The sequence below is a fragment of the Scyliorhinus torazame genome, chromosome 13, assembly GCF_047496885.1.
Source record: "Scyliorhinus torazame isolate Kashiwa2021f chromosome 13, sScyTor2.1, whole genome shotgun sequence".
In the NCBI taxonomy this organism is placed as follows: Eukaryota; Metazoa; Chordata; class Chondrichthyes; order Carcharhiniformes; family Scyliorhinidae; genus Scyliorhinus; species Scyliorhinus torazame.
This window is the reverse complement of record NC_092719.1, coordinates 11,390,202-11,462,290: the sequence shown is the minus strand read 5'-3', so window position 1 is coordinate 11,462,290 and position 72,089 is coordinate 11,390,202.

Genomic DNA, 72,089 nt, shown 5'->3' with positions numbered 1-72,089 from the left:
GAAGGCCGCCTGACGGGGCACCTAACTATATTTCACCAAACGAGGGGAGATAAACAGCTGAGGCTGCACTGACGCCTGTGGATTTCCTGATGGTGTGGGGGTGCCCGCAATGGGAAACCCCATTGGCCGGCTGCCGGGACAGATGATCCGGCTGCCGGTGGGGGTACACTGCGGCAGAAGACGGGTGCGCTGTGACGGAGAATCCTGCCCGGCTTTCCCGAAGCCTGGAATGTATGTATTGTACTTGCTGAAGCCCATGGGTCAAACACAATAATCAACAGAGATTTATTAGACGGTTGTGAACTGTACAAAGGCTTGGCCTAGACTGAGGGAAAGCCTGCAAAGTAGCTGTTGATGTCATGGACTGTCACGTGACTAAACCCTTGAAGCAACAACACAACAACAACAACCCACATATATAACATCCCTCCCCCTTTACTTCTAAAGTCCAGCACAACAAGTAACTACAGTATTTTTACATAGTTATTAAAACATATGCACAAGGGCAGGCATTAAATTATTGCACAATGGCAATATAGTCAATAGGAAAGACGATCTGGTGGCCATCTATTCCGCACTGGTTACCTGAGCACTTCAAGGATTTGGTTGTTCCTGACCTTGGATTCCTCTGTGGATGCCTCTCCCTGGGAGGCGTTACAGTCTCTTTTGCAAAAGGAAAGCTAATAGCAGCAGGGGGATTCTTCCGCAATCGCTGCTTCAGCGGATTGACCAGAAGTCACAGCCAACATGATCTGGTTGTGTGGATGATGTTTCCTCCTGAGATCATCCTGCCGTACATGGTACTGGCACATCAATACGTGTAGTTACCATTGAGCTGCGTGTCGTCCCACACTAACTCATTGTTAGTTTGTACTGTGCAGGAGATTGGGCCAGTTTGAGTCAACATATTTGCAGGAACCCACTCCTTGCTGGTGGTATAGCTGCATGCCAACATTTGCTCTCCTTGTTTAAACACGTGTCCTATCAAATTACTTTCTCTTTTCGTGGTCTGCGCTAGCTGATTGTGTTCTACCATCTCGGACATCTCCTTCAGTAAGAGTCAACCAAATATAATTCTCAGCTTCTTCTTCATCAGTAGCAAAGCTGGGGAACTCTGAGGGGTCGCATGGTCGGTGTTGCGATACGTCGCCAAGACAATTTATGAATCTTGGTTGCTGGAAGCTTTCAGTGAATGCTTCAAGGACTTTCGGCTAAACCATTCGTGGATGGGTGATAAGGTGCTGATTTTATGTGTTGGATTCCACTTATCTTCAAATTGTTCTCAACCTCCTGAGCTGTGAACCCTACACCGGCGTCACTCACGGTTTGTTCCGGTTTCCCAAGCCTGGCGACATTCCATTGAGTTTTTCGATGGTTTGTTCTGTGTTAGTTGACTTCATCAGGACCATCTCAGGCCACTTGGAGTGTGCATCATTGATGACTATGAACATGTTCCCTTTGCTTGGACCAGCAAGGTCAATCTGTAGATATTGCCAAGGCATTTTAGGCCACTGCCATGGATGCATTGGGAACAAGAGAGGTGCGTTCCTTACCTGTGCACATGCCTGGGACAGTCCTGCTTTTTCCTCTATCTGGGCATAGATTCCTGGCCACGCAAAGTAGCTCTGTCTGAGTTCCTTCATTAGAATTTTCTTGGGTGTCCATCATGTAATTGTTCCAATATTGTTCGTCACAGACTTGGAGGAATTATTAATCTCAGCCCCCACAATCGCCTTGAACCGTCTACTCGAGTTTCCTGGAAATATACGGCTTTAATTCAGGACGTGTTCCCGCTAACCTACCCTTTCCAGTCCCTTCTCCATCATCAGATCATCTCTGGTATGTTATTGGACTGGAGGTGCAGTCGCTGGAAGGTGTTCTATCTGTGCACAATAGGCAATGTTTTCACGACTGGGTGGTATCTGACTAGCAGGCAATGGTCAACGTGACAATGCATCAGCATTGACTTGGCTCTCTGACTGATAGTGTTTGATCTCGTAGGAATGTGCAGATAATATTAACGACCATTGATGGAGTCTTCTTGCTGCCAATGAAGGATTGGATTGGATTTGTTTATTGTCACGTGTACCGAGGTACAGTGCAAAATATTTTTCTGCGAGCAGCTCAACAGATCATTAAGTACATGAGAAGAAAAGGGAATAAAGAAAATACCTAATAGAGCAACACAACATATACAATGTAACTACATAAAGTTCTAATTACGTCACCTTTGCTCATGAGTCGCCAGGTATCTTTCTGATACCGCCACGTGGTTCAAGCTCAAGTTATGATTAATAAGTCAGCACATCGCTTAGTAAGATTGAAATCAACGGTCATTTATTATATACAACAAGTAATGTTTACACAATAATGCTATTCTCCATATAGAAACCTATCACTACTGGCCAATACTTAGCTTTAGGAAGGGCCCACCAAGTCAGGGAAATGAAAGGCTTATCCAATCGGATCTGGCCCGCGGGATTCAAAAGGCTGATACAGGTCGATGGCTAGGAGTCTCTATCGGGTAGCGATCGCTGGAGTCAAACTTACGCTTTCTGGTCGATATTCTTGCGAAGGTCGCGAGCAGGCGAAGATGAGAGAGAGCGAGATCTGAACTTGGCCCCAAACTTTATAGGGCCCAGGGGCTTCCCGCCTCTCGGGGCGGCCCTTGACCCTGAGTCCCAAGTGATTGGACTTGTTCCCAATCACTGGGTTTGATACGTCCAATAACGGGGCGATTCCTTGATCGGGGGTGGTCGTTCACCTGTCTTTGTTTCGGCCACTGCAGGCGCCGACAGGTCTGGCCCGGCATTCAATTGCTAATATGTTGCAATTGTTCCCGGGGATAGCCGATTAAACAGCAGATGTCTGGGTTGATGTGCTGCTAATGGTCTTGAGTATCGATCTGGGCCGACTTCCCCAGAGCCGAATATGCTATTCTGTCTGCAGCTGTCCGTTTGCGTCCTGTTGGCTGCTTTTCCCATCAGCCTTTTCGGTTAGCCATTTTAAATCGGGTTTTGGCCAAATTAATAGGGAATCAGCCATTTTAGGTGGCTACAGAGGTCAGTCCATAAGAGGGTCATTTAGGAGTCTGATGACAGTGGGGAAGAAGCTGTTTTTGAGTCTGTTTGTGCGTGTTCTCAGACTTCTGTATCTCCTGCCCGATGGAAGAAGTTGGAAGAGTGAGTAAGCCGGGTGGGGGGATCTTTGATTATACTGCCCGCTTTCCCCAGGCAGCGGGAGGTGTAGATGGAGTCAATGGATGGGAGGCAGGTTCGTGTGATGGACTGGGCTGTGTTCACGACTCTCTGAGGTTTCTTGCGGTCCTGGGCCGAGCAGTTGCCATACCAGGCTGTGACGCAGCCGATAGGATGCTTTCTATGGTGCATCTGTAAAAGTTGGTAAGGGTTAATGTGGACATGCCGAATTTCCTTAGGTTCCTGAGGAAGTATAGGCGCTGTTGTGCTTTCTTGGTGGCAGCGTCGACGTGGGTGGACCAGGACAGATTTTTGGAGATGTGCACCCCTAGGAATTTGAAACATGATTATCTTCATGTGGCCCAAAAATAGCCGCGAAGGACCTGTGATCCGTCAACAGTGTGAAGTGATCACCATAGTGGTGTTGGTGAATTTCCTGACACCAATAAATGATACTCAGTGCATCCTTCTCCAACAGGCTGGCATAGTTTGGTTCAGCAGTTGTTAAGGCTGATGGCGCAAAAGCTATTGGTCTTCCTTCCCCTGAAGATAGTATGTATGCCACCACTGTTTCAACACCATATTGTGAAGCATCACAGATAAGTTGCAATAGTAACTTTGGGTTGAAATGTACCAACATTCGTGACTTCTTCAGTGCGTCTTTAGCTGACTGATATGCTTTTCGTATTCTGGTGTCCATTGCCATGCTTGTTGCATGCAGAGCAAAGTATGTCATGGTTTAAGTAGGGTTCCTAGATTCGGGACGAACTTCCCATCGTAGTTAATTAAGCCTAGGAATATGTGGCACCTCCATTATAGCCGCTATCTTCGTAGGTGCCTTGTGTGAACCTTTACAATTGATCACATGGCCTAAATATTGGATTGATGTCCCACAAAGACTACATGGAGCGACAGCTCTGCAGTTTGCATCCTCTTGCATCCTCTTAGAGGCACCCTTTCCTCGGTGTATGTCCTCAGAATGACATCTGCTTGATTGACGAGTAGGTGATTACATTTTTGTTCATAAATGGTCTTGGTAATTAAGGAGATGGCAGCCCCGATATCGACATCCATGTTCATAGGTTGTCCTTTCAGTTTGCGACTACCCAGAACCAATGTGATTCAACTTGAACTGAAAGTAGATTTAACTTCAATTCCTCATTCCTTTTGTGCTGTGTCTTCATAGTTGTTACTCTTTTCTTTCTCCACATTGTGAAATTTCTTGTTGAATTTGTTTTGTTTCTTCTTTTAGGAGTGTTCCGAGTTGTTCTTTGAATGTTCTTCTTTGGAGAAACTGGCTTTCTCCAGCAAGCTCTTGCTGTTTGGCCAATTCTTCCACAATTTGTACATTGGTTGTCTTTGCTTCAGCAATCAGTCTTTGAATGGTCTGTTCTTGCACAGCAATTTTATAAAAATTCATTTTACAGGATGTGGGCTTTGCTGACTATGTCAGCATTTGATAAGGTTCCCCGTGGTAGGCTTCTGCAGGAAGTAAGGAGGCATGGGATAGTGGGAAATTTGGCCAGTTGGATAACGAACTGGCTAACCAATAGAAGTCAGAGAGTGGTGGTGGATGGCAAATATTCAGCCTGGATCCCAGTTACCAGTGGCGTACCGCAGGGATCAGTTCTGGGTCCTCTGCTGTTTGTGATTTTCATTAATGACTTGGATGAGGGAGTTGAAGGGTGGGTCAGTAAATTTGCAGACGATACAAAGATTGGTGGAGTTGTGGATAGTAAGGAGGGCTGTTGTCGGCTGCAAAGAGACATAGATAGGATGCAGAGCTGGGCTGAGAAGTGGCAGATGGAGTTTAACCCTGAAAAGTGTGAAGTTGTCCATTTTGGAAGGACAAATATGAATGCGGAATACAGGGTTAACGGTAGAGTTCTTGGCAATGTGGAGGAGCAGAGAGATCTTGGGGTCTATGGTCTATGTTCATACATCTTTGAAAGTTGCCATTCAAGTGGATAGAGCTGTGAAGAAGGCCGATGGTGTGCTCGCGTTCATTAACAGAGGGATTGAATTTAAGAGCCGTGAGGTGATGATGCAGCTGTACAAAACTTTGGGAAGGCCACATTTGGAGTACTGTGTACAGTTCTGGTCACCTCATTTTAGGAAGGATGTGGAAGCTTTGGAAAAGGTGCAAAGAAGATTTACCAGGATGTTACCTGGAATGGAGAGTAGGTCTTACGAGGAAAGGTTGAGGGTGCTAGGCCTTTTCTCATTAGAACGGAGAAGGATGAGGGGCGACTTGATAGAGGTTTATAAGATGATCAGGGGAATAGATAGAGTAGACAGTCAGAGACTTTTTCCCCGGGTGGAACAAACCATTACAAGGGGACATAAATTTAAGGTGAAAGGTGGAAGATATAGGAGGGATATCAGAGGTAGGTTCTTTACCCAGAGAGTAGTGGGGGCATGGAATGCACTGCCTGTGGAAGTAGTTGAGTCGGAAACATTAGGGACATTCAAGCAGCTATTGGATAGGTACATGGATTACGGGAAAATGATATAGTGTAGATTTATTTGTTCTTAAGGGCAGCATGGTAGCATTGTGGATAGCACAATTGCTTCACAGCTCCAGGGTCCCAAGTTCGATTCCGGCTTGGGTCACTGTCTGTGCGGAGTCTGCACATCCTCCCCGTGTCTGCGTGGGTTTCCTCCGGGTGCTCCGGATTCCTCCCACAGTCCAAAGATGTGCAGGGTAGGTGGATTGGCCATGATAAATTGCCCTTAGTGTCTAAAATTGCCCTTGGTGTTGGGTGGAGGTGTTGAGTTTGGGTGGGGTGCTCTTTCCAAGAGCCGGTGCAGACTCAGGGGGCCGAATGGCCTCCTTCTGCACTGTAAATTCAATGATAATCTATGATTAATCTAGGACAAAGGTTCGGCACAACATCGTGGGCCGAAGGGCCTGTTCTGTGCTGTATTTTCTATGTTCTATGTTCTATTTGCTGTCCATCCCTAATTGCTCTGAAGAAGATGGTGGTGAGTTGTCTTCTTGAACCGCTGCAGTCCAGGTGGTGTACACCTATGGCACGATTAGGGAGGGAGTTCCAGAATTTTGACCCAGCAACAGTGAAGGACACATGCAAATGCTGCAAAATCTGGACAATATCCAGACTTGGGCTGACAAGTGGCAAGTTACATTTCTGACACAAAAGTGTCAGGCAATGACCATCTCCAATAAGAGAGAATCAAACAATCGGCCTTGACATTCAATGGCATTACCATTACTGTATCCCCCAAAAACAACATCCTGGGAGTTACCATTGGCCAGAATGTGATCTGGACTAGCCATATAAAAGCTGTGCCGAAAAGAGCAAGTCAGAGGCTATGAATTGTGCAGCGGGTAACTCCAAGCCATGATTATGACGCCTGTCTAAACTAAAACCTTCTGCACTTCCGAGGTCGTATCCTTCTAGTCCCATCCTAGTTGTGTGTTTGTCAAGACGCCCCTTAAATGTCACTATCGTTCCTACTTCCACCATCTCTCCGGGCAGCATGTTCCAGGCACTCACCACCATCTGTGTAAAAACCTGCCTCGCACATCTCCCCTGAACTTTCCCCCTCGCACCTTAAACCCATGCCCCCCAGTAATTGACCTTTCCCTCCTGGGAAAAAGCTTCTGATGATCCATTCTGTCCATGCCAGTCATAATTTTGTAAACCTCGATCAGGTCGTCCCCCAACCTCCATTGTTCCAGTGAAAACAATCCGAGTTTATCCAACCACTCCTTATAGCTAATACCCTCCAGATGAGGGACATCCTGGCGAACCTCTTCTGTACTCTCTCCAAAGCATCCACATCCTTCTGGTGCACTGTTGCACTTCAATGAATGGAGGATCCCACAGCCAAGCCTTCACCTTGATGGGCTAGGCCCGCGCTATAATGGTTGGCACGCCGCCGGATGGCGGGAAAGGCTGTGGCCGAGGCGGAAGGAAAAGAGTGCCCCGATCGCGGGCCAGGCCACTGTGGGGGCACCTCCCGGGACCCTGGAGCCCGCCCGCGCCGCCAGTCCCGCCGGGAAGGTAAGTGGTTTGATTCACGCCGGCGGGACTGGCATGAAAGCAGCGGGACTTCGGCCCATCGCGGGCCGGAGAATCGCCGGGTGGGGGGGGCCCGCCGACCGGCGCGTCGCGATTCCCGTCCCCGCCGAATTTTCGGTGCCGGAGAATTCGGCGGCCGGCAGTGCCGGGATTCACGCCGCCCCCCGGCGATTCTCCGACCCAGCGGGGGGGTCGGAGAATCCCGCCCACAGAAGCAGCAGTCAAAGGAGTTCAAAATATAATTCTCTGTTCGGCATTTTTATATTGCCCCTTGACTCCAGGGTGAGCAAAAATGCTTTTGAAGATGCAGGGATCAAAGTTTCACCAAGAAAGTCGTCTTAACCACAGTAGTTAAAAATATCTAGAATGAAAAGTTTTTTTTAAATATCACCCAGAGAAATAAACCTACACATATACCCACCAAAATGCATCATAGGGGCTGTTTAGCACAGGGCTAAATCGCTGGCTTTGAAAGCAGACCAAGGCAGGCCAGCAGCACGGTTCGATTCCCGTAACAGCCTCCCCGAACAGGCGCCGGAATGTGGCGACTAGGGGCTTTTCACAGTAACTTCATTTGAAGCCTACTTGTGACAATAAGCGATTTTCATTCATTTCAATCATGTACCCACCTCCCGCTGCCTGGAGAAAGCAGGCAGCATAATCAAAGATCCCTCCCACCCGGCTTACTCACTCTTCCGACTTCTTCCATCGGGCAGGAGATACAGAAGTCTGAGAACACGCACGAACAGACTCAAAAACAGCTTCTTCCCCACTGTCACCAGACTCCAAAACAGCTTCTTCCCCACTGTCACCAGACTCCTAAATGACCCTCTTATGGACTGACCTCGTTAACACTACACCCTGTATGCTTCATCCGATGCCAGTGCTTATGTAGTTACATTGTATATGTTGTGTTGCCCTATTATGTATTATCTTTTATTCCCTTTTCTTCTCATGTACTTAATGATCTGTTGAGCTGCTCGCAGAAAAATACTTTTCACTGTACCTCGGTACACGTGACAATAAACAAATCCAATCCAATCCAATCCAAATATACAATGTCCACATTGAAACATACAATGTACCCATTAAAATACACCATACACTCATTAAAATTTACCATGGCCCCACTAAAATACAGCATATGGTCCATAATAGACAACATATACCCACTAAAATGCACCAGATATCATTGGGGTGGCTTCAATGGGAAATCCTATTGACAATCAGTGGGAAGAGGGGATTCCACTGCCAGTGAATGGCAAGAAACACACGGCTGGGGGACTGGAGAATCTCGTCCCAAATCTTTCCTGAGATACCTGTGCTGTTGAGTAATTCTTTTATGATAAAAAGCACAAATTAAGCTTGACATGGAGCATGATGGGGTCAATTACATTTGGAAAGAAAGTTGACACACAGGTGACTCAGACAGGACATTGTTGTATCCCATCAACAAAACATAAAGTTTACCATCAGAGTGTTAGACAAATATTAATGGTACCAGGCGAGAAAAAAGTTACAAAAGTAATTTGTTCACCCTACTTATCAAAGGTTAAAATCCTGCTGAAAAGTACAGGTTTGGTTGTTGAAGAGTATACACGAATAATAGAAGAGATCAGTGAGAACTGTGAAATATATAAAAAGTATTAAAGGATGTCGTCACCTCCGACTTTAAGTCTTCCACTGACACATGCCGTTAATGAGATAATTGCCTAAGATCTAAAGATATGGGACAAAGACGGAAATACTTTTATTCGACATTTTATAGGTCTGGTGAGGAGAGTTATTCTTCCTAAATTAATACATATTAAAGTCTAAAGGCTTATGATTAATAAAATCATTAAGAAATGGATAGGGACCATATCTGAGGTACCAGAAACTGGTGGTGGAGGAGAATATTGGAAGCACCAGAAACTGGTGGTGGAGGAGAATATCTGAGGCACCAGAAACCGGTGGTGGAGGGGAATTTTCCAATGAAAAGAACAGAAACATGTGCAAAGATACTATCATGGGGGTGTCCCTTTAAGAAATGTTTTGTCTTATCACATGGCTTCAGTGATGTCATTGTGTGGGTGGAGCTGGGCTGTGGCTCTGGGAGCTGGTTTTACTTTCGCTTTGAGTTTGGAGCTGGTTTGTGGCTCTGATTTTTTACTTTCGTTTTCACATTTGACTGCTGTAGACTCAGACTGACAAGTATTTTGGCCTGTCTCTCTACTTTCAATTTTAAAGAGTTATTCCAAGGAAGAAACCCAATTATCATAGCTACCTACTGTTTTGGTAGAAAGGGATTTTTGGTTTATGGTGTCTTGTTATTGAATTGGAACAGTTGAGGGGTTATTTGTTAAGGGGTATACATAGAGTACTGTAGCTGTGTGGGGTCTTTATGTTTGTAGTCGATAATAATTCTTACTGTGTGTGTTTAGACAAATGTTAATTAAATTCATAGAATAAAGCTTGCTTTTTGATTAAAAGCATCCAAGAACACTGTCGAATAACACCTGAAAGGCAGGCTCTTGTGCTCATCATAACCAAACTGGGGCTGGTTTAGCACACTGGGCTAAATCGCTGGCTTTGAAAGCAGACCAAGGCAGGCCAGCAGCATGGTTCAATTCCCGTACCAGCCTCCCCGAACAGGCGCCGGAATGTGGCGACTAGGGGCTTTTCACAGTAACTTCATTTGAAGCCTATTTGTGACAATAAGTAATTTTCATTTTCATTTTCAACTCAATAAATAGTTGTAGGTCAGGTGAACTCCATAATATACTTTGGTGTTTTCTAAACCCTGGCCCATAACGATACAAATATCCTGGTCATAAATACCGTAGCAGAAAGTCCTTATAGCAATCACTTCTGCAAAAGGAATCATGTGGTGATTGAATAAATGCTGCATGAAATTTTAGTTGATGAAATAGACTGCAAATTAAAACCTGTCATGCAAAGCATTCACTCCAGATGATTGGAATATACAGCCCCGATTAATAGTCCATCAGCGAAATTCCAAATTGCCTTTTCTTAGAAAAGAACCGTAGAATACCTACAGCGCAGAGGAGGCCATTCAGCCATCGAGTTTACACTGACCCTCTGAAAGAGCACTCTATCCTGGCCCACTCCCCCACCCTATCCCTGTAACCCCAAACTCGACCAAACCTTTTGGGCACTAAGGGGCAATTTAGCCTGGCCAATCCACCTAACCTGCACATCTGTGGAGTGTGAGAGGAAACCGGAGCACTCGGAGGAAACCCAAGTAGACACGGGGAGAACATGCAAACTCCGCACAGACAGCCACCTGAGATTGGAATTGAACCCATGTCCCTGGCGCTGTGAGGCAGCAGTGCTAACCACAGTGCCACCGTACCGCCCTTTGTGTTAGTTTCTTCTGCATGTTAGTCTTTCTGCGCTAGAAGGTTCCAATTGTTCTGCATATTTGAGTTCAACGCATGCAGGAAGTCAGGCTTTCATCGGAGCTGAGGTCTCAGAGAGCTGAGGCAGCATGGTAGCACGGTGGTTAGCACAATTGCTTCACAGCTCCAGGGTCCCTGGTTCGATTCCCGGCTTGGGTCACTGTCTGTGCGGAGTCTGCACGTTCTCCCTGTGTCTGCGTGGGTTTCCTCCGGGTGCTCCGGTTTCCTCCCACAGTCCAAAGATGTGCAGGTTAGGTGGATTGGCCATGCTAAATTGCCCCTTAGTGTCCAAAATTGCCCTCAGTGTTGGATGGGGTTACTGGGTTATGGGGATAGGGTGGGGGTGTGGGCCTGCGTAGGGTGCTCTTTCCAAGAGCCGGTGCAGACTCGATGGGCCGAATGGCCTCCTTCTGCACTGTAAATTCTATGAAAACTCAGAGGGCATTCAGGAATTGTACAAGATGCAATACTTAAGTGGTCAATATTTGTCCACTTTAAGGGTCTCAATTGGTGGAGGTGTAAGTTCAACCACTGACCTTTTGACCCTGGACTGAATTGGGATGGAGGAGGGGAAGGGGTACTCTACCTCCACTCTTCCACCTGATTAAATGCCCCCCTCTCTCACCCCGAAACCAAACACACCTCTCAAGAGGGCAGAAGATTCCACCCAGCTTTCCTCCTATCAGAAGCTGACCAGTCTGCTGGAGATCTCGGCACCTTCTGTTACTATGCCAGAAGTCAGCAGTATTTCCAATGGACTGTTGATTAAAGAAGGTTTTAAATGTGTAACCTGCAATATTTGAAAGGTAGCCTCATCCACAAGACAGGATATCAGTTGATCACAATATCACATCAAAAAAAAAACACACAACACACAGCACCTGTGGGTGAAGCGCACAGTAAGGGCAAGATTTTTATTCTGAACAAAGTCACCACGTCACAGAATTCAAACAGGGACAGTATCAAGGGAATCAAGAGGCTTAAGACTATCCCAGGAGAGATCGAGAGATATCTTTTATTGGTTGTCAAATCAAAGCAAGGAGAAAAAGAATCATTTTGAAAACGCTTTGATGACATGCCACAATATTCGACTTGCTGGTATTCCATATTTGTTTGATCTTCCCTTTTATATTAATCCTTAATCATCCAAGGAAAATAAAACCTTCTTTAAATGTTGTCATCAGCTGGAGATGATCGACTTTGTGTTACATTGATGTTTAGAGTATCAGATCAGTTTACAAAAAGTTAGTCCGAAGCCGTAAGGATTGCTCATTATAAAAGGGTTCTTGTAAAGCTTCTTCCTAATAATTGCAGAAAATAAACGAGACAAATGTCATCATTATAGGAATGGAGCTGAAACCAGAGGTTTTACCAGCCTCCCTTGGACCTCCTTCCAGCTTTTACCAATGGTTTCTACTTTTTGCACAATCGGGGGTTTGTCCACTATGACAAGTTGACTATGGATGGGCACGATTCAATCGTCCCACTTCAGATCTCATATAGCATTGACCATCTTGGTCTTTGGATCTTTTTCACTACACTGAGTCACCAGCATGTCAGAGTGAAACCAAGAAAAATGTCTGCCCAGTCTCGCTTCCTCCAAAGAATGGTACTGGAGCGTTCAATGGTTTAATTGTTCTGTGTTTGATAAGGTGAGTCTGTTTACTGTTGATGCTCCGTGTGCTTGTTTGGTTAAAGCCCTGGGTGTGGACTCAGAGGAAAGTAAACAAAGCTGCAGAAAGAGCTGGAAGCCTGAGCCAGAAACATGGAGGAAACATTTAAAAACACTGTCAAAGAAGTCCCTAAACACACAGAAGCCAGTGTCATCTCTGCGCGGCTGAAAGATGCAAAATACACGACAGATACAATTGGGCCAAGGCAGTAAGTCCTGACTCTACTACAGTACGATGATGAAGATGATATGTTTGGTTCTGTGTACAGTTCCAGCAGGAATTGTTGGTTCATTCCTTATGGGCTATAGGGGCTGGTTTAGCACAGTGGGCTGAACAGCTGGCTTGTAAAGCAGAACAACGCCAGCAGCACGGGTTTAATTCCCGTACCAGCCTCCCCGAACAGGCGTCGGAATGTGGTGCCGAGGGGCTTTTCACAGTAACTTCATTTGAAGCCTAATTGTGACAATACGCAATTTTCATTTCATTTCGTTTCATGGGTAAGCCTTGTTGTTACTGGCAAGAACACACCAGCAACAAATCCAGATGAGATCTTAACCCAGGCTGATTACATTTGAGTGGTTTATAACCAAACAAAAACAAAAAGCAGAACATTTAATTTGATTCAGATTAGTTTATTTGATTTAGATTTATTGTCACGTGTACTGAGGCACAGTGAAAAGTATTGTTCTGCGTACAGTCCAGGCAGATCGTTCCATACATGAAAAGCATAAGGCAGACGATAAATACACAATGTAAATACATAGGCATTGGGTAAAGCATATGGCGTGATCAGTTCAGTCCATAGGAGGGTCATTCAGGAGTCTGGTAACAGCGGGGAAGAAACTGTTTTTGCGTGTTCTCAGACTTTTGTATCTTCTGCCCGGTGGAAGAGGTTGGAAGAGAGAATAACCTGGGTGGGAGGGGTCTTGGATTTTGCTGCCCGCTTTCCCAAGGCAACGGGAGATGAAGGCACCGTCAATGGATGGGAGGCGGGTTCGCGTGATGGACTGGGCTGTGTTCACGATTCTCTGTAGTTTGTTACGGTCTTGGGCCGAGCAGTTGCCATACCAGGCTGTGGTGCAGCCAGAGGATGCTTTCTGTGGTGCGCCTGTAAAAATTGGTAAGAGTCAATGTGGACATGCCAAATTTCCTTCGTTTCATGCTGAAAACATTGAAATATGGCCAAAAAGAAAATGAAATTAATATTTTGAATGGGGCTACTCCTCAAATCCATCTCCAAGATGACATTACAATCTAAATTAATTTTGAGATGACTATTGATCACAAATAACAGGATATGTTTTCTGTGTGCTTTTGTCCTGTACTGCAGCTTTTTATTTTAATTGCTGCAAGGATCAGCTGCTATTGAAAAGGCAACAAATAAGGAAACCCTTTGCAGAAAGGTAGATAAAGTGCTGTAGTTAGCATATTATTCATAACTTCAGAAACAGTCAAGAAAATCCATAAAGCATACCTTTGTGGGAGTTTTTTTTACTGATAAGAGGTATCATTATACACTCAACCACCATTCCAAAACTAGCGGTAATGAGATAATTGGATTTGTGCACTTGGTCCGTTCCTGGGGCAGTTTCCCTGCTGAAACAGAGTAAAGGGCAGATTAAACAGTGATGAGATCTCACTAGAATGCAATCAGAATTAATTACCGTCCGACAGACTGAAATCCTATTATGAGAAAATGCTGACCTGTTGCTGAGGTTAAGGCCGGTAAGTGCCGTGCATTTTTTTCATAGAGGCGAATTACTGATTTCCAACTTCTGAAACAAAGATTAATAATTCTGATTTCAGTGTTATTACAGATAACATACAGAGCCTTTGTTGCACAATTAAATCCTTTTGAAAAAGGATGCATATTGGTTCAATTATTATTGACAGTTGTAAGCAACATACATGTGTTGTATCATTTTCCAGTTGAGACCTGTCTAGATTCAGAATGCTTCTCTTTTTTTGTTCATGAGATGTGGCCATCGCTGGCTAGGTCAGCACTGACTGCCCGTCCCTAATTACCCTTGAGAAGGTGGTGATGAACTGCCTTCTTTAACCGCTGCAGTCCTTTGTGTTGAAGGTTCTCCCACAGCTTTTAGGGAGCTAGTTCCAGGATTTTGATCCAATGACAGTGAAGGAATGACCAACATATTTCCAAGTCAGCCTTCTGTGTGTTTTGGAGGGGAACTTGCAGGTGGTGATGTTCCCATGCGCCTGTTTCTCTTGTCCTTCTAGGTGATAGATTCCAAGTTTGGAAGGTGCTGCCGAAGGTGCTTGGAAGTGTGCTTTCTCCTGGCAACTTGAATGGTTGTTGAGTAGACTATTTTTATTGATGTCATCTGTTGAGATCTTTGGAAGGAGACAAAATAATAAATAGGTTGTGTTCAAAGTGCTACGCACTGATTGGCAGTAATCCTACTTGGCTCTTGTTCATAGTTAGTATGTCATATTTTTCAGTTGCGTTCGATGTAACAGAAGAGAGACCATCACACCAGTAAGGATTTGTGGGCATGCTGAAAATACCTCCTTGAAGGTTGTAGCATGACCTCTAGAGGTAGTAAGAATAACAAGCAATATGTCTTCATTTCAGCAAAAACCCGATGATTGCAAATGACTGTTACCGTAGGTTTCAATGTTCTGTGTCTATTATTGTGTTACCTCTTACTTTCATTGGACAGGTGACATGATAGGACTATATATAATATCCATTTTACTTCAAGGTAGCACAGTGGTTAGCACTGTTGTTTCACAGGGCCAGGGAGCCGGGTTCGATTCCCGGCTTGGGTCACTGTCTGTGCAGAGTCTGCACGTTCTCCCCGTGTACGTGTGGTTTTTTTTCCGGGCGCTCCGGTTTCCTCCCACAAGTCCCAAAAGACGTGCTGTTAGGTGAATTGGACATTCTGAATTCTCCCTCCGTGTACCCGAACAGGCGTCGGAGTGTGGCGCCTAGGCGATTTTCACAGTAACTTCATTGCACTGTCAATGTGAGCCTACTTGTGACACTATTAAAAGAAAATATATTTTTTTAAATATTGAAATGTGTCAAAAAGAAAGATAGTCATTTCATATTACTTTCTTCTCACCTGGATCCAGAAATTTGCAAGCAATTACCAACCAGAAACTGACTCTGCTGAGATCAATGAACTCAAGATGTGCCCATTAAGTTATGAGAGTATGTAAGACCAGAAGACCAGAAGGTAAAGGAGCAGAAATAGGCTATTCAGCCTGTCATGATATTCAGGTAAACATCATAGCACAAACATACTTACATACTGATGGACAGATCAACGGACCAATCAACACACACACACCACCACAGCTAATCACAGGCAAGAGCATACACAGTACAAAACAGGGAACACGACACTTCCTGGGCATTCCAGCAGGAGACAGCTCAGGGCACAGAGCTCACAGCAAGCCACCCAGACATCCACCATGTGCTGAGTGCCACTCCAAGATAGTATTAGGAATAGGTCCACAGATTCTAGGGTTATGATCGAACCTCAGTAACCAGTTTACCACTGTAAATAAATGTTAGCAATAAAACTGAGTTGTACCATTCGCAACCGCGTTGGTTCGTCTGTGTAGCAGAGTACCCAACACATCACAGCCCATTGAGTCTGATTCCCCATTGAATGAGATCAGGACTGATCTGATATGATCCTCAACTCCACGTTCCCCCCTTATCCCCATAATCCTTGATTCCCTTACTGATAAAGAGTATTGTTTTCAAAGGGGCCGACCACTTTAATCTTAGCTATGCCTCAGCAGCACGATAGTGCACAGTGTATCACACAGTATGATACTTGTGTTTCTGTAAAACCATTTTTTAATATTTGTTCTTGGGATGTGGGCATTGCTGGCTGGAAAATTATTGAAGTCCTTCCTTCACCTCTGAAATCTGTATTCAAACTGCGTTTAGCCTTTGCGCTTGTGGATTCAACATTGTAACCACTCAAGATCCTCATGAGACTAAGCCACTGTCACTCCTCTATCGCCCGCACACAGACAGGTATTCAATATACAACCTTCGCCTGCTGTATTGGATGGCTTAGGTGGTAAAAATGTTGAATTGTGTGCATCATTATACAACAAATGAAAGGTTACAATACAACTACATCATTCAAGCACAAAATAATGCACACTTCTGGCTGATTACACGGGGCGGAATTCTCCCCCCCCCCCCCCACCCCCCACCCCCCCCCCCCACGCCGGGTGGGAGAATCACCGGGGCGCCACGCAAGTCCCGCCATGCCGCTCCGGCATCCGCACGCGTTTCTCCAACCCCCCCCCCCAAACCGATGCGGTGAGAATCACGGCTGGCCACTCGGAGAATCGCCGCTCGCTGTTTGTAACGGGCGAGCGGCGATTCTCCGGCCCGGATGGGCCGCCTGCCCAACACGACAGGTTTCCACCGGCACCGTCCACACCTGGGGCGAAATTCTCCGCAATCGGCGCGATGTCCGCCGACCGGCGCCAAAAACGGCATGAATCAGTCGGGCATCGCGCCGCCCCAAAGGTGCGGAATCCTCCGCACCTTGAGCGGCCGAGCCCTCACCTTGAGGGGCTAGGCCCGCACCGGACTGATTTCCACCCCGCCAGCTGGCGGGAAAGGCCTTTGGTGCCCCACCAGCTGGCGGGGAAATGACTTTGCCGGGCGGCGCATGCGCGGGAGCGTCAGCAGTCGCTCACGGCATCCCCGCGCATGCGCAGTGGAGGGGTTCTCTTCCGCCTCCGCCATGGTGGAGACCATGGCGAAGGCGGAAGGAAAAGGGTGCCCCCAAAGCACAGGCCCGCCCGCGGATCGGTGGGCCCCGATCGCGGGCCAGGCCACCGTGGGGGCACCCCCCAGGGGCCAGATCGCCCCGCGCGCCCCCACCCAGGTCGCCAGAGCCCGCCCACGCCGCCCTTGTCCCGCCGGTAAGACAGGTGGTTTAATCCACGCCGGCGGGACAGGCATTCCAGCAGCGGGACTTCGCCCCAATTTGGCGCGATTCCTGCCCCCGCCGAATATCCGGTGCCGGAGAATTCGGCAACCGGCGGGGGCGGAATTCACGCTAGCCCCCGGCGATTCTCCGACCCGGCGGGGGGTCGGAGAATCCCGTCCCAGGTCGCTGCCGGCGGGAACAGCGTGGGATCGCTGGGTGGGGCGGCCTGTGGTGGGGGAGGGGGGTTGCTGCACCGGGAGGGGACTCAAAAGGGGTCTGGCCCGCGATCGGTGCCCATTGATCTGCGGGCCGGCGTCTCTGAAGGTGGACCTCCTTTCCTCTGCCGCCCCGCAAGATCCATCTGACATCTTCTTGCGGGGCGGCCGTGGGGAGGACGGCAACCGCACATGCGCGAGTTGGCGCCAGTCAACCTGCGCATGCGCGGATGACGTCATTTACACGGCGCCGCCCGTGTCATTTACGCGGTGTCGCTTTTACGCGCTCGTAAATGACGCAGCGCCGCTCCTAGCTTCCCGGGGGCGGGAGACTAGGGGGCTGGGAACGGCCTCCGACACCGGAGTGAAACACTCCGGTTTTCACTCCAGCGTCGGCACTTAGTCTCCCGATGGGAAAATTGCGCCCAGGGTATCAGAATTACAGATATTTACTGCGTGATATTTACAACCTTGAAGAATTACAGGTGTATTTGCGCCACGTGTAGCCTGAATCTAGTGTCAGCACTGAGGCTGAAATTAGGATTTTTGGGAGAAGGTGTCTCGATTCAATTTACTTTGGAGTCAGTATGAATCTTCCCATCCAATTTATACTGCACGTTTTCTGTTGGTGTGAGGAGGTTTCACTGCAGTATACTAATGGGGGACAATTTGTAGAATGCTTGCTATTGAAACCTGCTGAATATCTCTCCCGATGTTCAATCCATTACCAAAAGTCAAAATGACCTCTGCGGAGTCTAAATGCTTTGTAATACTTGGCACTGCCTTTGAGGGGGTGACACTGCATTGACAGAAATCCAGTCAGACAGGTGGGAGATGGAATTTCTCTGACATTTCCACAACAGTCTTAAGATCTCACAGTCTGGAAATTTCTTTTTTTTCCCCCCTCTGTGTTTCTCAAAACGCAGTGAAAACAATGATAACCATCAGTGGATTAGAACACGTCCTTTCACCTTCTGGGACTGGGTTCAAAGCCAGGCCAGGCACGCAGGATAAAAGTCTCCTCTGTCTGACGGCTAAAGCTCCTTTTCTACACTGGGACTTGGACCTGATCCACTCCAAATGCTTTCATGTTATAAAAATGTAGGCAAAGTGGAAGGGAGGGCTTACCTTATTTGATCTATTTTTGCACGGGCTGCCATTAGATGGTGTTACAGCCAACATCGAATGACAAGATGTGGCAGTGAGGGGGGGAAATTTAAATGGAGGTGACAGGTGTCGAGTATGTCCTCCCATAGTCAGAAAATAAAAGTTGGGTGTACTATTCTCATCGTCTTTTCCTGAGGTGGTAATTGGGTGTAAGATAGTTTGACAGTTCAGTGTATTTTTTGTGGGCCCTTCTGTTTATCCCCTTATTTTTCCTTTCTTTATTTTGCTGTTATCACTTTTGATCCATGGATGATTAATGAAAATGTATCTTTAAGTCAAGCAGCAGAGAACAAAGAACAATACAGCACAGGAATAGGCGCTTCAACCCTCCAAGCCTGTACCAGTCATGCCTTGGCCAAAACCCTCAGCACTTCCTTGTGCCGTATCCCTCTATACCCATCCTAGTCATGTTAAAAAAAACAAAATTGTATTTGTCGAGATGCCTTTTGAACGTCGTTAATGTATCTGCTTCCACAACCTCCCCTGGCAACGTGTTCCAGGCACTCACCACCCTCTGTGTAAAAAACCTGCCTTGCACAACTCCTCAAAACGTTGCTCCATGGACCTTAAACCTATGACCCCCTGGTGACTGACCCCTCCACCCTGGGAAAGAGTGCCTGCCCATCCACTCTACCCATGCCCCTCAAAATGTTATAGACCTCTATCAGGTCACCCCTTAACTGTCCTTCTAATGAAAACAGTCCATGTCTATTCAGCCTCTTCACATAGCCAACACCCTCCAGACCAGGCAACATCCTGGTAAACCTCCTCTGCACCCTCTCCAAAGCCTCCACATCCTTCCGGTGGTGTGACGAGCAGAATTATGCGCGATATTCCAAGTGCGACCTTAATAATAATAATAATAATAATAATAATAATCACATATTGTCACAAGTAGGCTTCAATGAAGTTACTGTGAAAAGCCCCTAGTCGCCACATTCCGGCGCCTGTTCGGGGAGGCTGGTATGGGAATTGAACCCGTGCTGCTGCCTTGTTCTGCATTATAAGCCAGCTGTTTAGCCCACTGTGCTAAACCAGCCCCTGGACCTTACCAAGGTTCTATACAAGTGTAGCATGACTTGCCAGTTTTTATACTCGATGCCCCGTCCAATGAACAACTACCTTGTCCACTTGTGTTGCCACTTTCAAAGACCTGTGGACCTGCACACCCAGATCTCTCCAACTTTCTATATTCCGAAGAGTATTGCCATTTATGGTATATTTCCCTCCTATGTTAGACCCACCAAAATGCATTACCTCACATTTGTCCGGATTAAGCTCCATTTGCCATTTCTCTGCCCAAGTCTCCAACCTATCTATGTCCTGCTTTATCTTCTGACAATCCTCAACACTATCTGCCGCTCCACTAACCTTGGTGTCATCCCCGAACTTACTAATCAAACCGGGTACATTTTCCTCCAAATTGTTTATGTATACTACAAACAACAGAGGTTCCAGCACAGATCCCTGTGGAACACCACTAGTCACAACCTGCCATTCAGAAAAGGAGGAATTCAGGAAGTTACAACATGGTGCTGCTAGATTTGGACAGCAAGATCCAGACCTCTTGGCACCCGAGAGAAGGGTGGGACTCAATTCAATTGATTGGCTGGTGGCCAATGAATTGTTCAAAAGGCCTTATTCTGCCTGGTAACAGGTGGTGATTGGGTCCTACTCGAGTGGAATGATTTTCCTGTGAGTTGATGTATTTCTGAAACTGCAGAGACCTGAATGATCCTATAATGAAAACAGCACAGGCTGCAAACAGAGACCTGGATCTGAAAGCGTACTTTGAAGCACGGTCTACTTGAAGACAGCCACCTGAAACAAAGACACTTTTTCCTTTTATTTATTATTTTCACCCCTCTCCTCCCCTCAGTGTTTGTCTGTCTTATGTTCATGTGCGTTTGTGTGTGTATGTGTGTGTGCAGAGGGTGGGGGCATGTTAAATTGGGGGATTAGGAATTAGATAATAGTAAACCAGTTGTATTTTCTGCATATTTCATTACAGTTCTTGTCATAAATAAAAATTAATTGTGTTTAAACTTACAAACCTGGTGGCTGTAATTATTGGGCAGCCAAGGGCCAAAGACTTTGGGTATTTTTCTGAGAAATATTGGTTAATTCAGTTGTGTTGTGACTCCGGGGCGAGTGGGGCTGAAATTGACCTCACACTCGCCAAGAGTGTGCTAACAATTTCTCAAGATTTACTTTGAAAGAAACCTTTGTGGCAGATTTCGTCACATTCGTGATGATGCCAATCCAGTGTTCGGCTCCCTCTTTTTAAATCTAGCTTTCTCTGCTGATTTTTGATATCCTCCTCTGCTTGACAATTTCACGTTGCAGTTGGGCGTTAGCTGCGCTGGGGGGGGAAGGGGCGGTGTTTAGTCATGCACAAAGGGTGGTGCTTTTTAAATTCTTTCGTGGGGTGTGGGTGTCACTGACTCAACCTTTGAGAAGGTCGTGTTGAATCACCTTCTTAAATGTTGCAGTCCATGTGGTGTAGGTACATCCGCAGTGCAGTGCGGGGAGGGGGGGTGGGGGGGGAGTTCCATGAGCTTGACCCATTGCATTGACTGTCATTTGTTCGGCTCGCTGACTTGGCAAGAATGTCTCAGAATCAAAGAGGAGCAGAGGGTTCAACAGTGGGAGGAAGTCTTTAAAAGTGGAAGAGCAAATTGACCAAGTTGGAACCACAGCAAGGGCAGCACGGTGGCGCAGTGAGTTAGCACTGCTGCCTCATGGCGCCGAGGTACCAGGTTCGATCCCGGCTCTGGGTCACTGTCCGTGTGGAGTTTGCACATTCTCTCCGTGTTTGCATTTGGGTTTCGCCCCCACAACCCAAAGACGTGCAGGATTGGTGGATTGAACACGCTAAATTGCCCCTTAATTGGAAAAAAATGAATTGGGTACACTAAATTTATTTTTAAAAAATAAAAAATTTGGAACCACAGCAGAAGGCATCCTACCTTTTATGAATAAGGCTGTGGAGTACAGAGGAAAGGGGTGATTTTAAACTTTAGTGTAGAAGATTGTAGTTTAGTCGGGCAGTATGGTCGGCACGGGCTTGGAGGGCCGAAGGGCCTGTTCCTGTGCTGTACATTTCTTTGTTCTTTGTTCTTTGTTTACGCAGGTTACTGGTTGGCCTGAAGTTGTGTCCAGTATTTGGTGGATAGCCTTGGGAAGGAGTATGAAGGCCAGGTAGAGGATGCAGAAGGGATTTACTGTGGCAAATGAAGGATAAGAGAATGAGAGAAAATGGGCGGGGGGGGGTTTCCTCTCGGAGAAAGGAGGTTCTGAATAGATCTCTTCGGGGTGGTGCAAATGATGAGAGGTTTGATAAATTAAATTATGAAACATATTTTACACTTGGCGTGTCAGTAATTAGAGGGCATGACCAAAATGGTTGAGAGAAAGCTTCAGAGAAGTCTTTTTTATATGTACTGGACAATATAGACGGGCTGGTCAGATGGGGCAGAACAGTGGCAAATGGAATTAAACCCCTGAAAGGTGTGAGGTGATACATTTTGGGAGGACTGGCAAGGTGAGGCAATGAACAGTCGGACACTAAGACGGACCAGAGGAATCTTGTGTGCATGTCCAAAGATCCCCAGAGGCAGTAGGACAGGTAGATATTGTGGTTAAGAAGATACTTGCCTTCATTAGTCGAGGCACAGAGCAGCCAGGTTATGTTGGGGCTGTATAAAATGCTCATTATAACAATAATAATCATCTTTATTGTCACAAGAAGGCTTACATGACATGAAGTTACTGTGAAAAGCCCCTAGTCGCCACATTTCGGCGCCTGTTCGGGTACACAGAGGGAGAATTCAGAATGTCCAATTCACCTAACAAGCACCTTTCGGGACTTGTGGGAGGAAACCGGAGCACCCGGAGGAAACCCGCATAGAGACGGGGAGAACGTGCAGACTCCGCACAGACAGTGACCCAAGCCGGGGATGGAACCCGGGACCCTGGCGCTGTGAAGCAACAGTGGCAGTGCTGTGAGCAGTTCTGGTCACCACACCAATAGGAAGGAAGTGATCTCATTAGAGAGGGTGCAGAGGAGATTCACCAAGATGTTGCCTAGGCTGGAGCGTTTCAACTTTGAAGAGAGGCTGGGGTTGTTTTCTGTCGAGCAGAGAAGGCTGAGGGGGAACCTGATTCAGGTGCACAAAATTATGAGGGACACATAGTGTAGACAGGAAGAACCGTTTCCCCGTATGAGAGGGTTCAATAACCAGGAGGCACAGATTTAAGATAAGGGGAAGGAGATTTGAGGAAAATGTTTTTCATGCCGAGGGTGGTGGGAAACTGGAGCTCAGTTGAAAGGGTGGTACAGGCAGGAACCCTCACCGAAAAAAGTATTTTAGATGAGAACTTGAAATGCCGTCACATACAAGGCGATGGACCAAGTGCTGGGAAAAGGGATTCGAATAGATAGGCCGGGATTTCCTGGTCTGCCCTCTGCCAGGATTGCCTGGTCCCGCTGAAAGTCAATGCATTTTGGCTGGGCTGCTTGGTGTCCTGCGGCGGTGGGGTGGAGCGACGGGGCTCGAGAATCTCGGCCAATGGTTCCACATCAACACCTTCAACAGAGTTTGAATGGCTGCCGCTGGGAGACCGGTTTGCCGGCCGCGTTTGTCAATTTACCTGCCTGGATGTGGATTTTACCAGTTCCACAGTTGATATGTGGGTGTGTGAAGCTGCATCCCAGCCCTGTTCTGAAACTGGGTCGGTGTTCACAGGGCAGAGCCTACAACAGAGATCGTTATAGTGGCCCAGCAGTGGGGTGAAACCCAGCTTGTTGATCTCTGTCTTGTACGAAAGCACACAATATTGAAAATATGTTGGAAGAAATATGAAGTTATTCCGCAAGAGAGGGAAGCACTTTGAGCAAAAATAAATTTGATGGACTTGCCTTCGAAAGGACTTTCCGTACAAAGCCCGTCCCCCTTTAAGTAAAAGGCCATTCAGCATACCTTTCCTTCTGAGGATCACAGACTTCTCCTGATGCTTGCTCCCACAATGGGAACAGGCTGCATGGGTGACCACAGTAACCTTGCTCTCGGACTCTCATGGCTGAATTTTCTTTTATACTTTCACACTTTCATCTGGATTTCAGCCTGCCACAGAACAGCTGCCACCTCCTCAGATTTAATCACAACATGAAAGACGAGACTGTCCCATCAAATTTGTTAGGTGATTCTACACAAGGGGACTGCCACTGCCAGCTGACAGCACTGAGTAAAGTACACTGCAACTTGGAAGATTGACCTGGTTATGACTAGCAGTGTAACTGAGATATGGAGTAAGTGGCACTGTCAGCCCCAGAGTGAGCTTCAATAGACTAAACACATATGTCCCTGTAAAGGGGAGCGAATGAGTTCAGCAACTGATTTGGCACCAATGACAACTGCTGACTGCCATTTAAATTTTATTTGCGGTACTAAATATAATATCAATTTGAATTTGTGTAGAAACCCTCGCTGAGGAAAAATAAGGGGCTGGATTTTGTCTGGAGCATGTGTCCAGTCTTACAACCAAAATGTCGGCGCCGTCCCCGCACTGATGCTCCGCGGACCCGGCCTGACAGATAGTGCCCCCCCCGTAAACCCCCTCACCACCCTCAGACTACCCACAACCAGTCCCCCAGCCCCCGTCAAAGCCTCTCCGGCCAGCAGAGCGGCTCCCCCTTCCCCCGACTGTGACGACGCTGGACACAGTCCACAGCCACCACGCGACATCCACAAAGACTGTGAGCACACGTGTCCCTCGCCGTCGGGAAATCGGCCCATCGGGGGAGTGAATCAGGTGACGTCCTGCGGCTGTCCCAACATCGTGCGGCGTACTCAGCGGTGATGCCGTTTTTGAGGGGGCAGAGCGTTGAAAAATGGCACCGCCCCCGATTTCGGCATCAAAACAGATTCTCTGGCCAATCGCCGAATTCGATTTCGGCGTCGGCAATCGGAGAATCCAGCCACAGTTCTCTGGGTAATTTGCAAAAAACGGGAATGAGGGGCACAAAATAACTGATTAAATAGATAGATCAGAAGGAAGGGAGTTGGCAATGCAACAAAAAAGAGTTCGGCCTGAAAATATTTCCTTGTCTTATTTATATTTCAACAGGTTTGATTCGAATCACTAGTTTTCAGAGTGCAACTCCCTCCTTCACCTGAGGAAGGAGCAGTGCTCCGAAAACTAGTGATTTGAAACAAACCTGTTGGACTTTGACCTGATGTTGTAAGACTTCTTTTAAAAAATAAATTTAGAGTACCCAATTCATTTTTTCCAATTAAGGGGCAATTTAGCATGTTCAATTCACCTACCTTGCACATTTTTGTGTTGTGGGGGCGAAACCCACGCAGACATGGGAGAATGTGTAAACTCCACACGGACAGTGACCCAGAGCCAGGATCGAACCTGGGACCTCGACACCGTGAGACTGCAGTGCTACACACTGCGCCACCGTGCTGCCCTCTGTAATTCACCACTGTATTGGACTGTATTATGTTGGTGCCCTGTGGGCTCCGCCTGTGGCTCCGCCCCCTCGGGGGTGGTATATAAACCTGCAGCCTGTAGGCCGCACTCAGTACAGAGCAGTCGCAGGCAGGCACAGATCTAGCTTATTAAAGCCCCAGTTCACATCTACTAATCGTCTCGTGTGAATTGATGGCCGCATCAACTTCTTACTGTTCTCACCCCAGTCCAACGTCGGCGTCTCCATATCATTATTTATGTCTTAAAGTGATTTTGTGTCTGTTTAGGAACATTTTCCCAAGTTGATTGAGATTCAGTCGCAGCTTGGCATCAAATTCTGTTATGATGGACGCTTGGGGAGCAGTTTGCGTAATCTCATTCTGGTGATCGAGAGGCAGCAAAAGGAAAAACCGCTTCAAATCCTGCCCCTGGCACTGTGGGGAGATGCAAATGAAAGACGGTGGTCTTTCAGAAGGACAATTGGAGACAAGCTCATGACAATTGGAGACAAGCTTCATGCATGTGTTGAGGGTTGATTTCAGTGGGTTGTTGGTTGTGCTCTGGGACTAGATGGCCCGCAATCTACTGAGGGATGTCATGTGGCATGAAGCAATTCATGAAGAGGAAAGAGCACCATGGTCCCCAAAGAGCAGCTGAAGATGCTATGATTGCGTATTCCAGCAAGTACTTCCGTAAGATAAATGAGTAAAATTCCAAATATTTCCTTAGCATGCGAGGTCAGAGGCAGCACGGTAGCATTGTGGATAGCACAATTGCTTCACAGCTCCAGGGACCCAGGTTCCATTCGGCTTGGGTCACTGTCGGTGCGGAGTCTGCACATCCTCCCCGTGTGTGCATGGGTTTCCTCCGGGTGCTCCGGTTTCCTCCCACAGTCCAAAGATGTGCAGGTTAGGTGGATTGGCCATGCTAAAGTGCCCTTAGTGTCCAAAATTGCCCTTAGTATTGGGTGGAGGTGTTGACCTTGGGTGGGGTGCTCTTTCCAAGAGCCGGTGCAGACTCGATGGGCTGAATGGCCTCCTTCTGCACTGTAAATTCTATGATAATCTGTGATAAAGCTATAAAACGTTTAACAGCAGTTAGTGTTTTATTAGTAGGGGCATAGGGCACAAATGCATATCAGTTATGAGCTACATGTCGAAGTCAGTCCTCAGTAAAAGAATTTTGAATCAGTTTTGAATGTTCTATTATAGAAAGGCCATAGAAGCTTTTGAAAGTCTACAACTTCATCAGGATGATACCCAGTATGAGAAACTATTGTTATGACAAGAGGCTTGATCTGCTGGAACTATCTCCACTGGAGCAGAAAAGGATAAGATCAGTTTTAATAAAGGTTTTTTTAATCATTATGAAGGGTTTTGATGAGGTGAATGAGAAATTGACAGTGTAAATTTTAATTTAAAGCCAGCACTACAAATTGTCTGACCTTTGCAGAAACTGCTCAGTTTTCATTTCCATTGATACGATGACTCGAAATTGGATGGTTCCCATCACAAGTGGTTGTTCTGCAACAACAGTTTTCCAACAAGGTGCTAAGTTAAACATCTGGCCCTGAACACTTGCTACTGCTGTCAAGTATAGGTTGCAAAGATAGCAAAGGAGCTCAATCTGCCTGACAGGTTTCTGTTCCAACTAACCAGCCATGATTTTTTTTCCCATCATCTTGAGTTAAGGATAAATCAAAATGTTGCTTATCTGTGTGTTTCATGCTTAAGATCAATTTCAAAGCCTATCTTTTTAAATAGGCATATTACTGAGGACTTTTTGCATTGTCTTCAGATGCTAAATTAGGTCATGTGTTTTCATTCAGCTGAATGTTGAAGATCCTGTGGCATTATTTGAAGAACATGCAGAACATCCATCAACACTCACTATGGAGAAGGGAAACTTAGAAGGAGCTTCCCTGTGCAGCCAATTTGAAACACTGTACTGACTATTAGCTGTGATTGGAGATGCCGGTCTTGGACTGGGCTGAGCACAGTAAAAAGTCTTACAACACCAGGTTAAAGTCCAACAGGTTTGTTTCGAATCACTAGCTTTCGGAGCACTGCTCCTTCCTCAGGAGAATGTAGGTTCCAGAAACATATGTATAGACAAAGTCAATAGTGCAAGACGATACTTTGAATGCTCCGAAAGCTAGTGATTCGAAACAAACCTGTTGGACTTTAACCTGGTGTTGTAAGACTTCTTACTGTGACTATTAGCTGGGCAACATTTCCAGAAATGTTCACAGTTCATTGGCTCATTGACAAACAGAGGTTTCTGACCCAAGGTGGTATGATACAAATAAAACCTTTTGAAGATATTTATCAGATAATATTTTATTCACTTGAATTTAACAAGAAATAATGATTGTTTGATATAAAAAGAGCGTGAAGGTGGAATCTGTAGCCTCCTTATGTCTAAGGTTCATCAGCTTAGCTGCTGACAGGTCAACATATGGCGCAGTGGATAGCACTGGGACTGTGGCACTGAGGACCCGGGTTTGAATCCCGACCCTGGGTCACTGTCCATGTGGAGTTTGCACATTCTCCCTTTGTCTGCATGGGTTTCATCCCCACAACCCAGATGTACAGGTTAGGTGGAATGGCCACACTAAATTGCCCCTTAAGTTAAAAAAAATAATTGGTACTCTAAAATTTAAAATATGAAAAACTTAGCTGCTCACAGAACAAACTGGTGTAACTTTGACTTTATGCAATATCAAATCAGTTGCCTTTAAGCATCTCTCCTGAGTTTAATTTCCATTCGGTCGTCTTGTACGATAGCCCAACATCAAATGGGGGTTATAGACCCTCAGCAAGCACCATAACAAATGAAAGTATTGTCCTGGAATAGAAACCAGTTACCTCCATAGAAAGAGGCTGACCGTTCCCGTGGGCAGAAGGTATGAAAAGTAGAGGACACAGATTTAAAGCGACGGGCAAAAGATCCAAAGGCGACATGAGGAAAAGCATCTATATGCAGCGAGTGGTTACAATCTGGAGTTCACTGCCTGAGAGGGCGGTGGGGCTAGGTTCTTGGCTTCCAAGCGGAAAATGGATAAGCACCTGAGCGGGGAAACAATTGCAGGACAGCGAGGAGAGGGCAGGAGAGGACCAGCTAACTTGCCCTGATGGACAGTCAGCACAGACTCAATGGGCCAACCGACCTCCTTCAAAGATGTAACCTAATTCTATTCTATGACAGTGCTCTCACCTGTTACACTACCTGCTAAGGATCTAAACTACACCTTAACATAGCAATCGTCACAACCGACAATGCATGATTAGTACAGATGTTGACCTACCTGTTTTAGACTTTCTCCCACATCAATTTGATGGGTTAATTGAGGTGATTGCAGTTATATCAATCCTGTCGTGCGAGGCATTCCTGAATATAATTAAAGTTTTGAGTAAAAGCAACTAAAATGGCATCAGATCTGAAAGGGGAGTTATATTCATTGACACATTGCTAATCATTTATTTTCCCAAAATAATTACCAGCCTTGAATTTGTGCTCTGTGGAAAATAGCATACAAATCCATTAATACCCCAGCTCCTTTATCTTTTACTTTAAGGTGGTGTTAACTTGTTTAAAATTAATCAAATTAATCCCTCCACGCAGAGAAAGGGAGTTGCAAACTATATCTGGTTGTTTACTTTTGTGCAGCTTAATTTCAAGAACAATGTTTTATTAAATATAGGAATCTCTCAAATACCTTATATTGGCAAAAATTTGGTTTGTCATTAAAGTATGCCGGGGTTGAAAAAAAAAATTATTATTAGAAAGACCAAATCAGATTGAATATCCCACCCGTTGTGTTTTGCAAAAAGCGGAGAGTGCCAAATTTTATTTCTTTTTTGCGCTGTTTCCCACACACTATCTCAGAGGCCGGCTTGAACTTGGCCTTGCCACTTTTAGGACGTAACTCTATACCTGGAGAAAGAGGCCTGATCTGCAGCATTGCAGAAAGTTCACTCTACTGGGACTCAAGATTCATTTCAAACCCATCAGTGTCAGTCGTTCCACTAAGTGGTGACATCATCAAAATCCCAGCGCCCCGTGGGAGCGTTCAGCCAAACAATCGGCCTGCCACTCACACGCTGACCTTACCCCAAACGAACGGCAGCTTTCTCCTTTCAGACGCGAGAGGTGATTGTCAATGTGCGGAAATGTTGGGGGGAAAAGTGTTGGGGGGGGGGGGGGGGGGGTGGACGTGGTACATCACAGCTGGGCCACTCGCTCACTCAGGCACGTTTATTGAGCTCCCCTGTGTTGAGAATGGCAGGAGTGAGGATTATTTGGGGGGGGGGGAGACGAAAGCATGAGCAGTACAGGGTTGTAGGTGTGCATTCTTGTCGCATTCCTCAGCCTGCCCCTTAATTGGTGTTCCCTGGAATTGTGAAGCTCCATGTCAGGGTAAGGTAAACAATAAATCACATTTCGCTGCAAATCAGAAACTGGCACGTTAGACTTTATTACTTTATTACGTATCTTGGGGACAGTACTCAAATAATGTATGATTTGTTCCTGTGCCATATTCTTCAATTAATAATGTGGAAACAGGATTTGAAAAGGTGAACCACTGGGCTGGATTCTCCCAAATGGGACCATGTCCCCACCCTGGCGTACAAACACAGGCATTTCACTCCCGAATTTCCAATACAAACGATTAGTCGATTCACTCACCTGCAGGGGGCTAGCAGGGAGCCAGAGTGATTCACACAGCTTTAGTTGCGGATAGGGGGCCCCGTACTTCCGGTCTGGAGTGGCGGCCTCCAGCGGCCGCGCCGAGCGCCATAGCGGACTCGGACCATGGAGGCAGCTCTAAAATGTAGGCCCCACCGATCGGCTGTGCGCCCGAAAATCCGTCCGGCCCGATCTGTCCACCGGCCGCCCATAAGGCCCCCCCCCCCCCCAACACAGTGCCCGATGTCCCCCACGCCCCACCAGGGCGGCCGCGGACTCAGTCCGCAGCCGGTATGCGAGTTACCCGAATGGCGATAGGTGGTTAGAACCACACCGTCGGGAACTCGGCCGGTTGGGAGCGGAGACTCACTGGGCGGGCCTTTGCGCACACGCCGATTATCAGGTCCCGGAGAATCGCCGGACTGGCGCCGGGCTCGATTTCGGCGCGAAGTTTGATTCTCCGCCACTGCGCCAAACGTGATTTTGGTGCGGGGCTGTGGAGAATCCAGCTCCATGTTTTAAATCACACTTTGCAACTATGGCAGCCTGCTTCTGCGTCAGAACTCCAGTAACATCTGATCAGTGTGTGGTAAACACATATATTGTATGTATTACGGCACTGCCCGTACATTACAGGTAGAACAGTAAATCCCTGCCTGCTGGCTCCGCCCAACAGGCGACGTATAAAGTGTGTGCTCTCCTGCGCTGCAGCCATTCTGGTTCCAGCTACAGGAGGCACAACATCTTGTTCAATAAATTGTTCCACCATTCTCGTCTCGTGGTAATTGACGGTACATCAATTTATTGAACAATATTTTAAAAGATGGTTCTCTTCATCAAGCCTGATCGCTTGCAGCTGAGCCCTCAAGCAGCCAACGCCACGTCCACCTTCGACCACTGGCTAGCCTGCTTCGAAGGCTACCTCAGAGCAGCCGCTGAAGAACTCTCGGACTCGCAGAAGCTCCAAGTCCTCTACTCACGAGTGAGCCCTGACATTTTTCCCCTCATCCGGGATGTGCCCACCGACTCCGAAGCGATGGCGCTCCTGAAGGGACGTTACGTTAAACCGATGAAGCAAGTGTACGGCAGGCACCTCCTGGCCACGAGACAGCAACTCCACGGGGAGACTCTGGACGATTTCTTGCGGGCCCTGCAGATCTTAGGTAGGAACTGTGACTGCCAGGCAGTTTCGGCAGTCCAACACACCGAACCTTTAATTAGAGATGCTTACGTCACGGGCATGAAGTCTATGTACGTCCGCCAGCGGCTATTGGAAGGGGATACGCTCGATCTTGCGGGGATTAGGCAGCTCGCTAATTCATTAGAAGTGGCCTCCCGTAACGTGCAGTCCTACGCCCCCGACCATGAGGCACCCTCGTTGGCATCGTGAGCCCCACCAGCTGCCCACTCCAACTCATCGCAAGCCTGCACCGCGCGGCAGCCAGCCAACTCTGGGGGGCCCAAGTGTTATTTTTGCGGACAAAACAAACACCCCAGGCAGTGCTGCCCGATGCGGAGCGCGACCTGCAATAGGTGTGGGAAGAAAGGGCACTTTGTTTCCGTTTGCCAGGCCCGGTCGGTCGCCGCTGTTTCCAGGCCAAGCTTTTCTACACCCCCCACGTGCGACCCAGGGGCGCCGTCATCTTCCCGTCATCTTCCCCTCCGCAAGCCATGTGCGACCCGTGGGCGCCGCCATCTTTGATGCCGCCCGCCATGTGCGTCCCGTGGGCACCGCCATCTTCGGCGCCATTTTGGACCGTGTCTCAGGACCTCTGCTCGTCTGACCGTTCGCCGCCTACTGCCACCTCCGCCACCGCTGCTCAGCCCGGGACTTCCTTCCCAGCATCTTCCGCAGCTCGCCTCCATCACCCTGGATCAGTCTCGGCCCCACAATCTCGCAACCGCTACGACAACGGTGAAGATCAATGGGCACGACCTGCCTCTTTGTATCCGGGAGCACAGAGAGTTTCATCCACCCCACTATGGTAAGGCGCTGCTCCTTCCCGGTACACCCCGTCACCCAGAAAATCCCCCTGGCCTCCGGATCCCATTCCATTGAAATCCGGGGGGTACTGTATCGCGACCCTCACCGTCCAGGATGTAGAGTTCAGCAACATCCGGCTCTACGTCCTCCCCCACCTCTGCACTGCCCTGTTGCTCGGCCTGGATTTTCAGTGCCATCTTCAAAGCCTGACTTTAAAATTCGGCGGACCCCTACCCCCCCTCACCATCTGCGGCCTCACGATCCTTAAGGTCAATCCACCTTCCCTGGCTGCGAACCTCACCCCAGACTGCAAACCCGTCGCCACTAGGAGCAGATGGTACAGTGCCCAGGACAGGACCTTCATCAAGTCGGAGGTCCAACGGCTTCTGCGGAAGGGGGTCATTGAGGCCAACAACAGCTCCTGGAGAGCTCAAGTAGTGGTAGTGAAGACTGGGGAGAAGTACAGGATGGTCATTGACTACAGTCAGACCATCAATTGGTACACGCAGCTCGAAGCGAACCCCCTCCCACGCATATCTGACATGGTCAATCAGATTGCGCAGTATCGAGTCTTTTCCACTGTAGACTTGAAGTCCGCCCACCACCAGCTCCCCATCCGCCCGGAGGACCGCCAATACACTGCATTCGAAGCAGATGGCTGCCTCTATCACTTCCTTAGGGTTCCCTTCGGCGTCACTAATGGGGTCTCGGTCTTCCAGCGAGAGATGGACCGAATGGTTGACCGGTACGGACTGCGGGCCACCTTCCCTGTACCTAGATAACGTCACCATCTGCGGCCATGATCAGCAGGACCACGACGCAAGCCTCCAAAAATTCCTCCATACCGCCAAACTCCTTAACCACACACTCAATAAGGAGAAATGCATGTTCCGCACCAACCGCTTAGCCATCCTTGACTACGTAGTGGAAAATGGAGTCCTGGGGCCCGACCCCGACCACTGAAACTCCCTCTCCCCCACTGCCCCAAGGCCCTGAAATGATGCCTGTGTTTTTTCTCCTATTATGCCCAGTGGTCCCTAATTATGTGGACAAGGCCCGCTCACTCATTAAGTCCACAGTTTTTCCACTGACGGCTGAGGCCCGCCAGGCCTTCAACCACATCAAGGCGGACAAGGCCAAGGCCACGATGCACGCAGTCAATGAGTCCCTCCCCTTTCAGGTGGAGAGCGATGCATCGGACGTAGCTCTGCCCACCACCCTCAACCAGGCGGGCAGACCCGTGTCCTTCTTTTCCCGCACCCTCCATGGCTCTGAGATTCGGCACTCCTCTGTCGAAAAAGAGGCCCAGGCCATTGTGGAAGCTGTGCGACATTGGAGGCATTACCTGGCCAGCAGGAGATTCACTCTCCTCACTGGCCAATGGTCGGTTGCCTTCATGTTTAATAATACACAGCGGGGCAAGATCAAGAATGACAAGATCTTGAGGTGGACGATTGAGCTCTCCACCTTCAACTATGAGATCTTGTATCGCCCGGGGAAGCTCAACGAGCCCCCTGATGCCCTATCCCACGGTACATGTGCCAGCGCACAAGTGGACCGACTCCGGGCTCTCCACTATGACCTCTGCCACGCGGAGGTCACCCGGTTCTTCCATTTTGTCAAGGCCCGCAACCTGCCCTACTCCATTGAGGAGGTCAGGACCGTGACCAGAGACTGCCAAGTCTGCGCAGAGTGCAAGCCGCACTTCAACCAGCCAGATAGAGCGCACCTGGTGAAGGCCTCCCGCCCCTTTGAATGCCTCAGCATGGACTACAAAGGGCCCCTACCCTCCACCGACCGCAACGTGTACTTCCTCAACGTAATTGACGAGTACTCCCGGTTCCCTTTCGCCATCCCCTGCCCCGACATGACTTCTGCCACGGTCATCAAGGCCCTGCACAGCATCATCACCCTGTTCGGTTTCCCCTCCTACATCCACAGCGATCGGGGATCCTATTTCATGAGCGATGAGCTGCTTTAGTTCCTGCTCAGCAAGGGCATCGCCTCAAGCAGGACGACCAGCTACAACCCCCGGGGAAACGGGCAGGTGGAGAGGGAGAACGGGACAGTCTGGAAGGCCGTCCTGCTGGCCCCGCGGTCTAAAAATCTCCCGGTCTCCCGCTAGCAGAAGGTCCTCCCCGACGTGCTCCACTCCATCCGGTCACTCCTCTGCATCACCACAAATGAGACCCTTCACAAACGTGTGTTTGTCTTCCCCGGGAAGTCCACCTCCGGGGTCTCGCTCCCAACATGGATGACAGTTCCTCGACCGGTCCTCCTCCGGAAGCATGTGCGGAGCCATAAATCAGACCCCTTGGTCGAAAGAGTCCACCTCCTACATGCAAACCCACAGTACGCCTACGTGGCACACCCCGACGGGCGGCAAGACACAGTCTCCCTCCGGGACTTGGCACCCGCTGGTTCCCCACCCACAACCCCCGACCTGCCACCGCTCCTCCCCCCCCCCGATTGCCTCTTCACCCCTGTGCCACTCACCCTCCCTCCAGTGAACCTCACCGCAGCCCCCACCCCAGCGGGATCCGTCCTCCCACTGGATTCACTCAGGGGCGACGAAGACGAGGACAACATGCTCCCGGAGTTGCAGTTGACCACGTCGGCGCCCACATCACCACCAGGACTGAGGCGACCGCGGCGGAGGGTCAAAGCTCCCGACAGACTTAATTTGTAATGTTTTCTTCACCCCCGCCGTTTTTTAACAGGGGGTGAATGTGGTAAACACGTATTTTGCATGTATTATGGAACTGCCTGTATATTACAGGTACGATGGTAAATCCCTGCCTGCTGGCTCCGCCCAGTAGGCGGGGTATAAATGTGTGTGCTCGCCGGTGCTGCAGCCATTCTGGTTCCAGCTACAGGAGGCACAACATCTTGTTCAATAAAGCCTCGATTGTTCCACCATTCTCGTCTCGTGGTAATTGACGGTACATCAGAGTGTTGCACACAGAAAAAATATAGGCTATTAAAAAGTGTACACTTTGGCAGAGAAAGGTTGTATAAACCCTTAGGGACAGCATTTAGTTTAGAATTCATTCTGACCCCTATTGAATTTATAAATGGGATTAAAGGAAAGGTTGCCTGCCTGGTCCAACAATTTAGTTAGTGCTATCAGTTTCAGAGCCCTACCACATGCGACAGCTAAAAGCCCTGCTTAATTACTGTGCAAATAAGTTGTAAAGTGCTTGTAGCTAATCCTTATTAGGCAAATGTCTAAGGCAAAATTGACATGTAATAATAATGGTCTTGAAAGACTTAGAACTAATCCACTTCTTATTATATGGACAGAATGGCCTATTGTGTGAAGTGAACATTTCCGAAGTCTCTGGGTCACTCTTCAGGTATGGTGCATTTCAGAAAGTCTGTCTGTCACTGGCTTACATTCCGTATTGTCTATTTCCTTGCCAGGCCCCGTGTTGCCTCCTGCAGTCAAATGTACAATTATACTCCAGTTTGATAACAGGGAAAAAGTCGACTAAGTCAGCCCATCAATAGTCGAGATTACTGCAGTGTTGATGCTCTGCAGCTGGGGCCAGGATTCTATGGCTTTCCCTGCCCGCCGAGGTAGACAGTTCCTGAAATGGTCCAGCGCATCCACTGGGATGGGGGGGGGGGCAGTGTCCCCAAGTGTTAGCCTTGTTGGCGACACACAGGGAATAAAGACCTCTGATAATCCAGTCCCAGGCCAGCACCCCCGATGCACGTACTGAGATTTCCAATAATTTTGTTTTGTGATTGCGGATTAATTTCCTGAGTTCTAAACAGGTTTGTTGCCCTGCTGAGGTGCTGGATCCTTTTGCTCCACTGTCCCCAGACTTTGCTTCTCACTGAATCCAAATTGAACTGAGACCACCCAATTCATTTTAGTTATCGCCCTCTCAGACATCAGCCACTGCATGGGGTCATCATCATCCGAATACTCTGGTAGGTAGTTTCAAAGCTGATCCCAGAGGTGAAAGGGCAAGATGTGAACCCATGAACCTAATGAATGGCTATATGCAGTATGAACAAGTGCATGAGGTGAAGATTTACCATCATTGGTCCTTCCGACAGCTTGGGTGCTCCCAAGGCTCTGTACAGAAGCTTGTGAAATATCAAAGTCAAATAAAATCTATTTTCTCCATTACGGCTGCACCACCGTTAACAAACTTGCTGGCAATTTCTAACTGATTTTTCGTGTTGTGGTTGAGGCGTGTTTAAGTGGTTACAACAGGTGAGCTCTTTTAAGAAGCCGAAGGTTCCTACTTGCGGATTGAGGGGGTAGACTTGCACTTGGATGTGTTCACTTCACAATTGCACACATCTTTTGATAATGACTATTTTTGCAGATTAAACAGCAGCTATTTATATTAATTTGTCCCTTAAAGTGGATCCTGCTTATGTGTGATCATGTGATTACTGCACTTGCTACAGCATGGCCTGTGCCCATGTATGATGAAGCAATTCAGGGTACAATTCCAGACCATATTAGTTGGCATCATCACTTATACAGAACCCTGTGGTCAGATATTTACATTTGCATTTAGCATCTCACTGTGGGGTCAATAGCGTACTCACAGCAGTGCTGCTCCGCCAAGCTGAGTGTATAGCAATCAAATGAATTCACACTACATAATAATGAGGTCTGCTTATTCAAATATTAGTGCTACATCAGGGGCACAGTTCAGGAATGTTGAACAGCTGGTTGTGGGTCACTAACACCAGCAGCTCTTAAAGGGTTGCCACAGTCTCTTAAGGCTGCCCTAAAAATGAAAAGGGAGAAAAAAAGACTCCATCATCTCCACGTGCAGTGTGGCAAAAGGCAAAGCACTGTGGAGATATCACTCTGAGCACCTGTATGCCACAAAAGGCTCATGGCCATGATTTAACAAAAATAGCGGTCCCATTGTGCGTGGGTTTAGTGGAGTGTTTCCCGGTGCTACAGGTGCCGGGAGTGACCCCAGTATCGAACGGAATTCTGCATTATTTTGGTGGGAAGACCCTCGCTGTAATGTTCTACCGAGGCCGCACTTCCCTTCATTTCCTGCACTGAGGAACTCCGCTCGACAATGCAGGAAGATAACGGGGCGCCATTTATCTCTTGATCACCCAATGCGACTCCCGGACCCCCAGACTTTATTGTTGGGGGGTCCTCGAGCCCCGGGCCCCCCACCCAGGCAGAACAGCAGTTGGGGCAGGGTCTCCCATCTCCCAAGCAGTCGGAAGTCCCCGGGTGGTCAGCCTCTGGGCAGGGTGGCACACTGGCACTGCTGATGCCACCCTGGCACCTTGGCACTGCCAACCCAGCACCCTGGCAGTACCATGTTGGCACCCGGCAGGCACCTTGCTGGCCGTTAGCAATGCTGCCCTCCTGGTCTGCTAGGTCTTGTTCTAGGAACAAGCAGATGTCAAGTGGAGACCTACCATGAGAGCCTGAGCTTGCTGAGGTACCAATATTCTGCCTGTAGGCCCTGAGTCAGGAGCCCCCTCTCCTTCCAGCTTGGTGGCTGTGTAGGATTCCCCTTTCCCCACCCAAAGTCAGCAGACCTTGTACCGGTTGGTTAAACATTTTGTACTGCCCGTGATGATTCCCACGGTGGGAAGGACCAGAACAGTTCGGCCTCTGATGCATCTTCATTTCCCTGTGGATTGACTGAGGAGAAGGCAACTGCTGCTATTTGTGGGGATTTCCCTGCCTTTGACTCTCAGTGAAACTGGGAGAAATCCTGTACAGGCAAAGTGTCTTCCACAAAGTTAACTTTCATCACACTGTGATCAGGAATCTCTCACCTGGCTCTTCCAAGAGACTGATCATAGGCGTCACAGCTCGTCACTTTTACTGAGGAATCTTCTCCCGCTGTCCACTCACCTTCTCCAAATGCCAGGTTTGCAGACTCAACTTGGAAATCCTGCACTGTTGCGAAAGGAGGGATCAATGGACAAAAAATGCTCCTGATTTCTCCCACCCATCTCTTCCCCTAGCCCTGAACCGACTTCCAGCTGCCTCAGAAAATCCCATCCAACATTTCAGGTCGATGACCTTTCGTGAAAACTGGGAGATGTGAGACATGAGCAGCTTTTATACAGGTCCATGGTCAGGATGAAGCTGGGGCAAGGAGAACTGCGGGCAAAAAACAAAGGCTGATAGGGTAGAGGGCAGGAGTGTTTAAAGTGACGATGCGCAAGGCATAATGGGATGTTAATGAGACAAATAAGAGGAAAATGGTTCGAGCAGAATAGCGCAGGAAGGGAAGGCAAAGACAAGGAGTCTCTGGGAGTGTGGCAGGCAGCAGAAGAGTAAGGGGGTACAGAATATCCAAACATTCACACACCATGACAATAAATTCAGTAAGAAGTCTTACAACACCAGGTTAAAGTCCAACAGGTTTATTTGGAATCATGAGCTTTCGGAGGGTAGCCCCTTCATCAGGTGAGTGAAACCTGCTGGACTTTAACCTGGTGTTGTAAGACTTCTTACTGTGCCCACCCCAGTCCAACGCCGGCATCTCCACATCATGGCAAAATTCAATGGGAGACCGCAGAAATCAATAACTGTAGTAGCCAGAGAGGCCACATTCTCAGGGTGATGAGCAATATCAGTGTGCTAAACTAATCCACAATAGCCAACAAAGAGAAAAAGTATTTGTGACTCTCTCCGAAAACATTTCCAGCAATCAGCTCCCTTGCGAGCGTCCAAGGGGTTAACACTCAGAGGGAGTTATACTGCTGGAATTTAGTCTTCAGGGGGAGGTTATGGTCATACATGCATGGTGGGGTGCCTGATGTGTTTATTGATAAAAATGCTTTTGTGGTAAAATGAATGCTCGAGGTATGTCAGACTTGTGGTTAAACTGTGCAGCACCAAATAGGGAGGTTAAGATCTGCAAGTTAACTGAGCTCCCCTGTTAATTTTTAAGCAGACCACGTTCTTTCCAGCACATTTCAACGCTTCATGGAAAACCTGCTGTAATAACCATTGATCTTATTACGATCATCAAAGGGGTATGTTAGAGAGACCATGACTGATTAACACAAATGCAAGGTGCCAGTGCACGCCACCATTATGCTCATTAAATGCTAATATTGATCACAGGCCATGTTTTACGTTCCAAATTCTGTAGCTCAAACCAGGGTGGTCCCAATTATTTATTATATTCAGAATTAAGCTGCTGGTTGTCTTAGCTTAGCTCTAGCAAACAGGAATAAAGGTGAGTGATTTGTTTAACTTTCCTGGATGCATGATGCTTGACTTTTTTTTTTCTGAATAACCGGCAATTTATTTTTGTCGACAGCGCTTGATATTGTTTCCTTGACCGCCAGAGATAGTGGTGCGTTTTTAGGTATCCAAACCCTCAAGTCGGTGTGGCCTACAGCTGGATCAGTGGTAATTCAGTTTCCCATGCAAGCTATGAAGATCCAGCTGTGGGACACCACATCCTGCAGAGCAGACACGAGCAGAGAGCTTCCCCCTTGATATTTCCAAGTCAGCGCGTCAGAGGGAGGGGGTGCATTATCAGCAGCTCCTTGGGAAGGAGCGTCAAACCACACGCGTGACCAAAAGCTGATTGTTTTCTCTCTCTGGTCCAAATCCAAATTGGAACTTGCTGGTGAAAGCAGTAAAACGTTCAACCACTCAGCCACCAAACAATGACAGTATTGTCTTTATTGAGTTGGGGTGGGGCTGGGGGGACACAGGAGGGAGAACGGAATGGAAGGATGTGATGATATGGTTAGATGAGAGATGGGTGAATGGAGATGATGGGGGATAAACACAGGACTGGACAAACTGTGACAAACAGCCTGTTTTTCCTGTGCTGCCCAAACTACAGATTTCTGTGCAATTCCCGCGTCAGAACTGTCTGTTGCGAGTGTTATTGGCATTGCTTTTGGCCATCATGCCCTCACCGTTGCATCATGGGAGTCTGGCATTCAAAACTGACCACACTTCCATCGGGATTTGTTGGCTTCGAGACACGTTTGGATGTTTTGAGATTGCGAAAGGCAGTGCAGAGGCGAGAGCCTTTCTCTCTTCTCGATATTCATATTCTTGACGAGGAGCTGTGAAACAAAAGCAAAATTACCGTTGATGCTGGAAATATGACATCTTTTTAAATGACAGAAGATGCTGGGAAACACTCCGCAGGTCGGGAGGCATCTGTGGATGGAGAGGAACAGAATTAATGCCTCAGCTTTGTGAACTCACATCGGGCATTCATAAAACCTTCTTATGAATTTAGGTTTGAAATGTTTGTTGCTCTTTTTTTCTGTTATTTTGTTGCCATTTCTGGTCTCTCCATTCATAATTTACAAATGGCCTTCGGTCTATTGACCAATCAGAGGTTCATTTTCTGACTGAACATACTATCGACATGCATCCACTTGTCCAATCGCAATTTCCATGGTAACTCTGCTGAATTTGAATATTTTTCTAGCTTGTATCGCTGGTTGCTTATAAGGTCACTATTTTTATTTACTTCTCAGAGTCAGAGCCTGCCATGTGGGGTCACTCATAAACAATGGTCAGCAGGGCAACGTATCGGAGAGAAATATCTTATGATGCCATAATCCAGAAAGGAGGCGATAACCTCACCAGAAACCAGCAACCGAGTGGATTAAACATTAACATTTTTGTGGAAACAATTGGGGAGGTGTGATTCAGATGAAAATAAAAGTGCCACATAAACGCTTTTGACATCTATACACAGAAAGGATTCACACATCATACATGAGGAGGTGATACCAGCCGTTCATGATGAGGCAACCCTGCTTAACCTTACAGGATATCATGTAATAATAATCTTTTAATTGTCACAAGTCGGCTTACGTTAACACTGCAATGAAGTTACTGCGAGAGACCCCTAGTCGCCACATTCCGGCACCTGTTCGGGTAAATTCTGAATTCTCAGCCGGTACGGGAATTGAACCCGCGCTGCTGGCCTTGTTCTGCATCACAAACCAGCTGTCTAGCCCACTGAGCTAAACCAGCCCTATGGATGAGAAATTAACCAACAACACAAGATAATGATTGGCCGACCACTGATCTCATTGCAATTTTCCCCACTTTGTAGCATTGCGAACGCGTCCCGACACTTGTCTACACTGATGTCACTTCAAAAGTACTTTGTTGGTTCTGAAATGCTTTGGGATGTTTGAGGACGCTACATAAATGCAGGTTTGCTCCAATGTTTTTAAGTTAGTCGGTCATATTACTGATGGACAAAAAGTAGTGAGTCGTGAATTAAGGTTGACTAATTGCAGAAGGGTTACAATTCAGATGTTAAGCTCCAGGAAGAAGTTAGAGCAACGCAGCGCAAAGGTTGCATTTCTTCTGATGACCATTTTGAAGTGTCTGTAATGTTTGTTTGACTGTACTGAAGCACCTCAGAGTGCAACATGATCCAGGTAGAAAACTTGAAAATCATAGCGCTTTCCGTGATGGCCATTTTGAAATGTTTGTAATGTTCTTTCAGATATTTTACAAATAAAGTATATATTTTTGCAAAAACAAAACAGTAAAGCTTGTCCTGTTGGCTGAGTCTACCCCTGCGCTACTGCAGGTGGAGGGGTCTGTGGCAAGCCCCTTGAGGGCTCCAGAACCCAAAGGAAGTTGGGCAAGAGCATCTCAGTAATCACAGCAGGAACCTGAGCAGGCTGTCTCTCTCTACCTTGTGGCGGACGCAGGGTTTGCAGCTTGGATACGAGATGGCAAGATGAAGAGCAAAGATTTGTAGCTGCACAAGGATGTGCACATGAGCGTGCATGACCCACTGCCTGGTTGCTGATCCATTGTTGAGCTAGGTTACGAATGACTAGTTTGTCATAATATACACCAGTATATTATGGTGCAGACACACACACACACACTGATGGACATGCAGTGGGACCAATCAGCATACACAACACCGCAGCCAATCACCAGTGAGAGTACACGCACTATGAAGACAGGGGACTGGAGAGATCCCGCTCATTCTAGTAGCAGCCAGCTCGGAGCACAGAGCTCACAGCCTGCAACACAGACATTCACCATGTGCTGAGTGCATCACCTGGTTAGGACTAGGCGAGGGTCAACAGTTAAAGCTGGTATTGCATTTACCCACAGTTCAAGTATGTTAATATAGTTAACCTTATAGTAAAATAGAGTTGCACCACTTCCAGTGTTGGTGACCTGTTTGTGATCCAGAACACCCAACACATCATAGTTTACACGGTTTTCCGGTTTCATCGGCTACCACCTGACAAGCGATGCATTTGCTTGTGATGAATGGTCAGGCCAAACTTATCACTGACCAATGGGTGTCTATGAACTGGATGTTTGGCTGATTGCAGGACCATTTGTGTTGGGGGGAGTGGCGGGGGTCACGGGGGCGGGGGGGGAGGTGGTGGGGGGGAGGTAATTACAATTAGCACGTGGATGCACAGGCAGAACCTAACTGAACCTTGCAATTATCAGGGCACCAAGGGCAGTATTGTGCTTTGCTATTGTGCTTTGGCTGAACCACACGCTCAGATATTATGTCCTGCTGCTCTCAAAGGTCCAAACTTTGCTGCCGTGAGATTTTGTGCAGAGCACAGTAGCCCTCGACCATTCCAGAGAGACCTGTTGGCGTGTATTGAAGGGCAACTGCAGATCTATCGAGAGAACTGAAATGCATCGTCAGATGCCCATTTCTTGCTGAACAATACATCCGGTTGTCAAATAACTTTGAGTGTAAGTCCCCTCGACCTCACCAATTGGGCTCCTCGTGATTGTCGACAGTCACATTATGAGTGGCCATTTTCCACCTCCAATCAGTGGCTGGTAAATCTGCTTCAATCTGCAACGAGAGAGTGGATTGGCACGGGACAAAATCTGCCTGGGAATCTTGCGCGTAACGGGAGTAATCATCGTTGTGGTTCACACCGGCTAAACATTGATGGGGAGGAAGCGTCTGTGGTTAATGAACATGCTTGGGGTGATTGGTGGCAGTCTTGGGTGCCACACGCATGCAATTGATGGGGCCATGGCCCTGCGGGAGGCCAGGCGGATCCGTAATGCTGAGCGCTTGGTCATTCTGCCCGGCATCGGCCTGACCTGGCAAACATGGCATCGGCCACCCGTCTTATCCAATGGTGGGCTATCATTGTGGAATTCTGCAAATATCTTCTGTCGACTCCTGAAAGGAGGCTGAGGGAGGTGGCCTCTTTGGCAGTCTCTGGCTCCACATGGCAGCACGTTGTTGACAAGCAGATCGTAAATGTCTGGCACCACCGAATGCGAATCGTTGAGCCTCCTAAGAGACTGGTGTTCCGTCACGTCCAGGAAGCTGTTATTGTGTCTGTACAAGCCTATGTTGCAGGAGTTGCCTCCCACAAGCTGCACATCTTTGCACACCCCCTCTCCCCTGTGAGAAGCAGGTTATTTTTGGTCTTGCACCTGCTGATAGTCCTGAGTTAGGGTGATGACAGTTTTCACTACACTCTTTCTGATCCGTTAACAGTTGTACAGCGGAGATCAGGGACACAAACCTCCCACGAGATGACAATAACCTGAAAAGCCATGTCTGTAACCTCTCAGAACAATACTGTGAGTAAGTCCCTCTCACACAATAAGACGGCATGGTGGCACAATGGGAGGCACAGTGGGTGGCACAGGGAGCAGGGTGCCAGATGGGCTGGGTACCCTCGGAGTCTCCTGCCGATCCTCTTCCCTTCGGGGTTCTCAGAGCCCCCTGGGCTCCTCCACGGGCTAGAGGGGCAACTGGTGTGAGATTCAGATTCCCACTCGTGCCTGCATCATGCAATTGAAGCCCTGCACATGGAGTTCATGCTCTCAGTCATGGAGGTCATGAGCTGAACCATGGAGCAGACATCCCCTGCCATGGAGTGCACGTCCTGAGCCAAGGTCTCCACTGCGGACGTCACCCTCACAGTGTTGGCCTGGTTGCACCATCTCCTCGGACAGAAGGCGATGGAACTCTTCCGATCGGCCTTGTAGTTTGAGGCGGGTGCTGATATTCCTTCCTAATGTTCACGACTCTGCCTTTATAGCTCCAGCAGTTCTGGGATGACCGTACCCAGGGGCATGTCATCGGTCGGAGTCTCAGTAGAGGCCTGGGCTCCAGCATCACTGGGACATTCCTTCCTCCGCCTGCTGTGGATCTTCAGCTGTGAGGTGCTCACCAGTGAGTGATGCAGAAGCCTGCTACTAGTTAACCCCACAGTGGTGTGAGTTTCTGCACTGGGGGAGGATGACAGTTGAGACCCTCCTCAATGCTTGTCTCCAAGATGTCTCCATCGGAGCTGCTCTGGTCTGTGATGTCCAGAGGGCACGAGGATGATCCGGGCTAGTCGACTGATTGCCCCGCAAGGGGAGCGAGATGGCATTCGTGCATCACAGGGGCAGACTGATGGGAGAAAACTAACTCGCGTGAGGCTTGCACCATGGGTGCACGTGTTGAGGGCTCCCAATTTTGTCTCTACCCCCATCCCCTCTCCCTTTGCCCTAGTGCGGTCCTGCTCCTCGTTGGTCAGCTCATGGGCTCTTCCTCAAAGGGCGTTAGGATTTTCAGCCCATGTATCACTCTGGTAGGCTCTGCCCGCTCACGCAGCCATGCTCGAGTTTGTCCTGCAATGAGACAGATGGGGAGAGTGTAGGCGGGAGTCCAAATGGCAACTTGGGACTTTGGGATCGTCCAGAGGTCACGGTAGGGAGTCGAGATATTAGGGCAGCATTTAAAAATGGCGCTGCCAGCTCCGAGAAACATCCATTAAATCGTGCCCGACGTTTTCCGGGGCAAGCGAATCAGAGACAAGCCGCCACGCGTGCGGCGTGAAATATATGAAAAAAACAATTGTTAAAATGGCTGAATGCACATCGAGGTTTCCCGTTGGCGCTGATGGGATTCTCCCTGGTTCTCCAGCCGGGATCGACATTTTGAAAAAAATATCGGAAGGTTCCGCCCAAAAATCAGTTTCTTTCACCACAGCAGCTGCCTGGCCTTCTGAATAATTCCAGTAGTTTCTGTTTTAATAACTGAAAGCTAGATTTTAATAACTTTTACATTCCATATAGTTCCCTTGTTACTTTAATGCAGTGACACTGTGGCTGCTCTCTCTCGAACGCAGAGTGCTTGAACACAGAACTATTCCTCGTTTTTTCCAGTTTTCCCTCTTCCTCTCCTCGGAGGCGCTGATCCCAAATGTGATACATCCCCATGCCTAAATGTCCATTTTTCATTTAAACCTTATGCTTGACAGGCTTTGGAAGCAGGGAAGGGGAATCAAAGCGCACTTGCCTCACCCAGTGGTCACAGGTAGCAAGGATACCTGCACAAGGAGCAGCAGGTCAGAATAAGTGTTTGTTTTAGCACACCCTTGAGGCATCGCATGTTCCCCCCCACCCCGCCACCACCTCCACCGTACTGCTGCCTCAGATCGATCAGTTGACTCAGAATAGAATGGGGATCAACACGAGTTATTACCAGTAGGATTCTCTCTTCCGGTTACTAAGTCCCCATGCCAGCGGGAGAACCAGTGCCAACCACTATGGCGTCAACAGCCCCCGAAAGTGCCGAAGGGACTGCGCGCATGTGCCAAGGGGCTGGCGTGATCTCGCGCATGCGCAGAACCGCTGGCATGGTCTACGCATGACCGGCCGGCGTATTTTGCCGCATGCGCGGGGGGTGTTCTCTTCTCCACGCCGGCCATGACGGAGCCCTACAGGGGCCAGCGTGGAAGGAAGGAGTGCCCCTACCGCACAGGCCCGCCCACAGATCGGTGCCCCCCCCCCCCCCCCCCACCCCAGGACCGCCCAAGCCGACTTACCTGCCATGTCCTGCTGTGTGGGACTGTGCGTAACCCACGCTGGCGGGACTGGCCAAAAACAGACAGCTGCTCGGCCCATCGGGGCCTGGAGAATTGCCGGAGGGGGGGGGGGGGGGGGGCTGCCAAGGCCACCGACCGGTGCGGCGTGAAGCCCGCCCCCACCCGAAAAACGGCGCCAGCGGGGGGGGTCGGAGAATCCCACCCGTACACAAGTCTGTGCAATCGTCTACCAAAACAGCGTTAACCCACTTAACCATAGGGGTGGGGAGGGGAATGATGAACCACAGAAGTTATACAGTTGCCATGAAGTCTATCAAAAGCTTTGGAATTCCTGTTCAGCCTCCAAACCTTCTGACAGTCTCAATCTCGATGCTCTGCAAAAGAAAGCAACTTCTCTCTGTGTTAACCCCTTTTGCGATAAACCGTCCGCGAGCCAGGAGCAAAAACAAAGACCACATTTGCGCTTCTGAGTGCACAAAGTCCCGTGAGTGATGGAGGAGGTACGGTTGTTCTGGGCAAAAAATGCACCAAGATTCAAAATGTCGGCATTGGCTCGTCAGTTGGGGTCACGTTGTGTAACCTTTCTTCGTATTCTCAAGTTTATTTTAATGCATTATATCACGGAAACGCCGCTGCAATTCATCTTCAGCTACTGTGTGTTGTATTTTGCTACGGGCTCATCTGTGGGCTCACATTAGCTACCCACCCACCCTGTGTGTCTCAAAGCAGCTTGAAAAGGCTGTGGTCCTCCATTGTTACATTGAACAGGCAAGATTTTCCCAGCGCAGTTTCGTTCGCAAAGCAAGGTGATATTTGTACTGAATGGAGATCTGTGTTCAAACAAATCTGTTTCACATTTTCCATTCGAGCGAAGGTGCCACATTATCAGCACTTTTTAATGTTGTTTTATTCTGAAACAATGTATGACACTTCCACAGCTGGATTCGGTGAATGGGTTAATCTGTGCGCCAGGTTGGGTTAGTGTTCACTGACATCCCGCTTCCCAAAGTGTGGTGCGCGGCACCTTGTAAAATAAAACGGGATTTTAATTAAAAACAATATGTAGCTTCCGTCTTAATAAAAAGTCTGTCGCAAATGTTATTCTTTCAATAAAGTTTATCGAGATATTTCATGGGTCCATCCATCATGCTTACCCTCAAGCCTTAGGACACAGACAGCCATAATCCTGCTGCACAGGCGCATCATTTACTTTCAACTATTTAAATCTCTGCTTTGCTCTACGGTTTCTGCGATAGCAGCGTTCAAGATCATTGGGCTGCTTTCCTTTTCACCATCTGTCACGTCATCACTGAATCAGCCCACTAAAAGGGTCCATGGTGTTGCTGACAAGCAAATTATTGTTAATAGAATTTACATTTGTCACATGAATTTTGTGTGACTGTACACATATATCATTCACCCACTCCTCCCAACATTTTTCTTTCGGCCCCTTGCTGGGGTGTAGTTCCGAGTAGTGGGGGAGGGGGCTGTCTGCCCTCCTATTCATGTGTGAGGAGGCACTTGTTTTAAAGCTTGACTTTCCACACTGAATGTCATGTGGGTCTTTGACAGTGGCGTCGGTTTGATGCAGTCAAATCTGGATCCTCCTCTATGTCCACAGACACATCCTTTCCAGCAGAGGTCACTGGTGATCAGGAGCAGAAACCCATCACTGGATTTCCCCACCTGGTGTGGCGTCAGCTCCAGCCAGTTGCAATACTCCCAGTTGTTGCCCTGATTGAAATCAGCGAACACAACGCAGGCAGGGAATCGCATCTGGCACCTTAGGTCCACGTGGCCCAGTGCAACACGATAATGCAACACGATAATGCAACACTACAATGCAACACTTTCCTTCGATAAGTTGTTGGGGGACAGCAATTCGTTTTATGGTGAGCATGTCATTCCTGGCGGAAACGATATGCTGCGGGATTCTCTGTTGGCGGGATCCTCCGCTTCGCCAGCGGCGCAGCCCCACGCCCGCGGGTTTGCCAACAGCGTGAGGGTGGCCACAACGGGAAACCCCATTGGCTGGATGCCGGAACGGAGAATCCCGCTGCCGGCGGGGATGCGCCGCACCGGAAAAGGGGCTGGCGGGGCAGGGAATCCCGCCCATGCCCTGTTTTCCGCAGCATGACATATTTTCTGCAGTGAGTGAAACCATATTTGGCGGCTGGGGGAGCTGTTGGGTGCCGATGGAAAGATTTGGCTGGTTTGGCAGGAGGGGAGGGGATCTGACCCAGGATTTCGGGCGTGCTAATTTACCGAGTTCGAAAACCATGCCTGAAACCCCACAGGCCTGCAGGCTGAGTCTGAAGCCTAAGCGTGGATGACAGACATTCCTGAAAGCAAAATGGTGGCTGTCCAAAGTTCCTCGTGGATAGGTAACAAATGCCTGCGGCTGTCAGCCTTGACTTAGTTTTATATCAGAGTGGTTGCTAATCACCCTCCAATGCTTTGGGCATATTAACCAGGCTGTCACGCCAGTGCAGCACTGAAGGGGTGCGGCACTGTTGGAAGTGCTGCATTTCAGATGCATCATTAAACTGACACCTCCTCTGCCCCAAGGCCCAAGGCAGCGATAAAGTAAAATACGTCAATTGTTTTGTTTCTCCCTGAAGTACTCACAGACCTCTCTTCGAATGACAATCAATCCTTTCCTTCTACACTAAGAGGTCAACTCAAGGGCCAGAATGGAATCCACATTTATTCTCACCCGGTTGTAAACCACAGCGTCAGTTGGCTATAATTACGAGTGCAGGTAAAATATAGTCTCCAGAAATATTGCTGCCGCTAAGACTTGGTGACAATAGATGACGATGAGGTGAGGTGAGGTGCTAACAATGATTGGGTGGAGAAAAGGAATCACCACAATTACCCAGAATTTACGAATGAATGTAGAGATACTGAGAGTGCTCCAGACGCAGCCCATGTTACACCCTTTTCCCATTAGAACTGGGCTCTAGTTCCACTCCTTGAAGGTCAAAGTCTCAAGGCTTAAATGTTCAATAGTTTTAAAAGAGGCGTTCACCAGTATGATTAATGGCAAAATTATTACAGGAAATTACCCTTTGGTTCTCACTATCTACGTTCCCTGAACTCTGAGACTCCCATTGTCCCCATAATACATCCAATATTATAGAACTCTGCAAGCTAAATCCAGCAAATAATTACCACGCACAAGTTAAGTGACCATCCATGGGAAAACTGTCTTCAGTTTTAGTGATGGCTAAATCTGCTCGGTTCGAGTTTGGATCTTCACCTGCTACCTGTTTAGCAATAAGTTGTTTTCAGGTGACTGTTTTTGCAGATGGGTGTGGCTGATGGTAACTGTGCCTTTGCCTGCCTCTGTCGCCCTTCTTTTCCCAGTCATTGTGCTGCGGATATACCATTTTCTCCTTTGATGTTACCCACCACGTGGAGTCGGCTTTTTGCATCTCTGTGTCAATTTCCTTATCTCGCCACTTGAAGTTACCTTTTCTATACCCACATTATTTTCCTCTAGTCACCGAGGTAAACACTTGCTTTTCTCACTGATATGTTAGTTCACATCTTAACATCTCTTTGGACATCTCCCTGTTTTATCTCCTTTTATCCCAATTTCTTTTTTTAATCTTAACTTTCCCCAATTCTTAACACTCACAGCAGAGCCTGTCCTCCATTTATCTTGGAACCCCGTTGCCATTGGACTGAGGCACCCGTTATGCCCAGACTCCAGAAACCATCTCATGTTTGAAAAAATTCATGCGCAGGCATCTTCTACTTGTCAAAATGAAATCTGGGACCTGCAGCACCAGGACCCTTGTAGATAACCCCAGCACAGTCGGCAGATCTCGTTCACATTGAACTTCTAAATTACCTCAGCACCTATCAAATTGCAGTGGAAGTAAGTCACCCTGCAACCCGAGGAACTACCCAAGAAGAGGATGCTGTTTGCAGAAGAAGACAGAGCACAATGACGTCAAGATAATATGCGGAATCTGAGTCATCGTTCCAACCTTCATTTATTTACCTTCTTCGAAAAAGTTCTTGTAAACAGGACCACTGAGAGATCAAGAGATGGGAAATTTGAAGTTTGGAGTTTGAATTTATGTTGCTTTTCATTCACCCCCTTGGGTTATGTATCGGCTCCAAAGTTGATACATTGCAATATAATTTAAGTTCACTGCTTTGGCTGTAAGTTGCATCTGAAGAGCTATCTTGAAGATAACATTATGATACACCTTTCTCTTCTCTCGCTCCAGGTTGCCACCTGAAGCTCAGTGTGGGAACAGAAACTAGAGACTGACAGTAAGTCACTCAATTCTTACTAACAAATGAATTAGGAGCAGGAGTAAGCCTGCTCGGCCCCTCGAACCTTCTCCGCCATTCAATAAGATTATGGCTAATCTGCTTGCAACACAAGGTTTGCTTCTGGGACCATAGTTTTATGCATCTATCCTATCCAGAGGTAGGTGGTGGTGTCGTGGTATAATTACTGGACTAGTCATCCAGAGATCAACGATGGTGTGAACATAGAACATGGAACATACAGTGCAGAAGGAGGCCATTCGGCCCATCGAGTCTGCACCGACCCACTTAAGCCCTCACATCCACCCTATCCCCGGAATCCAATAACCCCTCCTAACCTTCTTGGTCACTAAGGGCAATTTATCATGGCCAATCCACCTAACTTGCACGTCTTTGGACTGTGGGAGGAAACCAGAGCACCCGGAGGAAACCCACGCACACACGGGGAGAACGTGCAGACTCCGCACAGACAGTGACCCAGCGGGGAATCGAACCTGGGACCCTGGCGCTGTGAAGCCACAGTGCTAGCCACTTGTGCTACCATGTTGTCCTGGGAATCTGGGTTCAGATCCAATGAAACTAGAATTAGTAGTCCAATGATGAACAATGTCGATTGTCGTAAAAAAAAAACATCTGATTCGGTAATGGTGAATCTTTCACTTTAGGGAAGGAAATCTGCCATCCTTACCTGGTCCGGCCTACACGTGACTTCAGATCCACAGCAACGCTCGCTGAAATGGCCGAGCAAGCCACTCAATTCAAGGGCAATTAGGGGTGGGCAATAAATCCAGGTCCAGCCAGCGATGCCCACACCCCCATGAGTTTTTTTTTAAAAATCACCTCAAGCGCTTCATGTGGTAGCGAGTAACACATTCTCACCAGAAAGTTTCCCCTGAATTTAGTCATTTTGGTGACTATCTTCAAAATAAGCTTTGGACTTCCCCATAAGCGGAAATATCTTCTTTACCTCTGGGTAATTTGAAGTATCTCTATTGGGTCATTGCGCAGCCTGCTCTTTGCTGGAGAAAAGAGCGTCAGGCTGTTGGGCACTGCAGCAAAAACCAAGAAGAAGACTGGAGTCTTTTATTCTGCAAATAATAGAAAAAGGCCAGTTTCAGAATTCCTTGTCTTGGGAAAACCAGCTGTTTAAAACCAGACCCGTCCCACGCACTCATAGCCCTGCCCCACCTAGAGGACGACTAACCGCACCCGCCAGCAGGCCGCTTGCATCCCACCCTGCACCACATGCCAATGACCGGGTGCCCCGCACACAGGCCACTGGACGCGGACCCCTGTGATGCCCGCGTCTGAGTGCCTCACACTGTGCATTATATATCCACCCAGGAGAAGGCGCAGGGGGAGAGAGAGAAGACCGGAGGAGGCCCGCCAGACCAGCAGCCCATCACCGTATCAGAGCAGAGAGAGTTGGACCTGGTCGGCGGGGTTAGAGGGTGGGCAGTCGCCGAGGTGGAGGTTGGCATCAGAGATGCAAGTGAACCCTCAGTGAAATGCAATGCCCCGGAGGCACGTGTGGCACCCCTCCCCCACACACCACTCCAACCCGTGATCTAACCATGCGTCTTGTCTCATGTCTTTCAGGATCACCTGGCGACGAGACGGGTCCATCTGGGGTCCCTTGACCCTCGCCGCAAACCTGAGACTCACCAGTAATGAGTCGGGACAATGCCGCGACGCCCCGGAGCACATGCCTGGGGACGACACCGACTTCTTGTCACATCACCAACCCAGAGATGTGCAAGGGTGAGACAGAACCTGGAGGCGATCAGGTTGTCCCATGCACGGCAGCCCTGGTGCATACATTGTGCGGCCTCCTGTGGCTGCCTGGGCCCCATGTCCTGCCCATCCTGGCCCTCCTCATCGGACAAGGCATGGCATTCATCCTCCTCCTCCAACATGTCAGCCCTCTGCTGCACGATACTGTGGAGGATGCAGCAGGCCACCATGATGTGGGAGATCCTCCTGAATCTGTATTGGAGAGCCAGTGTCCTCCCCATACCACCACGGTTCCAGATGTGCCATGATCTGGCACAGATGTTTCATGGTCTCCCTACTCAGCTGAAGTCAGCGGCGGCATACTCGCTCTGGCAGGTCCTCGTACGACAGGTGCTGTCGACACAAATGAGGCCTGATGCAGCACCTCTGTCCTCGGTCTCCTCCTCGGTCTGTTGGGCGGCCGGCTCTCCATCATCAGCAGCTGGCTCCAGCTCCTCTGGGGCTGGCTCCTGATCTGCAGGGCCCTCCCCGAGAAGCTGCTGCTCATGCTTCTCGTACATCCGCTGGGGCTGCGACGGCTAGGCAGATGCCAACAATTCCTGGGTCGACACCAAACTCCATTCTCTTCAGGGGGTAAAGGGCAGACATGTTTGCATGACAAGTGCTCACCTGCCCAACGAGGTCCAACGGACTGCACAGTGGCCCTGGCTTGCATTCCAAACCCTGCCCGCGTAGATTCCCACCCCCATTCCCATCCCCACCCCCTGACACTCTGCCCTCGCACCGTCAGTGCCTGGCACTGGGGGCCTGTGACTCCTGCCACCTGTCCCATGCCAGCGGAACATTCTGAGGCCCTTGTCCTGCACCCTCCTGTGGGGTGCACTGTGGGTGTCCTCCTTGGGAGTGCTGTGTGATACCCCACCAGCAGTATGGCACCAGGTTATGGGGAGAAGGGGGATGGTGCTCTTAGTGTACCATCGACTGGCTCCTTACTGGCATGTGTGTGGGCAGGGCCCAGGGGTGGGGTCCAGCCAGGTGGGTGAGCACCCATTGGAACTATCGCTGGGGTGTGTTGTGTGTCCTTTGTGTGGCACACCTGTTCCGTCTACTTGTCTGGGGCAGGATGGATGGGGGAGGGGGCACAGTGGTCAGGCAGCAATTGATGACAGCCGGTGGTCATGTGGGGTGGGCTAGCTGAGAGTGTCACTGGCAGGACGTCTGCCCTGCCCTGCAAGGGGTAGCGTGCCAGGGAGGATGCCGACGCCCACGGTATATGCGTCCGTCAGTCGGGACACGATCCGAGGCTCCCCTGCTGTCCCTGTCGTGGGGAAATGCCTCGGACGGGTGCACTGGGGTGTGGCAACACCTGGTGTGCCATGGGTTACGCTGGGCCATGCCCTTCTCGTTTATGGGTCGGCTGGGGTCTGTGGGCTCCTCAAGGGGCAGTCTGAGGTTGGTGGGGGGGGGGGGGGGGGGGACCCGTACACCTGATGGCACTCTGCACCTCTGCAGGACACAGTGCACAGTCAGTGGAGTGCGTAGTCAGATGGCTGCCTTGTAGGCCGCGGCAATGGCAGTCCATGCCCGCATACCCCAGTCCCAGGAGGACACCTGAAGCCCACAGGGACGTCTCCTGGTCGCTCTCCGCCAGTCCCCTCAGCCCCGGCAGACGCCCGCGGCCAGTGGCACAGCTGGCAGCCTGCCGTTGCACCTTTGGTAACTTGGCTGCCCTCCTCTATCTCCCTCGTTGGCCACGGCGCATGTTTCCCGATTTTAAAAAGCGCAAGTGAACCGCGCTGTCGTCACTTCCACCTGGCAGAGGCGGAGAATCGTGGGCGGCCGGAGAGTATCGGGTCAGTCCCGTTAATGATATGCCAACGGCCGTTACTGCACAATTGCCACGCCAACTCCGGCGCGCGGTATGGGCCGCATTCATGCCGCTATCGTGGCACTGGATAGCGTGGCATTCCATTGGGCCCCCAGCACCCACCTCATGGGACCGGGGTGTCCAGGCGCGGGCACGGACTGCCATTTCCGCGCCCTACAGGGCAGCCACCTGGCTGCGCACCCCACTGACTGCCCACCTCACTGACTGCCCACTGTGTCCTGTAAACGTGCAGGGGGTCACCGGCTGTCTAGGTGCCTCCCCCAACCTGCCTTCGATTTATGGCTGACGCGCAATTCTCTCCCGATCACGATTCGCGGTCCTGACGTTGCTGGACGGGGAATCCCGCCCGCAGAATTTTTTTCTCTCAGAGGTTCGTGAGCCTCTGAAACGTTCTTCCTTAAGAGGTTGTCGAGAGGAGTCTTTGACTATTTTTAAGGCAGAGGTAGACAGATTCTTGATAAGCAATGGAGGTGAAAGGTTATTGGGAGTACACAGGAAGGTGGAGTTGAGGTTAGAATCAGATCAAGCATGATCTTATTGAAAGCCGAGCAGGCTCAAAGGGCCAAGTTGCCAACTCCCTCTCCTAATTTATGTTTGTCTGTTTGTGTGTTTAGTCGCTTGTCAACGCATACATGTTTTAGGTTTCCAAATCACAAGTTTGTGCAAAACCATGCTTGCAAGGCAGGTTCACGTCACAAACAGGGGCATGCAGGGCCAAACTTGGAATCCTGTGCCTCTAGTTTCATATTATTCATTCATGGGATGTGAGCATTTATTGCCCACCCTTAATTGCCCGTGAGAACGCGGTGGCTCGTAGATTTCTTGGGTCACTGCAGTCCATGTGGCAGGAACATCCATAAGGCCTTCGAGGAGGAGTTCCAGGTTTAAACCCAGCAAGATTGAAGGAATAGTGATACAGTTACAGGATGCTCCATAACTTTCGAAGGGTGGGCGAGGGGGCCGGGGTGAGGGGGGTGGCAAGAGGGGTGGGGCAGGAGGGGGAGGTGGGACTTGCAAGTCATGGGGCAAGGTATTCTCTGGAAATTCCCACCCAAGGTCAACAGATCTTTAAATGGTTCAGCAGCTGTTCACCTGCGATGATTCCCACGGTGCGCAGGACAAGGAAATATGGCCCGCAGTGTTCCCGCACATCTGCTGCCCTTGCCTTTCCAGCTGGTGGAGGTCATGAGTTTGGAAGGTGCTGCCAAAAGAGGCTTGGCATGTTCCAGCAGTGCGTCCCATTGATGTGCTCCGGCGGCGGGGGTTTAGGGGGTGAATGTTTAAGGTGGTGGATGGTGGTATCAATTGAATATTTTGAACGCGCAACTTTAATAATTCTTCCACATCCATTGTGCGCTCATGGAAATTGAGTTTGGGGAATGTGCTGCAACGAGGGGAAAAGGTCAAAAGGTGAGGGGCTGGATTCTCCGCAGCGCTGCGCTGAAGTCATGTTCGGCACGGGGGCGGAGAATCCAATCTGATGCTGAAATCGGGCCCGGCGCCGCCCCGGTGATTCCCCAGGACCCAAGAATCGGCGTGATCGCGGAGTACTCCGCACGGCTATGGGCCCATTGCCAGAGGCCCGCCTTGCGACCCTCCGCTCCCGACCGGCTGAGTTCCCGACGGCGTGGAACTAACCACCTATTGCCGGTCGGGATGCTGGCGTGGCGGCTGCAGACTCAGTCCGCGGCTGCCTTGGTGGGGGGCCTGGGGATCAGACACTGGGAGGGGCCTTATCGGCGGCTGGGGAACAGCTCGGCGCGGTCGGATCTTCAGGCGCGCGGTCGGATCTTCAGGCGCGCGGCCGATCGGGGGGCTCTAATTTCTATGTCTGCCTTGACGGTCTGAGTCCGCCATGGCGCTCGGCGTGGCCGCTGGAGGCCGCTGCCGTGAGCATGTGCCGGCTCAAAACCGGACGTGCGGGGGCCCGTATCCGCAGCTAAAGCTACGTGAATCACTCTGGGTCCCTGCTAGCCCCCTGCAGGTGAGTGAATCGACTCCACTTTCCCCCAGGAATCTTCAGACTGGAATGCCAGCTTTTGTACGCCAGTGTTTGGACATGGTCCCTTTTTGGGAGAATCCAGCCCGAAAGTTTTGAAGGTAATACCCTTCTGTCCAAAAAAATGTTAAGCGTTTGATTAGACAAACAAAAAATTCTGCTAATGGTGATGAATTAACTGATAACAGTGAGAGCAGTACGTGTGCTACCTTTACTGGCACTGAGGTGATTGCATCACTCAGACTAATGCAAACAAAAGGATTTTCACTATTCAATGATTCATATTATTCCTGCTGCTTTAACCCACACGCCGACCTACAGAAACAAACATCTTCTAAGAATCCCAAATGAGGGACTTGCCTAGAATTCTGAATCATGCCTCTATTTGCCAAATGATTTGCCTAGCTCTCAGACACTCTTGAGTTGAACTTTTGCCCTGTAGGGCTTGTTACTATTTCAATAAATACACAGATTAGGGAAAACTCGACTTGGACACTCAAGCTTTCATATGCTTTTAATGAGGCATTGAAGGAGCATTGCACAATTGTTTTTTCTCTCGGTTGAAATGAAGATGGATGTGTTAACGATAGAGAGGGAATAGTCCGTTGGATGTAGGCTGCGTTTTCCCGAGTTACTGGGGTCGGTTTCACTTTCACAGTTTATGCTTCGTGAGGTCTTCTCGGCCAAAGCAACAGTCAAAAGAAAGACTTGCATTTACGTAGCACCTTTCGCAACCACAGGACACCCCAAAGCCCTTTACAGCCAATGATGTGCCTTTAGATGTAATCACCGATGTAGTGAAGAAAATAAGCATCAGGCGCCAAAAACGACAGTGTGAGAATGACTAATCTGTTTTGATGATGCTACTTGAGGGGAAATTACTCAGGAGAGCAGCGACGATTTTCCTTGTAGTGCTTCTTAATGTTGTTCTGGGATATTTGAGGCCCATCTAATAAAGCAGATGGGGCCTCTGCTTTACGTCACATCTGAAAGAAAGCACCTCCAACAATATGGCGCTCAGTACTCGAAAGGAAATATCGGCCCAGAGTGTTTGGTGCGCTCAAGTCTCTGAAACGGAAATTCAGCCCACAACCTCCTGGGGCAGGGGTGTGAGTTCAATCACCTAATTCGCAGCTGACAGGCAGAGAAGGCAGATGCAATTGTTTTTGACTGCGTCAGGTCCAGGGAGGGCAAAGTTCGCCGGGATTCAAGCACTTGATTGTGAGATTCCCTTGGATTGCCCCTGTATGTGGACCGGGTGAGACCGTCGTGGCCATGCGTTCTAGTTCATTTGGGGGTGGAGGGTGGATTCTCCAGTCCTGCAAGTGGTGGTAATGGAAATTCCCACACAAAGTTAGCGGATTTTTGACTACACTCCAAATTTCCCAGCCTGCCCGTGCTAATCCTGGCCAGGGAACTGAGTTCCTGTGGCAACATGCAGGGTATAGTCTGGGGCTATGAATAGTGGTAGTCGAGACTCCAGCTTTCTTCCCATCACATGGCTGATCAGGAGTCTCTCCCGCTCTCACTGCCTGCCATTGGGAATGTTAGAAGGAATTTCAGGTTAATAATCAACCTGTCTGGCCATGTTGTGAATGTACTTTTCTTGACCATCATGTCCAGGAGATTCTAGCTACCCACCCTGTCACATGACCTCTTCCAGTTGACTGTGATACTGTTCCATCATTGAATAGTCCACGCTGTAGGTTCATTGATAAGTAATAACTGGAAGGCAGCCACCGCTAGGCATGGGTTGGTGGGTCCTGTTGAGTGTGTTGTGTCAAATTACACTTTGTTCTTATGGGTCACTTTCCTCACCCAAAATTAAATATTGATGAAAGAGAGATTTGCTCGTTGTCGATATTTTAAATGCATTATTAAAGAATGCAATTGTTATTTTGTTACACGCAATGCAGGAGGAAATCATCCCCTCATAGTTGGAGTGTTAGGGAGTGGCACAATGGCACAGTGGTTAGCATTGCTGCCTCACAGCGCCTGAGGTGGCCTTGCCTGCTCCATCAGATTGCATCCTGCAATAGTGACAGTGTAAACCACACTCACTGGGTGTTTTATTCAGGGACACTCAAAACCGGCGCTAAAAGCTCAGCTGTGCAGCTGGAGAGCTACATGCTGGGTTTCAGTCAGACTGGGAAAATGTGGGAACATTCCATCCTCTAAGTTTGTAAAAGGTCCCATGGGTGATGTCATAATATACATCAGTACATTATGGTGCAATCACATACACACACTGATGGACATGCAGTAGGACCAACCAGCATACATAACATCGCAGCCAATCACCAGTGAGAGCACAAGCACGATAAAGACAGGGGACAGGAGAGTTCCCGCTCATTCTAGCAGCAGCCAGCTCAGAGCACAGAGCTCACAGCCTGCATCACAGACATTCACCATGTGCTGAGTGCCTCACCATAGTTAGTGATAGGAAAGGGTCCACAGTTAAGCTGGTATTGCTTATACCCACGTTTACAGTATGTTAGCATAGTTGAACAGTTGATAAAATAGCGTTACACCACTTCCAGCATTGTTGGCTTGTTTGTAAACCAGAATACCCAACACGACATGGTACAAGGAGTGCCCGCAATCTAGCACTTGTGAGACCTACCTGCAACTTCTCAGCATTCCGGCATCCTACAACATGGAGACCATCAACCCGCCGCCGCCGCTCCGCATCGCTAGCAATCTTGGGGTAAATTGGAAGATATTTAAACAGCGCTTCCAGCTCTTCCTCGAGGCCACGGACAGGGAGAATGCATCGGACACCAGGAAGATAGCCCTTCTTCTCTCCACGGCTGGGTAACATGCCATCCACATCTTTAACTCCCTGACATTCGCGGACGACGAGGACAAGACAAAGTACAAGACGGTGCTCCTCAAATTCGACACACACTTCAGTGTTGAAGTCAACGAAAGCTTCGAAAGGTACCTGTTCCAGCAGCGCTTGCAGGGTAAGAACGAGCCTTTCCAGTCTTATTTAACACACCTCCGCATCCTCGCGCAATCCTGCGGCTACGGACCCACCTCCAACTCCATGATACGCGACCAGATTGTTTTTGGGGTCATGTCGGACACCATGCATCAGCAGCTCCTTAAATGTAAGCAACTCACCCTAGCGACTGCCATCGAGACCTGTGTCCTGTATGAGAATGCCACCAGCCGGTACTCCCACATACAGGCAGCTGAAACGGCGCGGCAAGGGCCCATGAGGCGGAACGGGACCAAACGATCAAATACCTCCCAGGCCGCAGTCTGGAGGAGAGCGGCCAGTTTGTGCGTTTTCCGAGGCCTCCCGCGCTTGTATGCGCCAAACGAGGGGACGGTGATGTGGAGGAACGTGGTGCGCAGGCCCGCACCACGCAAGACCGTACCGCGCATGCGCGGTAGCGCAACGAACGCACTGACGTCACGACGTGCGGCAACTGTGGCTCCGCCCACTTAAAGCGGCAATGCCCTGCAAAATCGCGACAGTGCCCACGCTGTGGCAGGCTTGGCCACTATGCTGCCTGCAGTCGAGCAGCCCAGCCTGCCAACTCGCAACGGTTTAACCAGCCTCGCAGGAATGTTCGGGCAATCCAACCCACCTTCACCGAGTCCGATCCTGACTTCATGCAGACCAGTGACACCGAGGACAAGGAGCCTTTTCGAGTCGCTGTCATAACCACGAACAGGCTGTCCCCGAATCGAAAGCACCAGCCGCTGTTGGTACACAGCATTGATCCGGACGACGAGTGGTGTGCCACCCTGACGGTCAAACGATCCCAGATCAGATTCCATCTGGACTCTGGTGCTTCCGCCAATCTCCTCGCATGGTCAGCATTTCAAACCCTGGGGGTCAAACCAACAATTCTTCCATCCAATTGCCAACTGGTCGACTATAATGGTAACGTCATCCCCGCCACCGGGTCATGCCAACTCGAGGTGACGCACAACTCGCGAAAAGTCACCCTGCTCTTCGAGATCATGGGCTCCTCAATGGACTCCCTGCTAGGCGCACGGGCGTGCAAGCTCCTCAACCTCGTGCGCGTACATTCCCTCTCTCCAGAGGACACGTCTGACTTCCAAGATGCGGACTTCAGGGCGCAACTAAGTGCCATCATCACTCAACACCGAGATGTCTTCGAAGGCATGGGCACACTTCCCTACACATACAAAACCCTGCTCAAACAGGACGCCACGCCTGTGGTTCATGCACCTCGCAGGGTCCCAGCACCCCTCAAGGACCGCCTCAAGCAGCAGCTGCAGGACCTCCAGGACCAAGGAGTGCTTTCCCGAGTGACGGAACCAACCGACTGGGTCAGTTCCATGGTGTGCGTCAAGAAGCCTTCCGGCGAGCTCCGGATTTGTATCGACCCGAAGGATTTAAATCGTAGCATCATGCGGGAGCATTACCCTATCCCCAAGCGTGAGGAGATCACGTGCGAGATGGCTCGAGCCAACATATACACCAAGCTGGATGCATTAAAGGGCTTCTGGCAGATTCAATTGGACAAGTCCAGCAGAAAGCTGTGTACTTTCAACACCCCATTTGGCAGGTACTGCTACAATAGAATGCCATTTGGATTCATATCAGCATCTGAAGTGTTCCACTGCATCATGGAGCAGATGATGGAGGGCATCGAGGGTGTGCGCGTCTATGTGGATGACATCATCATCTGGTCCACCACCCCGCAGGAGCATATCAGTGGCCTCCAACGTGTTTTTAAGCAAATACGGGACCAAGGTCTGCGCCTCAACAGAGCCAGATGTACTTTCAGCCAGACCAAACTCGTTTTTAGGAGACCACATCTCCCGGTTGGGTGTGCAGCCGGATGCGGACAAGGTGGCAGCCACCACGGCCATGCAGAAGCTGGCGGATAAGAAGGCGGTGCTCCGGTTCTTAGGAATGGTCAACATCCCAGGAAAGTTCATCCCTAACCTCGCTTCTCACACCACGGCTATCCGCAACCTAGTTAGGAAGACGACGGACTTTCAGTGGCTTCCTGCCCACCAGCGTGAATGGGAGGAGCTCAAGTCAAGCTGACCACCGCCCCGGTATTGACGTTTTTCGATCCTGCAAGGGAGACGAAAATATCAACGGACGCTAGCCAATCTGGCATAGGGGCGGTGCTCCTGCAACGAGATGACGCCTCGTCATGGGCCCCTGTTGCCTATGTGTCACGGGCCATGACCCCCACAGAGCAGCGCGATGCGCAAATCGAGAAGGAGTACCTAGGCCTGTTGACCGGTGTCGACAAGTTCCATGACTACGTGTATGGCCTTCCCCAGTTCACTGTGGAGACCGACCATCGCCCGCTGGTCGGCTTCATCCAAAAAGACCTCAATGACATGACCCCTCGCCTACAACGCATTCTGCTCAAGCTCCGGAGATACGATTTCCAGCTCGTGTACACACCGGATAAGAACCTGATCATACCCAACGCTCTGTCCAGGGCAGTCACCACTCCGTCCGACCCACTGGGGTTCGTTTGGCAAGTCGACGCCCATGTGGCCTTCACGGCCGCCAATCTGCCGGCCACGGATGAACGCCTAACCCACATTCGCCGTGAGACTGCGGCTGACCCCCTGCTACAACGTGTGATGCACCACATGGCTGACGGATGGCTCAAGGGACAATGCCTGCAGTTCTATAATATTCGAGACGATCTGGCAGTCGTTGATGGCATCCTCCTGAAGCTGGACCGCATCGTGATCCCACACAGCATGCACCACCTGGTTTTAGAGCAGCTGCACGAGGGCCATCTCGGCGTAGAGAAGTGCCGACAGAGGGCCCGAGAGGCTGCCTATTGGCCTGGCATAAATGAGGACATTGCCCACACTGTGCTCAATTACCCCGCCTGTCAGCGGTTCCAGCCAGCACAACCACGGGAGACCCTTCAGCCCCATGAGTCGGTCACGTCCCCTTGGTCTAAGGCAGGCATGGACCTGTTCCATGCGCTCGGCAGGGACTATGTTCTCATAGTTGATTACTTTTCTAGTTATCCCGAAGTTGTACGCCTGCACGACATCACATCATCGGCTGTTATCTGTGCCTGCAAAGAGACCTTTGCTCGCCACGGCATCCCACTCACTGTGATGTCGGACAATGGCCCCTGCTTCGCGAGCCAGGAATGGTCTAACTTCGCCAGCAGGTACAACTTTGTACACGTGACGTCCAGTCCCCTGCACACCAAGTCAAATGGCAAAGCAGAAAAGGGCGTCCACATCGTAAAGAGGCTCCTCTGCAAGGCTGCTGATGCAGGATCCGACTTCTGCCTCGCCTTGCTGGCCTATCGCTCGGCTCCACTGTCCACGGGCCTGTCGCCAGCCCAGCTGCTGATGGGTCGCACCCTCAGGACCACTGTACCGTCCGTTCACGTCCCAGACCTCAACCATGCTCCGGTCCTTCAGCGGATGCAACAGTCTCGTGCACAACACAAGGCGGCGCATGACGCTCGAGCGACTGATCTTCCTGCTCTGGCGCCAGGTGACAACGTCCGAATCCATCTTCCGGAGGGTGGCTGGTCTGCGACTGCTGTGGTTCTTCGGCTGGTGGCTCCCCGCTCATTCCTGGTTCGTCTGCCTGATGGCTCCATTCGCCGCCGCAATCGGCGTGCCCTTCGTCTGGTTCCACCACAGGTGCCACGCCCTCCTGTTGTCCCCGACCTGGACTTTGTAGAGCTTCCGGATACTCTGCATCCTCCTCACTTGGTCGTGGCCTGGCCCGATCCTCAGCCGGTGGCTCCTGACCCACCCTTGAGGCGGTCAACCCGAATTCATCGCCCACGTCAGAGACTTGATTTATGAGCCTTACAATGTTGGACTCAATGCTTTGTTCTTTCATCCTGTTTCAGCATTTCACTAGTTTGTTTATAGCATTCGTTATTAGTTTTGTTGTTGGTGTAACACCTTGTTTTTCTTTTCTCTGCACCAGGCACCTTCCCGTGTATATAAACTAGCCTCATGTACATAGTTATGTAAATACTGCACACACATAGTCAGATACACTCATTACACGTTATTTATTCTCACACAGGCACATGTTCTTTGTAAAAAAGGGGGATGTCATAATATACATCAGTACATTATGGTGCAATCACATACACACACTGATGGACATGCAGTAGGACCAACTAGCATACACAACACCGCAGCCAATCACCAGTGAGAGCACACACACTATAAAGACAGGGGACAGGAGAGTTCCCGCTCATTCTAGTAGCAGCCAGCTCAGAGCACAGAGCTCACAGCCTGCATCACAGACATTCACCATGTGCTGAGTGCCTCACCATAGCTAGTGATAGGAAAGGGTCCACAGTTAAGCTGGTATTGCTCATACCCACGTTTACAGTATGTTAGCATAGTTGAACAGTTAATAAAATAGCGTTACACCACTTCTAGCATTGTTGGCTTGTTTGTAAACCAGAACACCCAACACGACAGGTGAGACAGCCTTGCCGGTTTTTAAAACAGCAAAAAAAATCAGCTCTGCAGCGGAAAGAGATCATCAGAAAGCAATTGACCAGCCGCAGTCAGCTGAGCAGTCAACTTACAAACAGCAACACCTTGAAAGCGGGAAAGGACTCCCCCTCAAAACTGTTTCAACCTCAAGATTGCCTGTGAAACAACCTCTTGGAAATTCAACTACAAAAGATACATGAGAGCTGTCTGAGAATCCCCGGATTACAAGCCCTTCACTTCAATTATAAAGCATCAACTCATCTAAGAAACTGCAGGCCTGCCCCAAAAGAGAGGCTGAGACAATTATACTTAGTAATCACATTTTTGTCTCTCCTTGCATCTGTATCTGAGCTTTGTGTGAGTGAAAGTGGACAGGATTCTTTGGTATCATCTGATAAATATATGTCAAACACTTGTAGGAGGAATTTAATTGGCATTATAAATAAAACCAGCATTTGTAACTGAATCCTAGCGGCCCTTGAGAAGAAGGTAGTTGATTTTCTTTCTGGACCATTGCAGTCCATGATTTGAAAGTGCCTCTGAAATGCTGTTAACACACAGTGACACTGAAGGAATAATGGTACATATACAAACTGGAATTGAACTTGGAGATGCACCTGCTGCCCTAATTCCTCCAGGTGGCGGGAGTCACGGGTTTGGGAGCTGTTGTTGAAGGAGCTTTTGCGAATTGATGCGGTGCAACTCCTAGAAATGGTAGATATTTGCCGCCATCGTACACCACTGATGGATGGAGGGACTAAAATGTGGGCTGCAGGAAAGACTTGGGGCGAGATTCTATGGCCTCCCCGTGGCGTCCTTCTCACCGGTGGGGGGGGGGGCGCCCTCCATTGGCCGGCGGCAGTATCTTCTGTGCCCACCACTGTCAATGGGATTTCCCATTGAATCCACCAGGGAGGCCATGGCGAGGGTGCACCAACAGCGGGACCGGAAGCTCTCACCGGTATGAAGAGCCAGAAGATCTCGCCCTTTGCCATTTTAAAGGTGCAAGATAGCATGTGAAGTCTATCCTTGCCGCTGGTATTAATTCTGAATGCATTAACACCTCCATTAAAATGGTGGACGAAAGGGTGTCATGTGACGCCTTCATGGTTCGTAAACAAATGTCACAGAGACTATTCACTAAATCATTGTTTCCCATGTGAAACTGCCGTTTTATTAAGAAGGGACCATCTTGAGAAGCATCACTCTCGAGGCTGCACCCACCAGTTTCATCTATGCTGACAACCAAGTTTAATGCAGTTATGCAAATATAGGAAAAGGTGCGGTTGATAGTATTTGCTGATAGAGCAAAGCTGATAAAATCAGTTCTATTTCACGAAAAGTGATCTTTAGTGAAGTGAGATGTTATCGACATTTCATTTTGTTAAATATTACAGCCAGAAACGTCTTAAAAAGGACAATAAAAATCTTTGTGCGCCATCAGGAGACACAACTTACATTTAAGATGCATTTCATTAACGATAGTGGTTATAAGGTATTGCACTGATAAAATGAGCAAAGAGCGATCTTATTCTCTTAGTTTGCTTTGTTGTTCTGTTGGTGATATGTCGTCGATAAGCATCTAATCAGCCCTTTACAAGCGATTGGCCGGGCCTCATACCTACTTCGGGTATGTATTGGTCTGACCTGGTCAAAGACATGTAGGACTTGTTACACTGGTTTCCTTGCACTCAGCAGGACTGAGCCACAGTCCTCCACTGCAAACAACAACCTGCAGATTGTAAGTTCCATACACGGGCTATGGAGGAGCATAATGTTATTTTTTGCTTATCAACCATCAGTGGTTGCCGGAATATAGAGGATTTAGCCATCATGATACAGTCAGCTTCACAGGAACCAAAATGAAGATCCCTCTACTCTGCCCTATCAGTGCAAATTAAACTTGAAGATCAAGGCACATTCCTCCCATTGTACATGCGTGCCAGTGCTGCCTGGAAATCGTGGTGGTGTTGGTGTTTACTCACATGGTCAGTGTAGGTCATTGACCTATTTCGGCATTGGAGGCCAGTCCTCCTGGTCACACTCCCGGTGCTTACAGCCGCCACCGCGTCCCAGGCAGCACTGGCTGCTCTGTAGCCAACCCTCTGGGACCCTCAGGGGAACAGGACATTCCTCCTGGCCTCCACTGCATCTAAGAGCTTCCCAGGTCCGCATCGCTGAATCTTGGGGCCGGTCTCGTCGGCGCCATTGTTGCAAGCTGGCTGGGATTGGCTGTGGAAGTGCTGCTTAAATGCTGCTCGACCTTGTTAGCGGGGGGGCTGGGGAGCGCGGTGCTGGCGAATCAGCTGGTGAGCCTTCAGTTGCAGCGACAATGCCATGGGGCCTCATTAATTGGAGCAATTAACGTTGAGTAACGTTGCCGACTTCACTGGGCTGAGCACCGGGAAGCCCGCTCGCTACCACACTTAGAAATTGTTCCGGAGAATCGCGCCTTTTGTCTTTGCAGCATCAGTCAGTGTGAGCACTGGGTAGCCAGTGCTGGCTACTCTCCAGCCTCCCAGGAAACCACCTTGGAGGGTGAGCTCCGAGGAGGACATGGGGCGCACCCCTGAGATTCTCCGTCTTGCCAGCCGGCCAATGGGGTTTCCCATTGTGGGCAGCCCCACGCCATCTGGAGATCCCCGGGCTGCCTGTGAAATGGAGAATCCCAACAGTGGAGAATCCAGCCCATGATCTGGATGGGACAGAGCAGGCACACGAGAGTTGGGTTAATCTACCAAATGGAATGACAACGGGAATTTGGTGCAAGATGGAAGGGGGTGATACATTATTTCAACCAAGGGGCAACAGTGAATAGCTGAATAAATAAATAATCAGAATTGGCAAATTCGATCAAGGTGGATAAAATTGAAATGGGCTAAGTAGAATACACTGACATTAAAAGAATCCTAATGGTAATAAATAAAAAGTTGATACACATAAATAACAAATAGGAGGTGAGAGCATACTAAACTAAATAAGTTCATAAACTAAACGCAAAACTAATTATTTGCATTTTTTTTAGCTGAAATCAAGTTAAATGCATCAACAAAACATATAATCTGGATCTCAAGTATCTCATTATATCCAGAATTAAATTGCAAACTCACAAACAAACATACCTAAATAGATGAAAACTGGGAACGTCAGTGCAGGCCTTATGTCAGGATTACGATATGTGAGTTTACAGAGGGTGAAAATGTCTTTGCGTTGTGACAATCCATCAAGAAATTGGAGTGTGTGTTCGAGACTCTCCAACACATAAGGGAGGAAGAGGAATTTCTGGATAGCTTGCTCCAGTGTTCAGTCCAACCTCAGAGGAAGGGGTAGGTGCCAGAAATGTTTTTTTGCGACAATCAGTCAGAAGGGTACAAAGACAATTTATGTAGCATCCTTAACATCATTAAACACCCTAAGGAGCCTCACAGGATGCATCATAAAACAGGTCTAACACCAAACCACGTCAGAAGACGTTAGTGACTTGGGCAAAGAGTTAGGTTTTAAGGAACGTTCAAAGGGAGAAAAGTGAGGTAGCGAGATGGAGAGGTGTCGGGAGGGAACTCCAGAGTGTAGGATCAAGGCAGCTGAAGGTATGGTCACCAATCCTTAAACAATTAAAATCAGGGATGCACAAGAGGCCAGAATAGAGGGGTGCTGATATTTCAGATATCTCAGAGGCCTCGTGATTGCAAGGGTTGGAGAAGATTTTAGAGATGGACAGGGCTGAGGTCATGGAAGAATTTGAAAATAATTATGAAAGGGTGGAGAGGGCTGATGCCCTGAAGGAATTTGAAAACAAAGATGAGAGTTTTTAAATCAAGATGTTGCTCGTTTGGCAACCATGTAAATCAGTGAGCACAGGAATGGCAGTAGAATGCAGCTTGCTGTGAGCCAAGATGCGAGCAGCAAACCTTTATCTGACCACACGTTTCCTGAGGGAGATGAAGTAGCAGATCCCACACACACTGATCCAACCCAACAGGTATGATATTTTTGATACCTGTGAGGATAAGGCGAAAGAGTTCATGACTGAAAGTCACACTGAGCTAAACATGGGACAGGCAGCTGCCCAAAAGGGGGAGGAGCAAATGAGAAATACAGTAGACATATGGGATAATACAGGGTTAAGGGTCCCTCAGGTTCTGTTGGCTACATGTTGACAGGGTAAGGAATAACTTACCACGGGGGGGGGGGGGGGGGGGGGGGGGGGGGAATGGGAGAAGGAGATCCATTTGTTGCAATCCTTGTTAGGATTAATGAGATGATAGAATCATAGAATTTACAGTGCAGAAGGAGGTCATTCGGCCCATCGAGTCTGCACCGGCCATGGAAAGAGCGCCTTACTTAAACCCACACTTCCAACCTCTCCCTGTAACTCCACCTAACCTTTTTGGACACTAAGGGCAATTTAGCAAGGTCAATCAACCTAACCCGCACACCTCTGGACTGTGGGAGGAGACCGGAGCACCCGGAGGAAACCCCTGCAGACACGGGGAGAACGTGCAGACTCCGCATAGATAGTGACCCAAGCCGGGAATTGAAACTGGGAACCTGGAGCTTTGAAGCAACTGTGCTACCGTGCTGCCCTTAAACTAAAGGAATAACATGGTAGAGGACTTGCTGAGGATGGTGATGACTGAACTGATCAAAACAGTTATTGGGTGAATCTACAGACAAGTAGGGGGAAGTATTCAAAAAATAATTTAGCTTTACACAGGAACTTTAGAAACCTCTAAAGGGGAAGAGCATTAGTTACCAAGTAAAAGAGCAATGGTCAACTAAAAGGATGTGAGATAACATCAAAATAAAGGATACGTATAAAAGAATAGTGTACATCCAGCGGAGTGAGCTCGCTAAATTTAAATTTTATAAAAAATCTGTAATTAAAAATCAAATGATAACCTTGAACGGCATTGTTGATTGTTGTAAAAACCCAACTGGTTCACTAGTGTCCTTTAGGGAAGGGAATCTGCCGTCCTTATCGGGTCTGGCCTACATGTGACCCAGGTCCACAGCAATGTGGTTGACTCTTAACTGTCGTCTGAAATGGCCGAGTAAGCCAATCAGCTCAAGGGCAATTAGGGATGGGCAATAAATACAGGTGCAGCCAGCGATGCCCAGGCCCCATCAATGAATGAAAAAAATAAAATAATTCACAACAAAGGAGGACTATAAAATACTAAGAACTTCAAATAGGGAAGACTAAAACATACTTGTGAAGGCTGTCAGGATTAGAAAAGAAAGGGTAGTTAAATGTTGTATCATTAGACTAGCTGTACAGGAGAAATAGGATTGCAGAAGCACATATGTTTGATGCAAGATTAACAGAGGTTTATTGGATATGTTTTCGCTGTCCAAAGTTTGGCACTGGTCTCTCCCAAAAGCCTACAAAGTAGCCGATTATGTCACACATGTCACATGACCCTGAAAGAGACATGACACACAACTACAATGACCCACATAGAGAACATCCCTTCCCCTTGACTTCTAAGGCCCAACATAACTAATAAGTAAGATATTAATAAAGTCATTTACATATATATATACAAGTTGAGGCATCATACCATTACATTGTAAAAATATTGCCAATAAAATAGACGATCAGGCGGGTGTCTATTTCTCTCTGTTTGCCCACATACCTCTGGAACCTTAGATGTATTTTCAAATTCTCTCGTACATGTCTCTACCCTGGAAGTCATTAGTCTCTTTTGCCGATGGAAGACGAGTAGTAGCAGATACGCCTGATGCAATCTCTTCTTCTGTAGGTGAACGAGAAGTTACATCGTCAGATGGAAAAGAGACCGTTACCTCCTGATGTAGTTCTGGCACTGGCACAAAAACACGGGTGGACAATAATTGATCTGTACGGCATCTCCACACGGGCTTGTCTGTCGTTTGGATGGTGTAAGATATTGTACCAGTCTGAGACAATACTGTCACAGGGACCCACTCATTGTTCTCTTTATTGAAATGAGCGCTTCCTCGAGTTACTTTCTCGTCTCAAGATCTTTGACTGTTGGTTTCGCTCCACTATGTCAGATGTCTCCTCTGACAAGAGTAAATCAAAGGTAGTCCTCAGCTTCCTTTTCATTAATAGCAAAGTTGGTGACTTTGTGTAGTTGCACGCATCATATTTGGGTATGTTGCTAGAAATATGTTCACCCGGTGCCAAAGTGAACCATGGTCTTTTGAAACTTTCAGCGCATGTTTCAAAGACTGGACAAACCTTTCGGCGAAACAATTTGCATGTGGGTGGTCAGGTGCTGACATAATATTTTGAACTCCACACATCTGGTCTTCAAACTCTTGGGCTGCAAACTGTGGCGCACTGTCGCTCGCGATCTTCTCTGGTGTTCCGAATCTCATGAAGATCTTGTCGAATTTCTCAATGGTTTGTTCTACAGTCGTTGACTTCATTGCAATCACTTCAGGGCACTTTGAGTGTGCATCTACTGTTATGAGCCAGGGCTCAGAAAGTCCAAAGTGTATTATGAAGCTCACCTGACCTATAACTTTTATGTTGAATTTGGCTGGGATGAGCACAAGAGCCTTCACTTCAGGTGTGACTCATCGGACTTCCTAGGCACTTTTATCAAAACAAAGTTTATTAAGAGTTGGGACGTCTTGTTGAAGTTGTACAAGACATTGGTACGGCCACACTTGGAATACTGTGTGCAGTTCTGGTCTCCCTATTATAGGAAGGATATTATTAAACTAGAAAGAGTGCAGAAAAGATTTACTAGGATGTTACCGGGACTTGATGGTTTGAGTTATAAGGAGAGGCTGGATAGACTGGGACTTTTTTCCCTGGAGCGTAGGAGGCTTCGGGGTGATCTTATAGAGGTCTATAAAATAATGAGGGGCACAGATAAGGTAGATAGTCAACATCTTTTCCCAAAGGTAGGGGAGTCTAAAACTAGAGGGCATAGGTTTAAGGTGAGAGGGGAGAGATTCAGAAGGGCCCAGAGGGGCAATTTCTTCACTTAGAGGGTAGTGAGTGTCTGGAATGTGCTGCCAGAGGTAGTAGTAGAGGCGGGTACAATTGTGTCTTTTAAAAAGCATTTAGATAGTTACATGGGTAAGATGGGCATAGAGGGTTATGGGCCAAGTGCGGGCAACTGGGACTAGCTTAATGGTAAAAACTGGGCGGCATGGACTGGTTGGGCCGAAGGGCCTGTTTCCATGCTGTAAACTTCTATGATTCTATGATTCTATAAGAATGTAGGTAACATATATAAAATAAGAATTTATTATCAATTACAAACATGAAAAAACACACAACAGTTACAGTAATCTATGTATATAACTCTTAATGAAATCCCCTTAGTAGCTGTTCCAATTCAATACAAAATCCAATAAACCAAAACCCCTTACAAGGGCATGGCCCAGCACACTGTACTCTCACTTGAATGGGACTGGTCCTTTCCCCGAGAGCCAGCCTCCAACCAGCAGATTCAAAACTCATTCTGGAAAGAAACGCTATCTTTAATGTTACCAAGGCAGTTTGCCACACCCAATGTGCTGTCAGTTCACCGGAACAGCTTTAAAATAAAAACAAAGAAAACAGGGAAACACTGCTTCTCTTCTGCAGTTCAAAGCAGCCAACCCGAAAGGGAAACCCAAACAGTAAACCCCCTTTCATCTGAGAGCCACAGCTCAGCTCCACCCACAAATGACATCACTGAAGCCACGCTACAAGCCATGTGGTCAAATAAAACCTTTCTTCAAAGGGACACTCACATGACACGACAATGACTACATGCCCCACTACTGGACCAGCAAAGCCAATGTGTAGACATTGTCATGGTATTTTAGGCCACTCCCATTTATGCAATGGGGACAATGGTGATGCGTTCTTACCCCACACACATGTCAGCGACAGTCCTGCCTTTTCTTCTATTTGGGTATCCATTCCTGTCCACCAAAAGTAACTTTGTGTAGTTCCTTCATTTGCACTATGCCTGGCTGTCCTTCTTGGGCTCGCAGTGGTGCAGTGGTATTGTCACTGGACTTGTATTCCAGAGACCTCGGGTAATGCTCTAGGGTATCTGGTTACAAATTCCCCCGTGGCAGATAGTGAAATCTGAATAAAAATCTGGAATCAAATAATGATGACCATGAAATCATTGTCGTTAAAAACCCATCTGGTTCACAAATGTCCTTTAGGGAAGGAAATCTGCCGCCCTTACTCGGTCTGACCTACATTTGACTCCAGACCCACAGCGATGTGGTTAACTCTTAACTTCCCCCTCAAGAGTAATTAGGGATGGACCAGTCAGCATGAACATCCCGTGAACAAATAAAAAAAACTGCTCCAAAACTTTCTTTTGGTGGAATAATTAATATAACCCCCCCACAACGGACATCCACCTTGTGCTATTAATTTGAGTCTCCTGGAATTGTCTGATTTAAATTCAGGATGTTTTGCTGATATCCTCCCCTTTAATACCATTTCCAATAACTTCCCCTTGACAGGATCATAAGTCTTTGGACTTGAGCTGCAGTCACTGGAACGTTTTCAATCTGTGAACAGTAAACACGTTTTTCATGACTAGGTGGTGTTTGCCCAGCTGGTAAAGGTAAGTGTGATAATGCATCCGTATTGGCAGGATTTTCAGATTGACAGTATTTGATCTCGTAGGAATGTGCCAATAGGATTAACGACCATCGCTGGAGTCTACTTGCAGCCAATGAAGGGATATCTTTGTGTGGCCCAATAATGGCTGTTCAGGCCTGTCGCCAGTCAGCAATGCGAAGTGACGACCGAACAGGCATTGGTGACACTTCCGAACACCAAATATAATACTCAGGGTCTCCTTCTCCAACTGAGCGTAGGTAAGTTCTACACTTGTCAATGAAGGCGTTTGTTAATTTTAGCAGCAAGCTTTTGTGAGTTTAAAATAGAGAAGGCTGTTTATTCTCACACACTTACCCCAAATTAACACATCACAAATTCTGCCTCATTCATGCGCACACATACAGACAATGATGGTTCACATTTACAGATTTCAGTTGATTCAGACTCTGATTTATGATTTCCAGTCTCTCACACGGCAGCCCCGTGGTTTCTTGAATGGATTTAATGATTTGAAGTTGAAGTGAGGATCTTGTTGGCTTCTGGGTTATTCTGTTCTTGATCAATT